This window comes from Bidens hawaiensis, unplaced genomic scaffold (assembly GCF_021521415.1).
Source record: "Bidens hawaiensis isolate Kalapana, Puna unplaced genomic scaffold, B.hawaiensis_p1.1 tig00015706_1, whole genome shotgun sequence".
Taxonomy (NCBI): domain Eukaryota; kingdom Viridiplantae; phylum Streptophyta; class Magnoliopsida; order Asterales; family Asteraceae; genus Bidens; species Bidens hawaiensis.
The window spans coordinates 287,399-340,445 of NW_027492402.1; the positions used below are offsets into that span (position 1 = coordinate 287,399).

Here is a 53,047-nt window from a genome sequence, read left to right on the forward strand (position 1 = left end):
TATGTAATAAACGAGTCAGACATGTGTTGTATTCACGAGTTAGCGATATTAAAACTACCATATTACGGGACTAATTAAACTTTATTCATGAGTTAGCAATTAGTCACTAATGGGTGGCAGGCCTACATTCTTAATGTTGTGTTGTGTTGTGTTGTGTTGATATAGAGTAGAAGCAAACGAATATGATTGGAGTTGGGTTAAGGCATGTAGACAATATGGCCGGGGCTATACATACAATAATAAATGGCAATTACTATTTATTTTGTTCTTATTGTTTTATTAATTTATTGTTGATAGACACGAATATCTTTTTGTGATCTAGTTGAATGCGACTTTTTTTTTCTTTTTCTATTCTTTATATATATATATATATATATATATATATATATATATATATATTTGGGGGGGTGGGGTGGGATTTAAGCAACATATGTTATGATTATGTAATTGTATATCTATTTATTTCAAATATTTCCCATTGTATCTTTGGTTAATTTCATCAACTATGGCTATGCGTGGGGCGATGGTGGGGCGAAATTGGGCGACAAAATGGAAGAACACCGCCCCCTAGGCGATATTGGGGCGAAAAGAGGCGGGGGCGGATGGAATTTATCGCCGGAAGGGAGGAAAAGAATATTATTATTATATTACTTTGTATTATATTACTATTTGTAGCCCCTACATCATTACACCCCAAAAACAAATTCCCACCCCTTGCTGACTGGGTGCCACACGACGCAAAACACCCAAATTTGTAGCCCCTCCACTACGCATAGCCTAACGGGGAGTGAAATACAATATTCCTTGACCATGCCATGTCAAATTACACCACATTATTCAAGAACTCCAAAGGCCAAAATCTTCATTTCAACTAGGGTTATGATCTCACGTTTTATGAATTTTATTTTTAACCAAATAAATTTTGTTATCCAAAAAGAACTAGCGGCGTAACTTGTTACTCGTTTACATATAAATATATAACTTTTCTTTTAAATAAATATAAAGACTAGGTGTCCAAGAATAGTGAATTCTAACACCCCCACCACAAATGCAAAATGTAGCTTTCTAATTCTTGGTTTTTTCTCTTTCAGGGAGATACTAACATAATCTTTGTTTAACCACCTTCAAGTTAGTTCTTAACAAGCTTTAGTTCAACAAAAACCTTGTGTAATTTAATCATCATATCTTATATATATTATATATATGATACATTATGTGTATTCATCATCATAGAGTATGAGAATTCGTCCTTGAAACATAAGTAATAGCAGATAAATGAGGGCAATATTTACACATTTCTAATTATGACTCTCTAAGTAGCTAGTGTCAAATCCCTTTGATGCTTTCATTGCATCATTACCCTTCTATAGAGGTAGGGTACCAAAAAGACCCAAATACCCGAGCAAGAGCCAAAATATTACAACGCCAGTTGCAATGAAGCCTCAGGGCAAAAGCCTCCGGGTAAGTTGGCCCCTACCTGGGAAGAACCTTATAGAATACAGAAAGTTCTATCTAAAGGTACATACAAACTAGAAAGGTTGGACGGGACGGAGATCCCTAGAACTTGGAATGGGGCCCAACTGAGGAAATGCTACATTTAGAGGGTTTGACTTTTGTCCTGTGTGTCTAACTAGATGTTAAGAACCTTTGTAATTTCGTTTCTTGTAATTTGGCTTAGCCTTAGTTATGAAAACTTTCATTTCAGTCATTTGAGACTTGTATTATCATATAATCCTTTATTCGTACACAAAGAAGATCCTCTCAAAACACTTATATTATAAAAATAAATAAAGTGTGCCGGATACAATAATAAACCTTCTTTATTTATACAATAAGGGATTACAAGAGGCAGAGAAGCCTAATTAAAAAGAAAGAAAAAGATCTATCTATGGCGCGACATCTTCGTGTTCTGTATCCTCGCCTCCCGCATCTCCCACATCTTCTGCATCTTCTTCCTCTTCATCAAGCTCAAGAAGAGTCTTTAACTGCTGAATGCTGTCTTCCTTATCAGCAAGCTCGGTTATCTAATCCGTCAAAGAAAATTTCAACGAATCGAAATCTTTTGATTTCTGCTTAAGGATGGCAACAGTGTCTTGACCAGCTAAGACATACTCTTCCGGACGCTTGGAAGTTGAGTCAAACTGGTAACCTTCTTGGAAACCCAGTTGGCGACCAGCTTGTTTAGAAGCTTTCAGAAGGATAGCAACACAGTTCCCAAGCTCATCACTAGCCCGAACATCGGCAATGACCTGTTGAAACAATCATACATGAGTAACTCTACAACACTAGATTATTTGTGATAAGAATAAAATATATACCTTGGGGATGGCTTCCGACAGCAGCCATTTTCGATCCGCTTTGGCTTGGACAAGTTCCAACTTATGACCAGCGCATTCCAAAGCCTGCGCACGGTTCTTGGCATTAAGGTCAAGTAGACGCTTGTCCTTAGAAGCTGATTCAGCTTGAAGAGTCTCCATCAACTTGGTTTGTTCATTCATCAATTTGGCTTGTTCGTCCAATTGTTTCTGGAGAACACCCCTCGCTTCCTCAGCAGCGGATCGAGCAACCCTCTACGCCTCCAGGGCCTGGTTAGCTTCCCTAGCTTCGTTGATAGCCCTAAGGGCTTCTTCTTTGGCATCGGAAGCAGAGGCCGCCAGTTCATCCCATTCCTCATTCATCGCCAGCCAGTCTCCGGTTATTTCATGGGTAGTGGAAATAGAATTTGCCACATAATAAGAGTGGGAGTTCAGCAATTCGTGGCGGATACTGAGACGACGCCTCTCCTTTTCACCGTGTGGAAGACTCTCCCGCAGAAATTCATAACATACGTCCACGTCACGAAATGTCGAATCCCGACATAAGGTCCAATTAGGTTGATGCGGGGTAGGGTCTTCCTCTTCAGGAGTAGGAGAAGTTTGGGAAGCATAAGGGAACGTGCTTATACCCTCTTGATCCCTGAAACGGTAAACATTATAAGAGGGCGACACCTTGGCATGATCAGTCGTGTCGACCCCCTTGTCCTTCACAGGAGAATCATCCGCCACAATTACCGGGTCCTTGGCAGTGTTAGGAGGCGGTGGTGGCGGACGAAGAGGTGAGTCTTTCAAACCAGAAATACCTTCGGAAAGTTATCCAGGTTCACTGAAAAACATTAGCAAAAGGTTAGAAAAATTCTAATACATAGCAGCTTACAACTAAAAATACGTTGCATACCTAATGAGGGATCGTTCGCGTCAAGTTGATCCAAGCGACCTTCCAGGGCGGCAGGATTTGCCTTCTTGGATTTTTTCTTCTTTAAGGTAATTGTGACCGGATTAACCTTGCGCTTCCCGACCACTTTAGAAACGTCCGCATCAACGACCGGACGTTTACCCTCAGCGGTAATATTATCAGCTTCCGGACCCTTGGCGTCCGCAGCAGTATCAACGTCATCTTGACCCGCCACCTGACTAGAAGTGGCTCGTTGACGGGTAAGACCTGCAATTGAGTCCACAGCTTTGTTAACATCAGTCGAATATACTTCTTCACAGAGTGATGACTCCTCGCTAGATGAAAAGAGTACGATCACTCCGCTAGAAGTAATGGCAGTTACGGGTCGGGGTTGTAGAATGCCCTCACCTTTGAGTATGGCTTCTGCAACATACTTCTCACGTTTGGCATACATTGGTTCGGAGACCAATGGTTCCGGACGAAGGGCGGTAGGGAACGAAAAGTTGTTGCTCGTCCGATCCAAAAAGGTACCATCTTTTGGATCAATTGGACACCGCACCATCATACCCCCTTCTTGGTCCAACAAAGTGCTGAAGGCAGAACCCTCACCTACACAAAGCAATTATAGTAGTCAGAAATTACTAGTTTATTAAGAAAAAGATAGAGGTAATCGACAAACTTACTCTTATCGGTCTTCTCGTAGTATGGTTCCAACTCAGGAAATGGCCACAATCGGCTCATTTTCGCACTCACCATTGCTCCCTCGTGAATGGGACGCGGGGGAGTCGAGGTAGACATCAGTGTCTTAAACCATGAAAGACCTTCATGAGCGGTGGCGGGAACCACAGGCATGGGAGTTTCCGCTTTGCGTTTCGACATCTTGAACGGAATGATGTCCTCGTGAATCCAGAAAAACTTTGGCTTCCAGCCATGAAGGCTACGGAGCCACTCCGTGCCTATAGTCCTCTTCTCGATGGAGGCAAAACTATACCATCCATCACGAAAGGTCATTTTATAAAAAACGGCAAACATGCCAACAGTTGGTTCTAGGTTGCGAGTTTGGCAACAGAATTCGAAGTGTCGAATCCTCAACATCCCGAAGGGATGGATCTGGGAAAGATGAACCCCATAAGTTGTTAAGACCGATTGGAAAAATTTGGTAATCGGAATCCGGAAGTTCCCCGTGGTAAAATGGTCTACGTAAACAGCTATTTTATTCGGAGGAGGACTAGTGGCAATAGAACCACTAGCAGGACGTTCCGGCTTCCACTCCGTCGTCAATCCATATATGTTAACAACATCTTTATTATCTTCTTCTTTAAGGCAGACGACGGCATCGTTAATAGTGGGAGTACTTTTCTTTTCTTTAGCCATTTGAAAAACGAAAGAGATGAAGATATTTCAGAAAGAAGAAGAAATCTCAGAGAATGATGAAAAGTCTTGTATGTTTGAGAGAAATCTGAAAGTGATAAAGGTTAAATGGAAACCACAAGGGTTATATTTATACTCATCGCAATTAATGCGATCCATAAAGTGACAGAGGAGAGAGAAACCGCGGACCGCCAGATGGTTGACACGTCAGGCGGGAAATTCAAGATAATGTGAACAGGCTGTCAACGGCGTTCTCCACGTCTTGTCAGTTGTCCTCAAAGAGTCTCTCTCTCTGTCACGTCATCATAGTTATCCAAACTTTTAAATATTTCAAAAAAGTTGTAAATTTCAAAAAATATCTTTTAGAGATATTTTCTCCAAACAGTTGAATGTCCGCAAAAGTTAAAGAGTTTTTTCTCATTAATTATTCAACAAATAATTACAAAAAGATAAAGGAAAAATTACAAGTTACAAACATCTAGGCCTATTCTAAGGATTCGAGGTCGATGGGTCTTCCGGAGCCTTTAACGAAATATCTTCTGAAGAATCATCCTCAGACTCTTCACCAAGATAGATCTTCAAAAGTTGCAAGTCGTCATCTGCGGAAGCAAATTCCGGAAGCATATCTTGTAAAGGGAAGGTCAAAGTATCATGCTCTTTAACTCGATTTGCACGATCCTGTTTAACATTTACACCATGAAGCGGATGATCTTTAAATGTACGATTGCTCTGAGCATAATTCATCCCTTCATGAAAGCCCGGCACACGCCCAAGTGAAGAAGAAGCAGCCATCAGATTGGCAAAACTGTCATTAAGCTCCTTACTTTCCTTGACATGGAGGACGACCTGTTGGGGTAGAAACATAAGTTTTCATTATCAAAAATAAGAAATGGACAACAAGCGTCAAAGTATAACTTACAGCATCAACCCCACGAGTAAGGAACCACTGCCGGTCCTGCTCCGCACGTTCTACTCGCATCTGGAGCTCTTTGGATTCCATGATTGCTTTTTCATGATTTTGAAGGAGAGAGTCATAAGTAGTTTGAATCTCGGCCGCACTCTGGTCCTTAAGATCGACCCGCTCCTTCTGCAATTTTAGCTCAGCTTCAAGATCATGGATCCGGGCACCCTGAAGAGCCACTTGATTTTCCAACGCAGAATTCGCTTCTTGGGTCCGGACTAAATCGTCCCGGTCCTTTTAAGCCTTTGCCCGATCAGCTTCACGAATGGAATTCTGCCTTTCACTGGCTTCTTTCCATCGGCGGGCAGCGTCAGCGTTACGTTCTTGCTCATTCTTAAGGGCATTCTCCGCATCGGCCTGTTTCCACTTAGCAGTTTGGGCAGCCAATACGATGCTCCTCGGCTTCTTTCTTAGCAGCTTCAGTGGCTCGCCGAGCTTCTCCCACTTTCCCACCAAGAGTACGCCACTCACTTAAGACCTCCTGGATACCGGCCAAAGCATTAGCTAGGTGATAAGCTACGTTTGTGTGAAGATCGTGGCGAGAAAGGTCACGTTGCTATGCCATCTCAGCGGGTGGCGTACAGTGTTCAACAAAATCCATACAAGTTCTAGGATGGGAGAACCGTGACCCATTAGTAATGCCCCATGGAGGGACGAACAGTTCATGTTTGTCACCCAGGCCCGTGTCCCCGTAGTAACGGGAACTTGAAGGTTTAAGGCGGGACGGGGTTGAAAAAGGTTGTTGGGGAGGAGGTCGAGGAGGAGATTCCTCAGTTCTGTAACCCTCCTCATTAACAGCAGGACTGTCTTGCGGACCACCAGTACCACCCCCAGCCTGAAAAAGATAGTCAAAACGAGTATCAGTTTCAGACTGGACGTTAGATCCTTCCATAGCGGCAGTTTCAATCGGAGGGGTTGGCACTCTTTCTTCTACAAAAGGTGAGGATGGTTGATCCTCCGTGTTAATATTGCTGGGAGGAGTCGGAGGCTTATCCTCCACATTCTTCTCTGGAGAAGGAGATGGTTGTTGTTCAGTTTGAGGAGTTGGGGTAGGCAACTACTCAGAAACATCTTCACTAAAGATCAGTGGATCTACAAAAACAAAAGCTATTTTTAGCTACACATCTTATGAAAGTATAGTACTTAAAAAGATCAATATGTACCTTCAACAGTGTCAATACGGTCAGCAAGGCTATATTATGGCTTCTTAGGGCGGTGAATTTTTCGTTTCTTCTTTGATGGCCCCGCCTCAGCATCCGCGACTCATGCGCCCGTTTGACTCCTTAGAGCTCTCTTTTTCTCTAGTTCTGCCAATAAAGATGAGACAGAGGAATGTTTAAGGACATCCTCGTCAGAGTCTTCCTCCTCTTCGGAAACAGGAAAATCAGAAGCATCGCCATCGTCATCGATTGATGATAGAATGGCGACCATCCCGTCGGAAGTAATGGCATTAAGGGGAGGAGGGTTTAAAACATACGCACCTGTTTCAAAGGTAGCATCCGAAATTACAGGTTCAGTTCGAACATTCTTCGGAAAAAAAAAATGAGATTTGGTCTTTTCAAGAATAGGCTGGTCTCCCGCCTCGCGGATACTTTTTCGGACACACCCTCTGTTCTCAAAAAGAGCGTTAATCATAGAACTCTGACCTGAAAAGATAGGAGTTTAATTATAAAAACACTCAAGAAAGCAAAGAGACAGTAAAAGGCAACTTACGTTCATTCAAGTCTACGAAAATGGGCTCCATAAATTCCGTTGGCCACAAACGGCTCATGCCTGCCCACACTAGAGCTTCTTCCGGCAAGGCCCGCATAGGTGTTGGCTCCATCGTGAGTACACGATACCATTCTTAACCCTCATGAGCAGCGGTAATAACGTCAGGAATGGTAGAATTCACTGGGCGGCGAACCATGTTTAACAGTACCACGCCAATCTTTGGATACCTTTTCAACTTCATATCCGATACTTCGATCAGAAAACCCTTGACATGTATACCAACCATTACGGATAGTAAGACGGTAAAAAACTGGAAATCGATCAATGTGTGGCACCATGTCACGTGCTATGCATACAAACTCGTAATGACGAATCCGCATCATAGCACGGATGCAGTTGAGATAAGTGGATCCCATAGGCAGTTAGCACTTTCTGGAGAAATCTCGTTATGGGCAAACGGAAATTCCCAAGAACGAAATAATCAGCATACACAGCCATTTTCCCAGGCGGTGGGAAACTGGCTATGGAACCAGGGGAAGGAAACTCCGGCCCCCATTCGGGTGGAATACCATACGTTTCCAATAATTTTTCATATTCTGAATAATCCCACGACACTTCTATTTCGTCGACCTCGGTCTGTACGTTCGACATTACAATGAAATTGAGTAAGATGGAAGAAAGTTATATAAGAGATTCAGAGAAAATTAAGAAGATAATCAGACGAAAAGAGCGATAAAACTTCGAATAGAAAGAGTCTCTCCTTATTTATACCCATCGCAATTAATGCGATGTGATATGAACAGTAGAGAGAGAAAATCATCGCCCAATCAATGATTTCCACGTCACGCGGGAAATTTGAAAAAGAGAAAAAGCTGCACAGTCGGGTACAGTGACAGCCGTCAAAAAACGTTCCATCAGTAGTTCACGCGCCTGCGAGTGGTCAACTTGTCCTTTTTTCATGATTATCCATACCAACAGAAGATATTTCCCACCTAACTTCCGAACAACAAAAATCCCCAACATACATTATGTCCAGAATTTCACCCGCATAAAGACTTCACACGGAAGAAACACTGGACTGGGGGGACTTATAGAGGTAGGGTACCAAAAAGACCCAAATACCCTTAAGTACTACCCGCGGGTCATAAAGGAACCTCTAATAGGCCACCCGCGGGGCATACGGATCACCTGCATATCACGGTAGAGGAGGAACGTCCTCATACCACGCGCGGAAGCATTCCTGCACCCTCATAAGTCGTCCGCAGGACAGGGCATCAGTCCGCCCGAACAACCAGGAGGAAGTGCCAGCGGGACAGCTGTCATCAACCAGTGATCACCTAGAAGAATATTCACGATTGTTACTTGAGGAATACGTGACCTACCAGCCAATGAGCAAAGGACACCTGGCCAGGTTGTTATAACCGTGCACACTGCCAGGAGGCAAGTCATCCTATCATTGGGCGACACGTGTCCAGGTTGTTATACCCATGCACATGGGGCGTATAGCTCAACCTATCATAAAAGGACACGTGTTCAGGCGGTTATCGAAGATCATCTAGAAGAGGACAGCTGGCCCAATCATCTTCCTACATCCTTCGGCTATAAATACCTTGTCAAACGGTATGAGGTATTCATTCACGCACTTGCATTCTGACTACACTTAGTCTGTTTACTTCAATACTTTCTCCATTTACGAACGTTACTGATTCTCACGCCAGATGGTGGTTACAGGAAGACCCCCCCCCCCTCTTATTCTTCCTGTGACGAGACTCACGGTGTCTGTTTTGCAGGTTCTGGTCATTGGACTTTGGGAAGTTACACTCATATCTTAGTAATAATTATCGTACTTTACCCCGTGGACTCATTAGATCCGGTACCCATACCAGGGGATTGGATCCGTGTTTCTTCACCTCCAATTGTTCACATAAGCTAATGGAAAGCTTATTGTCACTCTCACAGTAAAATAGATCTTAATTTCTTTTTGAAAAGTAAAATAGCCTTTCCCACTTCTTACAATCATCAGTATATATTGATACAATATGTCTAACTGATGATCTTTTACCTTGTAACAATGTTTGATTTCTTTATTTGTTTTAATCATGCATGTTTTTGTTCTTGTTCCTTGGCTTGGATCCACTTTTCTTTTCAAAGTCATCAACAGAAAACTGTAATTCAAATTTTTTTAGTATGTCCCGACACTATAGTTCTATTTTACCGTTACACCGTTAAAAAAATTAAGAACACCTTTACGTGTGTGTAAATATAATTGTTAATTCGTATCGATTGTAATGAATTAGGGTTTACAAGAAACGGTTATGTACTAACCACAATTACAAATAAATGCCTCTAACTTCTCTTAATTACATTGTGTCTAATAAAAGGAAACTTATATATATAACCATAGCCACTAGAAAGATGTTATCATCTTAACCCTCATTTTATATCAGGAAGCACAAATCATACATTTATCTTTAATAAACACAAGAAGAGTTAAATAAAATATATATTTGTTTTGACTTTTGATAAGTATCTTTGGGGACCAACCCACTGGCCAATCATTTTGCCTTTTTAGGTGGTTGACAGTAAGGACAGAAACCTTTTCTTTTCCAAGAATAGAAGTATAATTTGCCCTTCTAGGAAAGTCTCTGGCTGTGTATTGAGTAATCAAGGCCTTGCAACTTCCTACTTGCATACCATTTAAGAGGTATCATTTGATTCCAGCTATGCTGTCTTAAATTATGTGTGACGGTTTTCAAAAGGAAATTATATTTAAGAGGTGGATTTAGTAATTTATTTAATATTGCTAATTCAAGCTATAATAAATGAGCTAATAATACTTCATAAGAGAGAGCTCTTAATGGTTAAGGATAGTCTTAAGTTTGAATAGTTAAGAGAAGATGTACGATGACCATTCAGATTTAAGGATACCTCTTAACCATTAAGAGGTTATGAACCATAAAGAGGTAACCTCTTAATGGCCACTTAGAGGCTACCAAATAGCTGCTAATCTGATTAGTGGTAATACTAATTAACTCACTTTCATCATCAATGTCGGACGCACTTTAACGCAGAAATAACTTCGTTAGCCCTTAACTATCATTTATGTTGTTTTGAAATAGTTTCCAACATTCAAATTAAAATAAGAATTATTCGGCTGTTCATTGTTCGCAATCGAAATTTGTACATGTTCTTTGTTGCTATATATCATGCTATTTGCTAATTGCTATGCCATCAAAAGACGTAGGCAAGAATGTCTTCTTTCTTATTTTAAGTTGGGCTTTTGCTAAAGAAAACGTAGGCCTTTGCTAATATTGCAATGGGCTTGGAGCCCTTTTCATATGGGAGATTAATGATTGTATCTAAACCAGTAGGATTTTCCACGCTACACGGCGGGAATTCTGTCGTTATTGGTTCAGTTTGTTATACGTGAGTATGATATCGGCACTTGATATAGCAATCGAAAGAGAAACCCAAAAAACTGAAGTTGTGATATGTCCAAAACAATACCTACAAGTGATTTGCATCAATCAAAAACCTTAAAGATGAATAACGGATGGTATCGGTTCAATTCGTCATGGTGCTGACACCCATTATAGCTTACGAAAAATTATATAAAAATGTTATCAAAACTTGATTAAAAATAAGGATGCCGCAACCGTATAGTTAGAGCTATACAAAACATTATATTATATTTGTTAAAACTAACTTCGAAAAGGTAAACAATGTCCCTTTATTAAAATAAAAACTATACTATGAGTACCTATGATAACATGAACGCTTGTGCCTCAACAACTTGTACATTAGTAACATTACTAACCAAAACTCGATGTCGAATAAAATTTATATCAAGCATAAATAAAAGTAGCATGTCGCAACGGCATACTCATAACTATATAAAAATCAAATTTTTAAAGTTCTAAAAGAAAAAAAACAACATATACTCAAGGAAATCTTAAGTAATAAATAAAATTATTATGTCGGTATCATTTCAGTTCTATCACATTACTGACTCTATTCGTTAAAGTACCGATTCGATAACTAAAGCTTCCACCTACATTAATATGCCTTTCACCTACATATCTCAGCCAAATGGCTCAGTTCTTTGATGATAAACACCCAAACATTAATTAATATTACATTACTTGGTGGAAAATATAGGAGCATCTCTTGGTGGAGGTAAAGATAGTTGCAGGATATTATAAGTTAACAATCTAACTAATCCCTTGATCCCTACTATCAAATATAGTAATATGAATATACATAAATCAAATAATGGATTTAACACCTGTGCCAGTAAACAGTCAAAGACCACTACATACTTATAATATTCATTTTTCACCTAAAAAATAAATAGATAATAATAATAATAATAATAATAATAATATAAATTATAATATTCATTAGTTTGACAATTTTTGTCTTACAGTTACACACCTAAATACTATAAATTAGGCTTGTAAATGAACCGAACGTTCAGTGAATTGTTCGTGAATTGTTCGGCGGGAAGTTCGTTTATGTTCGTTTATTTAATAAACGAACGAACATGAACAAAAAATTTGTGTTCGTTTAATTAAACGAACGAACATGAACACATGTTCCATTCATTTATGTTCATGAACGTTCATTTATGTTCGTTTATGTCTGTTTATTTATGTTTGCTTATGTATTAATAAAAAATAATTAAATATATATTTGGATGAGTCATTAACTTAAAGTTTTATATTTGTTAATTTGTGTTCATTTAAGTGTTTTCATTTGTACTCATTTATGTTTTTTTTTGTTCATATATGTTCATTTATCTTTGTTTAGTTATATTCGTTTGCATTTTAAAAAATTAGCATAAACGAACACAAATGTTCATTTTTTAAGTAAACGAACATGAACATAAATATTTTTTTGATTAAGTGTTCGTATTCGTTAAAGTTAAATGAACGAACACGAACATGCCTTTGTTCGTGTTCGTTCATTTCGTTTACATGCTTTCATTATTCACATTGATGAATACATCGGTCTTAATCTCTAGGTTATGCCAATTTTATTTGTGTTCGTTTATATTCATGAACCGTTCGTGAACACATTAATTTTCTTAATGAACGAACACGAACATAAAATCTCGTTCGGTAAGTGTTCGTGAACCGTTCGTGAACACATTATTTTCTTAACGAACGAACACGAATTAAAAAGGCCATGTTCGTGTTCGTTTGGTTCGTTTACAGCCCTACTGATATGATCATAAATATTATTTAAGTTTAATATATTAATTAAGTTTATCTTTTATTTAGTTTCCTTATTGTATTATAATTAGGTTTCCTTATTGTTTATCTTTTCCTATTTTATATGTTTTTCTTTTCCTGTAAATTGTAATCGTTTCAATAAGAAAAATAATAAGAAAATTTGTTACAAGTTTGGTTTCTCTTCTTCTCTCTTGTTCTTGGAGCCTAACCCACTCTACGGGTATATCGGGAGATTGACCATCTCGAATCGGGTCTCAATCAATTTGGTGCTTTCATTCATCGTCCTCATGCCTCCTTTGTCGCGTGAAGACATGATCATGACCCTGATCGACAAACTTGATCGGCTATTGATCCAACAAGAATCAAGTGCCGCCCAATCCAAGTTCCACTTTGACTCTCTCACTTTCTCACTACCACCATGAACCAAATCACCGCTAACCTTACTGACGCCCTCGCCAAAATTTCCGACACCTCCTCGCCGATAACCAACACAAAACAAGATCTTCCACCTATAATCCTAGCACCAAAACCAGAAAAAACATAGTCACCATCATCACCTCTAACAGCTTATGATGCCTCTCCAATCCCTAAACCCACATCACTAGCCAAACCCATTGTTTTCATTCCATACAATGGACCCAAGACCACATGTATGCCGTTACCAATGGCTATGATTTCTTTTGTTATAAAAAAGAAAAGCACATAGTCATCACTACCTCCAATTTGTATCTCATACGCATATTGCTCCCTGCCCTACATAAGTTTTCAACAAACTTACTTTAAGATGATTAAAGAAGGCATCCCTATCAAGGATTTGTCCAGGTTTTTAACAACAATTCCTACAACATCTAGTTTCTTCGCAAAGCCAATTCATTCTAGTAAAATTATGATCACATATCTTGCGGAGAGACGAGAGTGGCGACCCCCATGGCGAGCGGTCGAGACCGCCCCGCTTGAGGTAGTCAGACTTGAATGGCGGCCACCATGGACAACGCTTTCCGTTCTTGAGGACAAGAACGTTTTGAAGAGGCGAGGAATTGATATGATCATAAATATTATTTAAGTTTAATATATTAATTAAGTTTATCTTTTATTTAGTTTCCTTATTGTATTATAATTAGGTTTCCTTATTGTTTATCTTTTCCTATTTTATATGTTTTTCTTTTTCTATAAATTGTAATCGTTTCAATAAGAAAAATAATAAGAAAATTTGTCTCAAGTTTGGTTTCTCTTCTTCTCTTTTGTTCTTGATGCCTAACCCACTCTACGGATCTATTGGGAGATTGACCATCTCGAATCGGTCTCTATCACCTACTATAAATACAAAGGTTTTCATTACAACATCCACTGTCTTTCACAGTTTTTTTTTAGTTTCTCGAACACTAATAGTTTTATATCAAAACTTATATTAGTCTGGTCATGGTTTCGTCCTACTCTTCATTGATTCTTATTTTTATATTTGTGTGTTACTCGACGCTAATAACCAAGGGACGGCTTCTAATATTGATAGAGAGACAAGATGATTTGGATGGCCAAAAAGGTGAGAAACATGCGGAAACTGCGTTTCGACCAACAACACCAGGTAAGAGCCCAGGTGCAGGCCATTCTATCACAGAGGACAGGGTTGATAAGCAATCAGAAGCAGTGGTTAATATCACTCGCATCGATCCGTCTAGTACAGAACATGGCCACAGCCCGGGAGCAGGTCTTTCGATGCGCAACTAATTTGGAAAGTTTAGAAGCATAGAATGCATGCAATTTTATAGTTATTGTGAAGTTGCTTCTTTTGTGGCATAAACTCAGTTTTTTTTTATTAGTGTAATCACTTAAACTATTATCTTAAATAAATGCTAGATTGCATATTTTTATATGTTCTTCCTTGCCTAGTGGTCTTCAATGCAGAATTCAAAGATTAAACAGCTTAATAAATGTGAAAGACCGAAAAGAATAATATGTGTAGCAATCAAATGTTTAGCACTACAGTAATTTTTATTTGACACCTAACACAACGAAATTTTTACCCCCATAGCGACATCAAGTCGTCAGCATATGGTGATAACATGTTGTCGCTATAGATCCTAAATGTCTTCGGCAATCAAATGTGGCTAGATTGCATAACTGTAGCCGCTAAAGGTCCTAAATGTCGTCGCTAAGTCATGTCGTTGAGAGTTTGTCGCCGAGTTTTCTTGCGAATAAAAATAAAGATTTAATAAAATTAATATGCACATGTTGCGACGCCGTCGCTATTGGGTTTTTTTTTTTAAATATAAAAAAATATATTTTAATAAAATAATTTCCAACCTTTGGCGACCATGTGTCATCGCTATAGGGTCAAACAAATTTCTTTAAAGACATGAAATTAACTAAATTAAACAAAGTTATAGAATACTTGAAAACTCAAATTTCTTCAACAATTAACTAGATTATGCCTACAATTAGTTTGGATTAACATAAAAATCACTAATTTGGAGAAAAATGTTAGAAGTTTTAAGTGTGTGAATGAAGGAAGTGGTAAAGGTTTGTCCCACATCGGTTTGGGAACAAAATAATGAATAGCTTATAAGGTAGTGACCTTACATCTATTTGAATTCTTTATGACATGTTTTACCACAAGTCCTACGCGCGCGCAAGGGGGGGGTGCAAATTTGGGTTTCTGGACTAGGAATCCATCGAACTCGTGCGTGCACTCCGAAAACCCGAGCCCGCGTGAAACGTTTTTTTGAATTTGTTTTTGAAATTCAAATCGGTTGGTCTAGTCAATACCATTAATAATCATAATGATTATGATTATTGTGTTTCAGTTTCAATTCTTTTTTATAATGGTCATTAGATGAGTATTATTATTATTTAATATTCTTTAATGGTCATAACTAAGAGTTGATTATATGGTTATGACTCTTAGTTATAAATACCATGACATTCTTCATTTGTAGATACACCAAAAAAACAAACACACTTCATCTTCTTCCTACTGCAACATTGTTATTTCCGATTTCGTTTCAGGCAAGTGTCCGAGTCCCGCAAAACACCAATTCTGTTTCGAACCGGAGTACCCTGGGAATAGACCGAGAATCTGTTTAAGGGAATTGTGTTAAACACAAGCCCGGTTTACTGCTTCGTTTATTTTCGTTTAATTTTCTGCATTATATAATACAAGATTTCCAACAAAAAACTCATTAAAAAGATGGTTAACTAATTACTACTTTAAGATGACAAGTGTGGAGATGCACACGGCGATGAAGGCAGCTCGCGGTAGCTCTAGGGGATGGAATTTGGTAGTGGGTGGCCGGTGAAATTCGTCGGAGAAGTGGGTTGTGTTAAAGAGATCGAGTGTAAGAGAAAGAAATAGGGGTGTTCGGGTAGCCACTTATTCATTTAGGGTTCTCTGCACCCTTGGCGACGTGCGATGACGTTTCGTCGCCATAGGGTGGCTCAAACATTGTCCAGCTTTAGTGGTTAATAATTACATGTTACGTATTAAAGGGTTGATCGATTGGAGAGAAAGAAGAGAACTGTAGAAGAAGAAATTACTCAATCATCGGTTTTGTCATTAAAAAGAGGGTGACACACAACTTATTGTCCGATTACCCACCTCTTTATTATAATTGGATCATTTTGTTCTGTATATGATGAATTACTATAAGTCTTCAAAAAAAATTTTAAGTACAATCAGATTAACCTAATGTCACATAATAGGACCCTCAATTATTCAACTATTACATCCCAATCCCTCTACTATTTATATGTAACATAACATAAATAAATAATATTAATTTCTTTGTAGCGACATGTTCGGGGTGGTCAGCCTCCCAAAATAACTGTAAGACCTAAGGAGCACGAGTCAGCCATTCAATCGAGAATTGTCAATCAAGAACACGAAAGATGAAACCCTAAATACAATATTGAATTATTTGAACAACACACTTCTTACATCTAATAGTGACAATGTATATTTACGGATACAAACAACGCAACGCTTCACTTTGAGGTGCGCGATAATCTAAAAACAACGTATGATGACCCCTAACTAATAACAACTAAAGAGTTCTCTATGCAAACACTATACGCGACTCATTTTAATCATGAGAGGGATCATAAGTTTTTTTTTCTAGGAAAAAGAAAACACATAATAGCTTAACACCTACAAAGATTGATTTTTAATATGATTAGTTCACTCTTTTTTTTTGGGTGAGTGGATGCTCTTCGTGCATAAGATTACATGGTCGGGTATAAAAGAACTAAACTCAAATTTAAAATTAAAAGATCCACCAACCTCTAGAAGCCCTGCCACATTTATTGGCTGTGAAAGCAACTTCTAAATAGTTTAAATGTGAAATCCATGAGTTAACCGTAGGCTTGTAAACGAACACGAACCGAAGCATGTTTTTGTTCATTTAACTTTAATCGAATACAAACATATAATCGAACAAAATTTTGTGTTCATGTTCGTTCATTAATAAACGGACTTGTTGTGCTCGTTCGTCTAAAACCTAATCGAACAGTTCACAAACGTAAACACACAAAAACAAACAAACTTAAACGAATATAATAGAGCAAACATAAACGGATATAACTGAACAAACATAAACGAACACAAATGAGCACAACTTACCGAAACATAACCAAGTATGAGCCCCCATTTAATACACACACACACGTATATACCATCTAATTTAAACGAGACCCCTTGATATTTGTATATATAAAAATATAACGACTTATGTATTTACTAAAATTTATATGAACATACACGAATGTACGTAAATAAACAAGCATAAACGGGCATTCATGAATATAAATGAATGGACATGTGTGTTCACGTTCTTTCATTTAATTTGTTAAATAAAAAAAAAGTTTGTTCATGTTCACTCATTTATTAAACAAGCGAACTTTCCATCTAAGAGTTCATAAACATCCCGTTCATTTATAGGTCTAGTTAACAATTTTTGATAGGAAATTGCCTAATTGGATCCTCAAGTTTTGGAAGTCTATTCCTAACCTCGTCCTCCCACTGCAATTATAAAAGATTAAAAGATGAGATTAATGGTCTAATTATTATTATTATTGTTAATAATGGTTGGCGGTAGTGAGGCGGCAGTGCTAATAATATTCTAAGGACATTACTATGGTCAACGAGTGATTTTGATAGTGACTTTGAAGAGCTCCATATTATTCATGTCTACACAAATCTTTGGTGGAATTTTTAAACTTATAACTCTGGTAAGAGTCGTATATATTTTCAGATTAAAACTATTTGATGATTCTTCAAATATTCAACTTGATAAACTCAAATGAGTCAAGATCGTAATATGATTTTGAGTGTGAATTTCGTGAACCAGATTAAAGAGCGTACGAATTTGATGGGGGAAATCACCTTTTGCATATTTGGGTTGATATGTGCCAAGGTCTACAACCATTTCAAATTTTCATTAAAAATCCTATCATTTTTTACTTATAATGTTAATATAGCCAAAATCCAAAATTTCATTTTTTAATGAATTTTCAACATAGCAATTATGATCAAAATAAATTTTCAATCGCAGCCAGATCACATCTCTTGATTTGTTTAATGTTTATTATGATTTACATTGGTCGAAAATATCTAATGAAATCATACAAACTTAATATCTAATAACATGGCAATACCTTTAGTTAACCAACCTCCATCCATAACATTTGGTCTAAACTCTTCCAAGTAGTTGATGATCATGTGTTCTTTTGTAAACAAAGGGTTAACTAGTTGTCTACAATCTAAACAAGTCATGAGTGAAATATTAGTTGCATTGGGTTAAGTTTTATTACACCTTGAAAAACAAGTAAATCATCAAACTTGAATACATCAACACCACCAACACCAACACTAACACCAACACCAACCAACAAACAAAAATCTTAACATTCTAAATTCTTCTTCTCTTCTCTTCCTAATTTCCAACCCCATAATGGTACTAATAACTTCTACATAAATATAACTATTCAATCAAACCTCCAAAAAACAAAACACAAAAACCTCAACCCATTGTAGAACCTGAACCCGACCCGGACCCAGACCCACCTGGACCCGGCTGTTTTGCAACATAAATCTGCTTTACTTTCGTCGAAGACGGGAAACCTTTATCTGCCCCCATGGATTGTTGGTGGTGGTATCTTCCATGAAACCCGGGCCTACGGTGGACCCACTGACCGCCAACAGGTTTGTTCTTTGGAGACACCCCTAAACCGCCTCTTTGATACCCGTAACCGCCAGCATGGTTATTATTGTAATGTTGAGAAGACGGGGTTTTAACCGGTTGGTGTTGATTCTTGAACTCTACACTGCTGCCACTGTTATTATTGTTCTTTGTTGTTCCTGAAGAGATGTGACTGACAGTGACGGGAGCTGATGTGGCGGAAGAGGATGGCCCGGATGAGTCTACCAACCCGAACTCGTCTGGGAAATGGGTGATGGTTGAGTCTCTAACAACCGGGTACGCCAGAGACGGGTTTGAAGGTTGAGATTCGGATAATCTATTGGGAGGAAATGTTGACTGGTCAATCGAATGCCCTACATGGCTGCTGAACTGGGAAGGTCCAGTTATGGCTTCGGTTTGTTGCTGTAAGGGCAGTGACATAGGGACCGGATGAAGTGGTGATGCGGGTACCTGAGACCACCGAGCTTGGACCGCCATGTCCGGTGCGGTCTGGTCACATTTGAATAAATTGTTTCAGTATTTGTAGAACGAGTACATTTCATATACGCCTCACATATACCAACCGAAACATAAATATCATATATGCTCTTTAAAACTACTTAAAATACTAAAAAAAATCCATTTCAATAAAACGATTAAAGCAATGACAATTTTACCCTTAGTTTTCTAAAACTTCATATTTACCCGTTTTGAAAAACGCTTATTGTCTTTTACTGCGCATATAAAAAAATAATTGTCTACCTAGGAGATTTAAACAAAATTCTCATTTTATAAAAATTTTTGACACCTTTCTACTCTATATATAATTATAATTAAGAAAAAAATGATAAGTTAAAAACAATATATAGGGGTAAAATGGTAAACTGAAATTCATTGAATTTTGTATTATAATATTTTAAGTTGGGGTTAAAATAAGCAGCAAATAACTATTAGAAGAGCCCAAACAGTTACCTGAAATGGAGGCACGTCAAACATGGTCAACGGTGGACCCATGGGCATTAAGGACGAGCCTGGGCCAAGATGCTGGCTTGGCAGCTGCATGTTAGGTGGGTTGCGAGGCATGGAAGCCATATTCATGGAACTCATATCTTCTTCACCTCTACTAGAAGTCGGATCATGCTTCCAATCCGGTTGTTTGCCAGACGGGATATATGTGGCACCCATAAAGCTCAAACCCACCTGCCCGAACTGACCGACAGGTGCATAATGGTTATAAACCACCATATGTGGTGGAGCTTGGACACCAGGAAGACCTCCAGGTGGAGCAATGAACGGCCCCGTGAATCCAGCAGGACCATAGAACGAGTCCATGCCAGAATGGTTTTGCCATGCACCAATATGCCTTGAACCTGGCCCAGTGGGTTTTTGAACTTGTGAATTGGGCCCATCAGATTTGTCATGTGGGCCAAATGCATAGACCTGACCACTCATCATGGGATGGTTCATATCATAGAACGGAAAGTGAGAAGGTGTGGGCCCAGGGAAATGAGATAACATTTGGGTTGATGAGCCTTGTGGACTAGGGAGTGGGGTCCACAACGATATCGGTGTGGTTTCAACCGACAGATCAGCAGGAAGTGATACACTAAGTGATTCTTCAGGCTTAGATTGACTCCCAGATTGTTGATCTACAAAACATTTCAAGTATCAACAAATTAAAATCAATATACTATAGATGAACAAAATGACAAAAATGTTATAAAATTTGTTTGATTCTCACCTTTTGGGTCTGAAACAGAAACGGGCCCCAACCCGTTTCCAATTATCTCATTTGTATCAACGGCAGCCACGTCCATAGCTGAAACAACATCTTCAACTTCAGTAACACAATCATTCTCTGATTTTAAAACATTTTCAGTATTTTGAGTCACGTCAGGACGGAATAACCCGGGAGCCCCAATCCCATGTGAAGCAACACGTGTAGTCGGAGGAAGTATTGTTGGGGAAGTAACCGCCCCTGTTCATGAACAAGTACGATGACATCATCAGAATCTGAACATAGAAGAACGCAATATAGTATTTTAACTTATTCTTACCAAACTGAATTTTTTCACCCGCAAGCAGAGAGTTGACCGGACTTGAAGATGATGAAATTGCCTTTCCCTTGGTCAACATTGATGAAGATGACAAAACAGGATCACTAACCAAAGTGGTATGGTCGCCAATAGATGTTACATGTGTCGTATTGATATTATTGAACCGTGCTGGCTTCATAGCCTCATCCAGTTGTGTCTGAGTTAAAGGGATAACCTGTAGGTTGTTTTTAAAATAATAATATTATTCAGATTTTCATGCTTAGAATAAACACCAAAATCGTAAGGTTTTCACTTTTCACCTGTTGGTCCATTTGTGCATTACCCCAGTCGCCCAGAGACGTTTGAACATCACCCACAACCTTATTTTCAGACTCGAACATGATATTTGAACCATGATCTTCTGCAGCATCAGATACCGCAGATGCAGATTCTCTTTGAACATTCCTGTTGAGCAATGTATAATGTTACCAAAAAATATAGACTTTTCAATGCCATTTTTAGTTCAATTAGAGAAAATATACTTGCTATTATCCACAGTATGTGTGTCAGCTGGAGCCAGTAATTGAGTAGAGAACTCAGCAGACGGTTCTTTTTTAGCAACAACAGAACAATTGTTGTTTGATGCAGAGACTTTACTTGGATCGGTGGAGGTTACAGAAGCCTTTCGTGGTTGCTGAAAAGATAAAAGAAATGTTAAACAATAGCCGAACAGAAAAAAGAATAAAAGGATTTGAATCGGATATATATTTTTAATAAAAATCAACCTTTGTAACACGTGATTTTGCCTTGATTTCTTTTTCTCTCTGTTCACGCCGATCATTCAACATCTGTCGTTTCGACCTCACTTCTATGAAATCATCTTCATCACTTGGACACTCTATACCCGGTTGCTTATAAACATGTACAACACCACTTTGCAAAGGCGCATCAACATTTTCTTTCGGAACGTTCCTTTTGCTTTCAACAGTAGACGAACCCACCTCAGTGTTGGTTTTAGTAGTGTCTTTCACAGGCCTGCTTTCAGAAACTATCTCAGCTTCATGAACAACCCGTTTCATAGTGGACCCCACTTGGCGTCTAAACCCACCTCTTGTAGAATTGCGTGTTTCATAATGATTTACATTTTCCCGGACTCGAAACTCGGTTCGTTGAATTGGGCGTCTATATCTCCTCTCACTAGAATCATAAGGTCGAAATGAGCGTTGACCCGAAATTCTTGATGGGTGCATATTTCTCTTCCCCTTATTTGATCGGCCCGGGGCCTTTGATAATGGTACATTATTAGCACCAGAAGAATCATTATTAGTTGTGCCATGCCCTTTTTCTTCAACTTGTGTAACGGGTTTAGATGCGGTTACACTATCAGCAGCATGAGAAGGATTGTTTTGGTTATTTAATGAATTAGACGAACCATTGTCGGTTTTCATGTTGATGGCAGAGGTTTCTTGGGGAAACTGATAAGGTACAAAAGTTGCCGAATTATGATTCATGTTAAAATGGGTATTATGGGTATGGTGAATGTTTGGAGGCACGGGAAGAATTCCTTGGGATACGGGAGATGTATACATCAGTTGACCAAATTGAAAAAGAGGCGGTGGTTGTGACGGGTGCATATGGCCCAATGATGAGCCGACAGGTGGATGAAGAGGAAGAGGCATCTGTATAGACCCGATCTGTATGGAGGGAACTGGTGATGGTATGAGAGTCGGGCCAGAAAATAACCCAAACTGGAGTTTAACAGGTGTTGTAGACTGGCCCGAAGAAGGATCACCCAAGTGACTAGAAGAAGTTAAAACATTTTGGGGCTGTTCATTAATCGGTTCATCAACAGCAGCTTGTTTTTCTACAACGTTAATAGAAACTTCAGGCGTATCAATGGTATTTGTATCCGCTTCTATTTTCAAATCATTTTCAAACTCATCGTCTGGAAGTTTAACTTCAACGCCCTCATTAAATCCCAGTACCGTATTTTCCATCACGTTAGTTGTGTCTTTCTCCTCGAGTTGCATATTATCAAACTCATGTGTCAGGTTAATGTTATCATCAGGTAATTCATGCACTTCATCTTCTTCACCATAACCATCGTCTTCATCATACTCTTCTTGCTCTTGCATCTCATCATGATTCTCAAGGCTCCATTCTTCATCTTCATCGGTTGACACAGACTTTAATGTTTCCATTGTAGTCAAATCTGCAGGCTCATCATTCACAACTTCCTTCCCTTCACCAGAATCATCCAGCTCATCATGAGACAGATGTGTTGGCGAGCTAGGAGGACTTGAAACCGAGAGAGACGACTGTGAATCACACCTTAGTGTGTCGGTTTCATCCAGATTCTGTGTCATTATTCCTTGTTGAAGATCAGCAAGATCTGATTGTCGAAAATTATCCTGAAGGCCATCATAATTCCCGGTTCTTGCAGTTGATTCTAGAGAACTTGAAGGACCTGAGATTTCATTCTCCCCTCTCACCGACGATCGGGGCACAGATAACGATGGAGGAGGTGGAACACGATGCTGTTTCATTGAATATTGTGACCTCCCGTAAGAATACATCTTATCTGTCTCAGAATTCATATACAACCGTTCTGGACAAGACTGCATATTATTACGAGAATACCCCTGTCCCCAACCAACATTGTCATAATATTCTGGCTCGGTATCCCTGTTTCCATCCCCAAAAGAGTTCCACCTATGATCTCGGTCTCCAAGATGAGAAAAGCCATCAGTCTCATGAGATCTTGAAGGCATGTATCTTGATCTCCCACCAATATGGTCGTTTTCTTGGTCGTTTAGTAGGAAAGATGAATTGCTTCCAACTTCAAATGCTTCACGTTTCCATGGATTAACAGGTTTAGAAAACTGAAGGCGGTCAAAAGGCCGGTCAATGGCAGATGAATCTGAACCTGCTGAAGTTATTCTCTCCACCATTCTTTGATTAACTTCCCAGTTATCAATATCTGAATCCATAGACGCATCACTATCTTTCCCACCAACAGGAACTTCATCATCAGCACCAGTTTTTCCAACTTCAGCTTCCCGCTTCGCCATTCTAGCTTCCAATTCTAAAAGCTTCTGTTTGGCAGCTTGTTTCCTCCTCTCTTCTTCTAGAACCATCCTCTTTCTCTCTTCTTCACGAGCAAGTTTCTGGTCTTCGGCTTTCTGAATTGCATCCAATCTTTCTTGTTCTGCAATCCAAGCAGCTTCTCTTGTTTCATCTTCCAATCTTCTTCTTCTTTCTTCTTCTTCCAAAATTGCCCTTCGCCTCTCTTCATCCTCTCTCCGTGCTTGCTCTATAGCTCTTTCATGTTCGTCAGCAATTCTCTGTCTTTCCATCTCTTGCATCTTTTGAACTCTCTCCAGCTCAGCCTCAAAAGATTCCCTAACGGGATCATGAAAATCTGATTGATTAATCACATCCTTCTTCTTCTTAACCACTCCAAATAAATTTCCAGTAAACGGATCTACTTCATCATAAACACCAGAACTGAAATCCTTCTGACTAGAATCATTTAAGTAACCTCGTTCACCCTTTGAAAACGTAGACCTACCACCAACAGCAAAACCTGACTTTGACCCTTCGTTTCTGTACCTAGGAGATTCCATTGACTGATTCCAGTGTCTCACTTGCCCTGCGTCTCTTCTTACATACGCAGGGTCTCGGTTTTCTGTCACCGCACCATAGTGAGCATTGTTTCTGTCACTTATAGGTTTATCTTTGTGAATGGAAGAACTCCTCCAAGAGTTGACTTCTCTGTAAGGCTCGGTTTTAACAACTTCAGAGTTAGAACTCTTTGCAACAGGCAGACCACGTCTTTCAGGTAGATTATTAATCGGTTTGTGAGGTAAAACACTGCTTCTAGGCACATCAAAATCTCTATCCCAGTATATTTCACTTTTTGGCAGCTCTTGATCTCTGCCATTTCTTCCTATAAATCCATGACCCGTATCACGCTCATCATCAGCCCAGTCGAACCTCGGGTTCAACCGTATGAGTGGCAAAGGATCCTCTTGCTTCTGACCATGATCCACACGTGCACTACTCGGTCTTAAACTCTGCACACTGGTCCCACTCCCACCGTTTGCATCGTGATGAGACGAGTTAAAATGAGAACTGTTTCTTAGATCATTGGACGACACCTCACTAACCAACTGTCTCACTTTCTGAAAAGACGCTTCCTTTTGCTTTTGCGCAGGCCCCGTCGACGAAGGCAACGTAGCCCGCAAAGACGGAAAATCCTCTCCCCTCAACACCATAGCTTTCGGCACCGAAGCCACATTCGAATAATTCACCGAACCCGTATCTCCATGCGCAAACCTAGCCGATGGAGGCATATAAGCACCACTCACTTTACCACCTCCACTTTCACTATTCCGCACACTCTCCGAACCGTCAGTACCAACTTCCTTATCCCGCAAACCAACACTCGCAGGCTTCGTCCACCCCAAACCCGACGAACTCGGTCTCGACCCACTCCCGGACCCACCACCACCCGCCACCCCACCCGCAGCACCCGACGCGTCACTTTTCTCAAACTCTTTCCTCAACGAAGGCAAGTTTAAGGGGGGCGGAACGGATAGTTTTGGTGTCGGCTTCTGTAACGGACGGTTTTGGGATAGAACAACCATCCCACCGCCCGCGTGAACACCTCCAGCGGGTCGGGGTCGGGCGGCGGGAGCGTAAGTATGATGAGAAGGTTGCCCATATAACTTATTCAAATTGATGGATACGAATTTGGATCCGGAAGGGCCATGGTTGTTGTTGTTGGCCATAATCCGCAACAACGCATCAAAACCCTAACCCTAGGTTTATTATATTATATTATATTATATCTGCTTCACGGCGATCAGGTGTGTGGACACAGGCGGATAGTAATAAGCAGATCTCTTGGTACACACGAATAATAACTCGATACGCCCTATGAAATGAAATGAAAATAATTAAGACTGTAATTGTTGAATATGAAGATCAATAATAATAATAAATTAGTGTGGAAGGTGTAATTAGGGCACCAAATGTTAAGAGATATAATTAGATTAAGTTGAGAGTGAATAGAATAAGATGGAATAAGTTACCTCCGATTATATAACCGGCGACGGTGATAGATACAAGAGGAGAGTTGATTATTGGGGAGAAAGAGAGAGTACAATCTGATGATGTAAACCTATTTTGGTCGGTGTCTTTTTTTAGTTTTAACTTATTAACCCAAACTAATGATCTTCAGATGAGAGTTTATACAAGTACGGTTGGTGTCAGTTATGTTGTTACGGTTTCATAATTAGACCAACAAATAAACTTGTAAAATATAATTGTAAGATAAATAAATGTTTAAAATGATGTTCATTTGGTAGGTAAACATGGGTGTTGGTAAATCTGAATGTTACGGTGGTGAACTAACACGAATTCGGTTTGTATCGGTTACGTTTTTGCATTGGTGAAACCAGAGTATTGGTAAAACCCGACTGTTATGGCGGATTGTCGACGTAAATTCAATCAGTATAAGAAGAAACAACATAAACAAAATTTACAAAAAAAAAAACAACAAAATACACTTGTTTGCAAAGAAAAAAACGAAAAAATACACATATTTTGCAAAGGAAAAAAATCAAAAAGTCGAATTGGTCAACCAGAAATAGAAACTATGTGACACCAAACTTCACTATTTATCTTTTATGTGTGTATATATAATAATAATAATATAATATTCTCTTCGTTCCATTATAAGTGTCATATTTTGATTTTTCAAGTCTTTCTTGTTTAACTTTGGCCGACAATATTTTTGTTTTTGTTATATAATACTTGATGTAAAATATATTAATGGATTGGATTTTAAATATATTTTACATTGATATAATTTTCATCAAGTATTATATGACACGAACAAAAATATTTACGTCAATGTTGCAAAAAAAGATTTGAAAAGTCAAACTATGACACTTATAATGGGACGGATAGAGTAATTTATATGATTTTCCATTTGATGAGTTGATTCAAGATGTAAATGTATCGTTTTCTATCTTTTAACAAATATTGAAGAACTTGAATGCATGTTGTGGGATAATGCATCATGCCACGTCATTTTGTTAGGGCGTTAACCATTGTTACGGGTGTGGGATGGAAGGCGCCAAAAGGGCGGACGTGGTATGGGGTTGGCGGGCCTGAGGGCTTGGGGTGTGGAGCCTATTTTCCAACCAATCAAACTATCTATTTCACATGTTTATTAAAATGAAAGATTAATAATAATTTTTAATAATTTTTTTTTCAGTTAAACCATAATTAAATTTAAAGTATATATATAGTGAGAGGTCTTATGCATGTGGAAAAGTACATGGTGATTGTTGATGGTATAGGATATAGAAAAAATGATTATCAATAGTTCAAACATTAAAGGTTCTTTGTTATTTTAAAATAGATGTGATTTTTTTATTTAACGTTAGTGAATATGTATTGTTGAAATAAAAGACATGTTAGATGCTACAGAGTTGAAGGATAGTTGCTCTTATATAGTTCGGTGTGTAACAATGAAGGGATCACTACATGATAAGTATTTGCAGGTGTTTTATATCACGTGGAACAATATATGTTAAGGTTGAAGATGATTATGCCCAAAGGGTGCTAATATATATTAGTTTTGATTTTTTTATAATACAATATGAAATGATATAGTATATGAGTGGTCATTTGGTATGTTAAGGATCTATACTAATGTTTAGTATGCGTCCATCACTTAGAATTCTATGTAGGTATAGGTGTATGTCTTTTTGGTGATTTTGTTAAAATAGTTTCACATGACACATGGTAAACACCGGATGTAATAAATATTATTTGATTCTCATAATATGCAACATTTATGATATTAATTTGGTCGGTTATCATTTTACATCACAATTTTCAATGTACACAATCGCTTGTGTTGGTGTATCATATTGCAATCTTATGGTGAGATGATTGTAGTGGCTGATCTTATTGAAGAAAACTAGAGGGGTGAAATGAAATATTATGGTATGCTTTAATGAACCATACTCTACCTTTACACGAAGACAAACATAGAAGTTCACATAAAACAAATAAATCATTAACGTAAAACAACAATGACCGGAGACATTAACATCTCAACTATATGTGTTTACGGTATGCTTGATTTTATTACATTCTACTTGCATATCACACTAATACACCTAGGGATAGTGAAGATTACATGAATTAGTATCGGATGCAAGACCAATTTGAGGCTTCATGATGTAAACCCACATGAACTAAAAAATTACAGGGAAGATTTCAACATTATAATGCGTTGTGTTTTTTTTTCTTTATTTATTGATGTTTTTTTATTAAACTAAAATTTCTAGCGTACTAGCTACATGTGTTTTGATAATAAGCTTTAAATGTATAAAGAAATGAGAGATAATAGAAGAAATTTTCACAATATGTTGAACGATTTAAGCATATAAAAAAATGATAATTGAATGCATGGAGCTTGCAAATAAGCGACATCATTCATATTATCAGTTAATGGAAGGAAATTCAAACGACTTTCAGAAGGGCCCATCAAACTTTACAGTTTAAACAAAGGGTTGACTCAAATTATGAACATGAAGGTACAAAATCTTGAACTCGGGCTAGCCTAGCACTTGAGGTAAGTTGTGCCCTTAAATCTTGAGCATCGGGTTTCACCAATGTTTAATTGAGTATATCAATTTTTTTTTTTATCAATTTTTGTTAAATATGGTCCTTCCGATAACAACAATGTCACATGCGCGCGCGCGCACAGAAGACGATAAGTATGTTTGATGAAAAAGTTAGGTTTTTTTGTTTGATCATAATAAAGCCAAATGGATGATATACTATCATCAATATGAAATAATTTGACCTAATTATATATCCAACCACAATATGCGCTTTCTTTATCTTGATTTACATAAAAAATAATTAGATGTTATACTCATAGTTATCAAATTGCACTATAATTTTGACGTTATTTTACTAATCTCGTGAAAATAACGTTAAAAGTGGCGGAAGGTTAATCAGGCATCATGTGATGGCGTTGATAGCCGAAAGACAACGGTACATGCACCAATCAGCCGGTGTCCCGATGATTGTGTGTTATGTGTCTTATGTCCAAGGCTTGATGCAAAACTACTATCGAGCCAGAGGTCTCACCGGAAGCAGCCTCTCTATCCCTATGGGGTTGAGGTAAGGCTGTCTACACCTTACCCTCCTCAGACCCTACCATAGCTTTGCTATTGGTGGGATATACTGAGTACGATGATGATGATGATCAAATGCGATAAGCACTCGAAAGCGTTAAGGCTGGGCCTAGCGCCCATGCGATAAGCGCGAAAAAAAAACGCCCGATTTTTTTAAAAAAAAAACGCACATTAAAAAAACAAAAAATTAACTAAAATATAACATCATAACAAAACATACATTCATTCTTGAAATAGTTTATAGAATAACCAAAAACCAAAACATGAAGTATCAATTACATCTTAATAATTAGAAAAACCTAATCATTAACACATCTATCATATTATCCTTTAATTCAACAACTCTATAAGCATTCATTTTATCTATCAAGAACAACAATTTGATCCATCCACAATTGAAGCATTAACACACCTATCATATTATCCTAATTTCCAAATATTAAAAAACTAAAATCTAATCACAAATTTTGAATATTGTAATCATTTAGTAACTGAAGCCAAATGTTATTTAAATGATATTTAGTAAGCAGGGAAGGTTGAGAACAAACGACTGGCACTTTAAATATATGAGGCACACAACTCGCAATTAACTTGCTTCGCGCTTTAAATGCACTTAAGCGTGAAAAACACTCGATTTTAACAACTACATTTTACTTCAATTCTATTATTTCTAATATCATTTAAAACGTATATTTTATTAATAAAGTAAAAAGAAGAGTAATATGACGTTTACGTGACACAAAATGTTCTTGCTTATCGTAAACCCAAAGTGAGTACAAGTTTAAAAAGTGAAAGGGCTTAAAACGTACAATCATTATATTAGAACACACCCGTACACAGAACCAAAATAGGTTTCGATCAGATTCTCCACTTCCCCAAATCTCACCGGCGCGTATCTCCGTCACCGTCTCCGGCGCCGGTCACATCACCGGAGGTAACTTAATCGTCTTCGCCTAATTGATTATTATTATTATACGTATTTATCATTAATTATTATTATTATTCTATTCCATTTCAGATATAGCTTTACTAACAGATCTGCTTATTACTATCCACGTGTGTTCACACACCTGATCGCCGTGAAACAGATAATATAATATAATAAACCTAGGGTTAGGGTTTTGATGCGTTGTTGCGGATTATGGCCACCAACAACAACCACGGGCCTTCCGGATCCAGATTCGTATCCGTCAATTTGAATAAGTTATATGGGCAACCTTCTCATCATACTTACGCCCCCGCCGCCCAACCCCGACCCGGTGGAGGTGTTCACGCGGGCGGTGGGATGGTTGTTCTATCCCGAAACCGTCCGTTGCAGAAGCCGACACCAAAACTATCCGTTCCGCCCCCCTTGAACTTGCCTTCTTTGAGGAAAGAGTTTGAGAAAAGTGACGCGTCGGGTGCTGCCGGTGGGGTGGCAGGTGGCGGTGGGTCCGGGAGTGGGTCGAGACCGAGTTCGTCAGGTTTGGGATGGACGAAGCCTGCGAGTGTTGGTTTGCGGGATAAGGAAGTTGGTACTGACGGTTTGGAGAGTACGCGGAATAGTGAAAGTGGAGGTGATAAAGGAAGCGGTGCTTATATGCCTCCGTCGGCTAGGTTTGCGCATGGAGATACGGGTTCGGTGAATTATTCGAATGTGGCTTCGGTGCCGAAAGCTATGGTGTTGAGGGGAGAGGATTTTCCGTCTTTGCGGGCTGCGTTGCCTTCGTCGACGGGGTCTGCGCAAAAGCAAAAGGAAGCGTCTTTTCAAAAAGTGAGACAGTTGGTTAGTGAGGAGTTGTCCAATGATCTAAGAAACAGTTCTCATTTTAACTCGTCTCATCACGATGCAAACGGTGGGAGTGGAACCGGTGTGCAGAGTTTAAGACCGAGTAGTGCACGTGTGGATCATGGTCAGAAGCAAGAGGACCCTCTGCCACTCATACGGTTGAACCCGAGGTTTGATTGGGCTGATGATGAGCGTGATACGGGTCATGGATTTATAGGTAGAAATGGCAGAGATCAAGAGCAGCCAAAAAGTGAAATTTATTGGGATAGAGATTTTGATGTGCCTAGAAGCAGTGTTTTACCTCACAAACCGATTAATAATCTACCTGAAAGATGTGGTCTGCCTGTTGCAAAGAGTTCTAACTCTGAAGTTGTTAAAACCGAGCCTTACAGAGAAGTCAACTCTTGGAGGAGTTCTTCCATTCACAAAGATAAACCTATAAGTGACAGAAACAATGCTCACTATGGTGTGGTGACAGAAAACCGAGACCCTGCGTATGTAAGAAGAGATGCAGGGCAAGTGAGACACTGGAGTCAGTCAATAGAATCTCCTAGGTACAGAAACGAAGGGTCAAAGTCAGGTTTTGCTGTTGGTGGTAGGTCTATGTTTTCAAAGGGTGAACGAGGTTACTTAAATGATTCTAGTCAGAAGGATCTCAGTTCTGGTGTTTATGATGAAGTAGATCCGTTTACTGGAAATTTATTTGGAGTGGTTAAGAAGAAGAAGGATGTGATTAACCAGACGGATTTTCATGATCCCGTTAGGGAATCTTTTGAGGCTGAGCTGGAGAGAGTTCAAAAGATGCAAGAGATGGAAAGACAGAGAATTGCTGACGAACATGAACGAGCTATAGAGCAAGCTCGAAGAGAGGATGAAGAGAGGCAAAGGGCAATTTTGGAAGAAGAAGAAAGAAGAAGAAGATTGGAAGATGAAACAAGAGAAGCTGCTTGGATTGCAGAACAAGAAAGATTGGATGCAATTCAGAAAGCCGAAGACCAGAAACTTGCTCGTGAAGAAGAGAGAAAGAGGATGGTTCTAGAAGAGGAGAGGAGGAAACAAGCTGCCAAACATAAGCTTTTAGAACTGGAAGCTAGAATGGCGAAACGGGACGTTGAAGTTGGAAAAAGTGGTGCAGATGATGAGGTCCCTGTTGGTGGAAAAGATAGTGACACGTCTATGGATTCAGATATTGATAACTGGGAAGTTAATCAAAGAATGGTGGAGAGAATAACTTCAGCAAGCTCAGATTCATCTGCCATTGACCGGCCCTTTGACCGGTTTCAGTCCTCCAAACCTGTTAGTCCATGGAAAAGAGAAGCATTTGAAGTTGGTTGCAATTCATCTTTCTTACTAAACGACCAAGAGAACGGTCATCATAGTGGGAGATCAACATACTTTTGGGGATGGAAACAGGGATACCGAGCCAGAATACTTTAACAATGTTGGTTGGGGACAGGGGTATTCTCGTAATAATACTTAATCTTTTTCAGAACGGTTGTATATGAATGCTGAGTCAGATAAGATTTACTCTTATGGGAGGTCACAGTATCCAATGAAACAGCCTCGTGTTCCTCCTCCTCCTCCTCCATCGTTATCCATGCCCAGATCATCAGTTAGAGGCGAGAATGAAATCTCAGGTCCTTCAAGTTCTCTAGAGTCAACTGCAAGAACAGGGAATTATGGCGGTCTTCAGGATAATCTTGTACAATCGGATAATGTTGATTTTCAACAAGGAATTACGGCACAGAATCTGGAGAAGAATGAGACACTAAGGTGTGATTCACAGTCATCTCTCTCAGTTTCGAGTCCACCTAGCTCGCCAACACATTTGTCTCATGATGAGCTGGATGATTCTGGTGAAGGGAAGGAAGTGGTGAATGATGAGCCTGCAGATTTGACTACAATGGAAACATTAAAGTCTGTGTCAACCGATGAAGATGAAGAATGGAGCCTTGAGAATCATGATGAAATGCAAGAGCAAGAAGAGTATGATGAAGACGATGGTTATGGTGAAGAAGATGAAGTGCATGAATTACCTGATGACAACATTAACCTGACACATGAGTTTGATAATATGCAACTCGAGAAGAAAGACACAACTAACGTGATGGAAAATACGGTACTGGGATTTAATGAGGGCGTTGAAGTTAAACTTCCAGATGATGAGTCTGAAAATGATTTGAAAACAGACGGGGATACAAACACCATTGATACGCCAGAAGTTTCTGTTACTGTTGTAGAAAAACAAGCAGCAGTTGATGCACTGATCAATGAACAGCCCGTTTCAACTTCTTCTAGTCACTTGGGTGATCCTTCTTCTGGCCAGTCTACAACACCTGTTAAACTCCAGTTTGGGTTATTTTCTGGCCTGACTCTCATACCATCACCAGTTCCCTCTATACAGATGCCTCTTCCTCTTCATCCACCTGTTGGTTCATCATTGGGCCACATGCACCTGTCACAACCACCGCCTCTTTTTCAATTTGGTCAACTGAGGTATACATCTCCCGTTTCCCAAGGAATTCTTCCCGTGCCTCCAAACATTCACCATACCCATAATACCCTTTTTAATGTTAATCATAATTCTGCAACTTATCTACCTTACCAATTTCCTCAAGAAACTTCTGTTATCAATATGAAAACCGACACTGGTTCATCCAGTTCATTGAATAATCAAAACAATCTCTCACATGCCGATGATAATGTAATTGCATCTAAACCCGTTACAAAAATTGAAGAAAAAGGTCACGGAACATATAATAATGATAAAAATGTACCATTGTCAAAGGCCCCGGGCCCGTCTAATAAGGGGAAGAGAAACATGTACCCAACAAGAAATTCGGGTCCAAGATCATTTCAACCTTATGATTCCATGGGCTTTAACGAGAGGAAACATCGACGCCCGATCCAACGAACTGAGTTTCGAGTCCGGGAAAATGTGAATAATTATGAAACGGGCAATTTTACAAGAAGTGGGTATAGGCGTCAAGTGGGGTCCAATATGAAACGGGCTGCGCATGAAGCTGAGATAGTCTCTCAAAGCAGGCCCGTGAAAGAAACTGTGAAAACAAAAACTCAGGTGGGTTCGTCTACTGTTGACAGCAAAAAGAACGTTCCGGAAGCAGATGTTGACGCACCTTTGCAAAGCGGGGTTGTGCATGTTTATAAGCAACCGGGTATAGAGTGTCCAAGCGATGAAGATGATTTCATAGAAGTGAGGTCAAAACGACAGATGTTGAATGATCGCCGTGAACAGAGAGAAAAAGAAATCAAGGCAAAATCACGTGTTACAAAGGTTAGTTTCCCTAGTTTAGGTTCCCTTTTGAGGCTTGTAAACAAACACAAACCTTGCATGTTCGTTTGTTTCAGTTTTATTGAACAAACGGTTGAGCACGAACAATGGAGTTTTCTTGTTCATGTTCGTTCGTCAAGAAAATGACTGTTTATCGTCGTTTGTTAAGAGTATAAATGAGCGTTCACGAACACAAATGAACGAACATAGATGAATGGTGCGAATGGGAGTAAACGTGAACATCAGTATGTCAGGTATAAACAAATAAAAAAAACTAGACAAAACTGTAAGTGGTGATATGTTTATTTCATAAAACTAAACTAAATTGTAATGGACCTAAAAATATTAAACTAATATATATGAAAGAACGTCAACATGAACTTAAAACTAGTGAACATAACTGAATGTAAACACACAGACTTAAACGGGAACATAAATGAACGAACAAGAACAAAAATTTAGCTTATGTTCATTTGTTTATATAATAAATGAACATAAGTGTACTTCCAGCCAAACGGTTCACAATGTTCAGTTTGTTTACGAGCTTAATCTTTTTTATGGTTTGGATTTTAATATTTCTTTTAATTCTTCAGCAACCACGAAGGGCTTCTGTAACCTCTACTCGTTCAAATAAAATATCTTCATCATCGTTTAGTGAGCCATCAAAGAAAACACGTTCGGATGTTACTAAAAAAGAACCGTCAGATGACTTTTCAACAACGGCTTCTGAAGCATTGGCTCCAATCGACACACCTACTGTGGATGATAGCAAGTATATTTTTTCTAATAGAATTAAAAATAACATTGAAAACTTTTTATTTCATAATTAACATTATACATTGCTTTGCAGGAATCTTCAAAGAGAATCTTCATCTGCAGTATCTGATGCTGCAGAAGATCATGATTCAAATATTATGTTTGAAACTGAAACTAGGGCTGTTGATGATGTTCAAACGTCTCTTGGTGACTGGGGTAATGCACAAATGGACCAACAGGTGAAAAGTGAAAACATTATTTTTATGTTTTTTTATTCTAAGCATGAAAATTTAAATAAATATTAAACTATTTATAAAACAACCCACAGGTTATCCCTTTAACTCAGACACAACTGGATGAGGCTATGAAACCAGCACGGTTCAATGCTATTAATACGACACATGTAACATCTATAGGCGATCATACCACTTTGGTTAGTGAACCTGTTTTGTCATCCTCATCAATGTTGACCAAGGGAAAGGCAATTTCATCATCTTCAAGCCCAGTCAACTCTCTGCTTGCAGGTGAAAAGATTCAGTTTGGTAAGAACCTATTGAAATACTATATTGAGTTCTTCATATGTTCAAATAATGATGATGTCATCGTTTTTGTTCATGAACAGGGGCGGTTACTTCCCCAACAATTCTTCCTCCGAGTATCCGTATTGTTTCACATGGGATTGGGGCTCCTGGGTTATTCCGTCCCGATACGTCTCAAAATACTCAAAATGTTTTGAAAACAGAAAATGATTGTGTTACTGAAGTTGAAGATGTTTCATCTGTGGATGTGGCTGCCATTGATACTAATGAGATCATTGGAAACGTGTTGGGGGCCGTTTCAGTTTCTGGCCCAGGAGGTGAGCATCAAATTCCATAACATTTGGTAATAATATTTATCTGTTTATTGATTTAGATCTGTTAACATCTGAAATGTGTTGTAGGATTGCCTGGGGATCAACAATCTGGAAGTCAATCTAAGCCTGAGGAATCACTTAGTATATCACTTCCTGCTGATCTATCAGTTGAAACCACACCGATATCTTTGTGGACCCCACTACCGAGTCCTCAGGGCTCATCAACCCAAATGTTATCTCATTTCCCTGCGTCCACACCGTCTCACTTTCCGTTCTATGATATGAACCACCCCATGATGAGTGGTCCGGTCTATGCATTTGGCCCACATGACGAATCTGACGGGCCCAATTCACAAGCCCAAAAGCCCACTGGGCCAGGTTCAAGGCATATTGGTGCGTGGCAGAACCAATCTGGGATGGATTCGTTCTACGGTCCTGCTGGATTCACGGGTCCATTTATTGGTCCACCTGGTGTCCAAGCTCCACCGCATATGGTGGTTTATAATCATTATGCACCAGTTGGTCAGTTCGGGCAGGTGGGCTTGAGCTTTATGGGGGCCACATATATCCCATCTGGAAAACAACCCGATTGGAAGCATGATCCAACTTCGTCTAGTAGAGGTGAAGACATAAGTTCTATACATATGGCTTCTGGGCCCCGCAACCCGCCTAACATGCAGCCTCCAGTCCAGCATCTTGGCCCAGGCTCACCCCTATTGCCCATGGGTCCACCTATGACAATGTTTGACGTGCCTCCATTTCAGGTAACTCTTTGGCTCCTTTAATTGTTCTTTGTTGTTTTCTTATAACTCAAACCTAAAATATCGTATATACCTTATTTAAATGGGATTTTAGTTTTTAGTTTTTGACCATTTACATATCAAATATTATTTCTAACTTAAAACAAATGATCCTTATTTATAATAATTATATATAAAGGGTTTCGTAAATATTTCATAAAATGATATATTTGATGATTAAAACGGCTTATTGGGCCAAGCTGACTAATAGGCACCGGACCAGCAAAACGGATAAAAAAGTAATGGTTAGAAACTTGTTTGTGATACAGAAATCACCACACACTCGCACAAACGAGCAATAGGGCAACACCACCAAATCGGAGATACAGGCACGCTACGGTTAGATAACCCGGGTCTAAGATCACCACCCAACGCGCCACAGTTGAGCTAGCATAGACGAATCAATTTAACTCATATTCCAATGAGATAAATCAACACAAAACTTTTCTTCATCATAAACTCTGCCTTCATCATTTCACTATGCTTTTAAAATAATAGACTTGGGAGCAAATGGCTTTGGAATTAGAGACGGGTTTCTGCAAATTTTGTATAAATGGCTAACTCATAATATTATTATCGGATTAAGAACCTTAAAAAAAGGAGAAAAAGAGTTGAATTTGTTCTCTTCATCAGAATAGCTGGTATTTAAGTTGATTGTTCAAGTTGAGGAAGTAATCATGGGAACGGTATTGTAAGGTCATGGTGGTGTAACTGTATCTGTGATCTTCTAAAACCGCAGCCCTAAGAGTTGCGAGTGGTGTATCTGTATCTCGTATGATCGTAGCCCCAGACCCTCATTGGAAAATGTATTTATGGTTTTGAACACCATCTGCTTGATGTTGACCATTGTCAATATGGGTTTCCTTCTCTTGCAAAATTTGTGATAAGAAAGGATGATAATGGCATTTAAAGTTTGAAGACAAACTTTTGTCAACATGAGGAGAATGATAGAGATCTGACCTCTTATTTCCATAAAACTCTAGCTTGTAAGTATGATTAAAGGCATAATGAAATGAAACGAGAAGGCAGAGTTTATGATGAAGAAAAGTTTTGTGTTGATATATCTCATTGGAATACGAGTTAAATTGATTCGTCTATGCTAGCTCAACTGTGCCACGTTGGGTGGTGATTTTATAGACCCGATTATCTAACCATAGTGGTGTGCCTGTATCTCCGGTTTGGTGTCATTGCCCTATTGGTCGTTTGTGTGAATGTGGTGATTTCTGTATCACAAATGAGCATTAGGTCTATCCATTGCCCTATTAGGTCTATCCATTAGGTCTATCCATTCTCTAACCGTTTCTTTTTATCCGTTTTGCTGGTCCGGTGCCTATCACTTACCTAATAGCCTCCTCTTCCGTTAATCTTGTCTGAAAGCACAAGAAACACTTAAAATAGATATGTTTTAGTAAACAAATGCATTTTTGATTAAAATGGGCCTAAGGCTGGCCCAATAGCCAAAACAAACTTTTTTGAATCAAGAAGCCCAAGAGCTATTTGTACTCAACCCCCAAAACTAATTTCTGATAGAAAGACCAATCATGTTAAACATGGGCTTAAGTTTGTCACAATAACCATTGACCAACCAATTTGGGCCTAAAGGCCACATTTGTACTTATCAAGCATATAGTTTGACTAAAGTTCTGTATAAATTTATCAAGTAGCCGATTGTTTTTTTCACAGATGCAGTAAAAAATTTAATAAGCACTTGTTAAATTGGTGAATATGACAGTTTATAAATTTAAAAGTTTTAATAAACTAAGCGTAAAGTTGTCTCTTGTTTTTTAGTATTTATTTTAATATTTTAGAGTAGTTTTAAAGGCCATATTGGTATTTTAATTTTTGAGTTGGGTATATATGATATTTCTGAAGTTTGTTACGTATATATGAAGTTTTCTCATAATACAAGTACTAAAAAAACTTGATCAAATATTTGAGCAGACTGCACCCGACATGGTGGTCCAAGCCCGATGGTCTCACGTACCAGCATCACCGCTTCATCCGGTCCCTGTGTCACTACCCTTACAGCAGCAAACCGAAGCCACAACCGGACCTTCCCAGTTCAGCAGCCATGTAGGACATCCAGTTGACCAGTCAACGTATCCTCCCAATAGATTATCTGAACCTCAGCCTTCAAACCCTTCTGGGGCTTACCCAGTTGTTAGAGACTCAACCATCACCCATTTCCCAGACGAATTCAGGTTGGTAGACTCATCCGGGCCATCCTCTTCCGCCACATCAGCTCCCGTCACTGTCAGTCACATCTCTTCAGGAACTACAAAGAACAATAATAACAGTGGCGGCAGTGTTGAGTTCAAGAATCAACACCAACCGGTTAAAACCTCGTCTTCTCAACATTACAATAATAACCATGCTGGCGGTTACGGGTATCAAAGAGGCGGTTTAGGGGTGTCTCCAAAGAACAAACCCGTTGGCGGTCAGTGGGCTCACCGCAGGCCTGGGTTTCATGGAAGATACCACCACCAACAATCCATGGGGGCAGATAAAGGTTTCCCGTCTTCGATGAAAGTAAAGCAGATTTATGTTGCAAAACAGCCCGGTCCAGGTGGGTCTGGGTCCGGGTCGGGTTCAGGTTCAGGTTCTACAATGGGTTGAGGTTTTTGTGTTTTGTTTTTTGGAGGTTTGATTGAATAGTTATATTTATGTAGAAGTTATTAGTACAATTATGGAGTTGGAAATTAGGAAGAGAAGAGAAGAGAAGAATTTAGAATGTTATGATTTTTGTGTGTTGGTTGGTGTTGTTGATGTATTCAAGTTTGATGATTTACTTGTTTTTCAAGGTGTAATAAAACTTAACCCAATACAACCAATATTTCATACATTTCATACATGACTTGCTTAGATTATGCACAACTTGTTAACCCTTTGTTTACAGAATAGACCTTTGATGATCAACATGGTTACATAACTATCAACTAACTTTTCTAATTGTCATGTAACAATACGACTGGCTCTAACGACTAACGCTGTGTTCCCGAGTCCAACCAGAGTCCAGCCAACTTTGATACTCACGCTCGGGTTACAGGTAAATGCTACCAAGTCCCATAACAACAAAACTACAAGCTAACACAATACATCTTGAAATACTCCAAACACCAATGTGGGATGAAACTTTTACAACCTCCACAAGTTCTTCAAGCTTAAATTGGTTGCTAAATTAAATCCATTCCCATAACACTTAAATTTGGATGATTTGTTCCTTTTGCATTAAAAATAATACCTTATTATGAAGTTCGTTTATCTTTTATATTCCTAACGAGTTTGCTAAGGGCATGTTTGGGATTGAGTTTGAAAACTAATTATTAACTTATTGGCTTTATCAAAAAGCCATTGTTAAAAGTCTAGATTTGTGGCATTTTAAAAACAACTTTTTAGCTATTTCAGAAAGCTAAAATATCGGTTTTTTAAAAAGCCAATAAGTCAATAAGTTTAACCCTACGAGGGTCAAATTGCATTAAAGGTAAGTGTGAAGGCTAGCAAAATGCATAATAATATCACCAACAAAAACTTAACGCGTTTACATAAAGTTGTGGGACAAGATATCAAATCACCAAAATCCTTTAAATTAAAGACAAGATACCACTCACCAAAAAGAGAAAAAGAGAGATAAATCAAAGCAAAAAAAAATTGAAAGCTAAATCATATCATGATACAAAAGCAAATGTGAACCCATGTGCATGCTTTAACTAGCTAGATTCAAACACTATTAACATATGTACTCATTATTCATTAGATCATTCTCACTTAGTCTGTTATGTGTTGGTTAGAGTTCATTACTTGTGATCTAACCATGTTAACATAGTGTTCGTCTTGTTCAACTTGATGACGACGACGACGATGATGATTGACGCACTGAACAAGCGACTACTTGTGCCCATTGTTTCAATCTTGTCTTCATCGTTTGTGGATTCTCGTCTACAATAAACCGTATACAATAGTTAGAGCCTCACTTGTCACAATATCTCTTATTTACTTTTATCATTTTCTTTTCACTTAATAAATAAGTTATTTTTTCGTGTTTTATTTAAAGTTTATTGGATTTTAATAATCCATATCGACTGGTATCGGCCGATAATAATCCTATTCATTTTATCGCCACTGGCGGCCCCAAATTTCAAAAAGTTGGCTCCTAGTGCCCCCCCCTAAAAATGACTTAACGACGTTAAACTTTTTATCGAATTTCAAATTAATTTTTTTGGCATTTGATAGGAATGAGAATATGAATCGATTGATGTAAAGCTTAACTTGAAACGGTGATTCAAACGACTTGATTTTTTGTTAATTGGAAGTTCAAACACACGAAATGAAGCAAAAGTCAAGTCCTTTGGATCACCGTTTCAAGTTAAGTTTTACATCAGTCGATCCGTATCTTCATTCCGATCAAAAGCCCTAAAAAAATAGTTTGATATTCAGAAAAAAGTATAACGCCGTCAAGTCATTTTTAACGGGGGACCATTGGGGGCAAATTTTTTGAAATTTGGGACCGTCAGTGATGATAAAATAAGTATGAATTATTATCGAGATTATTAAAATCCGATAAAACATTTTTCTAATTCCTAAATCTTAATTACTATCATTTATTTTTCATGCTTCTCCTTCTCCTTGTGACTAATAAATAAGTTTGTTTTCCACTTCTTTTACAATTTCTAAATCTTTTTAAATAACTATTTAATGCTTACTTAGTTTTGTTACTGATTATTATTTTTATTAAACCTGTGTATTACACGGGTTCCAACCTAATTAATTACTGTAAGAAAATCAAATTACCGTGGCCGAATATAGCGTGTGATTTGTTGCTCACCGGAGAAGACAACTCGGACTCTGAGACAACGTTAGAGTCCGAAGACACCGAAGACTTGGAAACCGTTTCCAAATACTGCTTGTTGACCGCGTGGTAGAGCTCAAGCGGCGGTAACGTCTCTCCGAGACGATCATCCAACTTAGGGGAGTGTTCAAATCCAAATCCTAGCTCAATACAAGCCTTAAGTTCATCGATATCCTCATCGGTCACACAACCGCTCTTGCTCCTCCCGTGGTTATGTTTGCCCTTTCGCTTGACCCATTACTCGTCGCGGTGTAAGTCCGGTGACCGGGGGTTTTGTGTTGAAGGAGACGGTGGTTGTGTGGTGGTGTAAGGTGGAGGCATAAGTTTCCGTTAGGGTGGGGGTTTAAATTGGAGGGAAAGTTAGTTAGTGGAGAGTATATAATATATAGAAGTGGAAGCATGTATATATAATTATATATTGTATTATTATAGATATAGATTGGTGATATATGTTGTTGATTGTGATGGGTCTATTAAGTTGATTTGTGGTTTATGATTTTAATACCAAACAATGATAAGGAGAATGTATCTTGCTAAATGCTAATTAATAAAGACTTAATACATTATACACATTTGTTATGTAGTGTATTTTTATTACAACTTGAGTAAATTTTGTTTTTTTTAAAGTGGTTGATTTAAACTATTTTGTTTATACGACTGATCTAAGTTCATTACTTCATTCATATAAAACACGCTAACTTAAAATGTGACCAAATGAGTGTGCAATATCCGTGGGCCATCAACATGACCACCACCTCAACAAGTGTCATTAGCAACACAACCTTTGTCGCTGCATTTGAAAACGCTCTCATGTCAAGTTATGTAAGTTGATTTTATATCCGCACAATTTACTATTTGTCACACCCCAACCGAGTTGTTACACTATTTGCTTGTTGAAATTTTGAGTGTTTCATTTGATATATGTGGGACCAACACTACCAGTCTACCATCCGCATTTCACCATTACTAATTTACTATTTGAATAGTTACTGTAGCGAACACCGTTGACGCCAACTCTAACATCACCACTATATGTCATAAACAAATATAACGAATAACTCGTTTTTTATACTGTTTTACCATAACATGGTTGAACTAAAGCTCATTTTTGGTTTGAAACCTGAAGAGGTAGGTCCCAGCAGAGCCCAGTTGGTCCCGCAAGACTCACCTTGAACAGGGACGTCTGCGTAAAGGCCATCTGCTCCCGCAGGACCCACCATGCTCAGAGAACCGTACGCGCAGTACGCAAGCTGAACACGCAGGGAAAGCCTCCCAATGGTGAAGTACCCCGCCTGTTCCCGCAGTTGCGGATACAAGCCATCAGGGAAGGCTACCCGCAGACAGCAGGGCTACACGCACAAGACAATAGATACTTCAGTAGTCACATGAAGGAATGAGCAAGGCGGGAACAATCCCGCCAAAATGAGCCAGTCCGTATGATTCTGAAAGATCTTTTGTACTATACCTACCAAGGTATGGATAGGACAGACAATCTGACCAGAACAGCCCATGAGCCAATCACAGGGTGACAGCTCACCGACAACAGTACGAGGAGGAGCACCCTCTAGTACTGTATCACTATTAGCCGCTGCCTACTCACCAACTCTTACTGAGGGACGTGCGCAGCCTACAGTTGGTGGAATAGTGTTACTGTTGGCCGTAACCTATTCACCAACCAGCATGGCCTGCGTATAATCCACAGTAGGTGGGACGTGCATAATCTACAGTTGGTGGAACAGTGCAGCCGACTTTGTTACTGTTGGCCGTAACCTATCCACCAACCAGTATGGCCTGTGCACAGTCCACTGTTGGTAGAACAGGAATACTATTCAGCCGGCTGTACCTTCTAGGAAACCTACCTTCGGCTATAAATACTCCAACATCTTGGAATGGTAAGATCATCTGCTATCCTGTTATCTAGCAATCTCTTAATATACACTTATATTCAGAGCAATCTAGTCTGATTCTCACGCCGGATGGTGGTCACAAGGAGGAACCCCCCCCCTTCTCAGTGACGAGCTTACGGTGTCTGTTTTGCAGGTCTCCTGAAGAACAACCTTCTCAGCTAGATCTCATCCGTGGGAAACATTACTTAACCCCCAGATTATTTATAATCTGCACCGGGTCACTTAGTGTTTCTTCATTGGCGCCATCCGTGCATAAAAGCTAGAACTAATTTAGTTTTTTCAAATTTTCTGAAGAAATGGTTAACGTTACTCCGGTCCAAAGGCCAGTAACCGACCAAGAAACCCCGGTAACAACCCCAGCAACTGGGGGGAACACCGGTGGTTATACAATCCTTACGAACACTACCCCGACTATCCAAGCCGGGGCAAGTGCAGTAAATATTCCACTGGGGTTCACCGATACCCAGCTGGAAAAACGAACGAGGGTCCCTCGCCAAACACTAGATCAAGTGAAGGCGTGGGCCGAAGCACGTCAGAAAGAGTTCCAAGCTGAATTGGACGAACGCTTGCGTTCAGTTCAACAGGCTGACGAATTCGGCAGTACTCGCCAACACCTCATTATGAACAGCGAGGGCGAGTACTCAGACGACGAGAGGGAGGAGTCCGATACCGACGCAAACCCTCGCCATAAGGCGAAAGGGAAGCGTAAGGAAACGGACTCCCAGCCAAAAAGGAATTTTGGGGAAGCCTTTAAACCAACAAATGCGGAGAGAAACCCGCGTGACTTCTCCAAAACCTTTAGACCAACTGCTACGAATGCAGGAAAGTCAAAATTTGCAAGGGACATTGCGGAAGCAATCGCCCCGAGAAGTGCCAAACAAATGTCCAACATTGGCACTTATGATGGTCTATCCGACCCAGACGACCATTTGAACAGGTTCATTGCGGGGGCTACCGTCAGTAACTGGACGGAACCCACGTGGTGGTACATGTTCCAGATGACTCTGGTCGGAGCAGCCAGGGCATGGTTCGATCGTTTACCGGTCCACCACATATATGACTGGGCGGACTTTCAGAACAAGTTCAGCCAGCACTTCAGCCAGCAGAGGAAGTATACTGAAGAGCAGTGGACGATCCTCAACTGCGTTAGAGAGGAGGATGAATCTTTACTAGACTTCATCACCCGCTTCAACTCCAAGAAGCTGAGTCTGGGCAACATAAGTGAAGATCTTGTTCGCGCCGCTTTCATCCAGGGCGCCGAGTACCCAGAGCTTATCCGCACACTGACGGGTAAGGACGGCATGCCATCCACATGGGATGCCATCATGACGGCAGCCAAGCGCTTTGCCGAGACAGAGAAGCAGTTGGGAAGAGATCTTCCCCAGAGTACACACCTCTACACGCAGAGGACAAGGGAGAACAACGTTAGGACCGCCCGGCAGAACAAAAAGAGGCGGCTAGGTATTTGGCAGTCAAGGGTAAACTTTGACACCTCATCCAGCTCTCGCCCTCTTGTTGGCGGAAGGGACAACACACACCCTTCAAACCAAAAACACCGGTGGACGCCACTCACCAAGAGCGTCACGGAGATATTTGCCACGGAAAAATTGCCATGGCCAAAAGCCCCATTGATCCGGCAGAAACCTAATGCGGATCAAAGCAAATCCTGTGATTTCCACGGGACAAAGGGTCATGGTACTGAAGAGTGCACATCCTTGAAGGATATTGTTGAGACATTTGTCAAGGATGGAAGACTTGCACATCTCGTGGCATCAATCAGGAAGGGAGGAAGGAATGACAACCGGTACAGAGGTAACGGACGAAAGCCCGTCGACATCAGCATCAACATGGTTCATGGCAAGGTCGGAGGAAGAAAAAGACGAGTGACAGAACCATGCGCGTGGAAGGAGGCTGAGGTGCGCTTCCCGCGAGTGCCAGGAGGCCCCAGCAAAGAAGGCCCCATCGTCATCAAAAGCCAGCTGGGGCATTACATCACTTCCCGCACTCTTGTTGACAACGGCGCTTCGTCGACAGTGATGTACAGACAGTTCTTTGACAAGCTGGATGATGAAGACAAAGAACGCCTGGAAACGGTCTACGCTTCAATGGAAGGGTTTGACGGCAGTACAGAAACCCCCCTGGGTATCCTATCTTTCCCCGTCACTCTTACAGATGGAAAACACTCCCGCACAGAGGATGTGGACTTTGTCGTGATGAGGAAGCCACACCACACGTACGACATTCTCTTCGGGAGAGACGGGATGGCAAGATTCAACGCCGTGGTATCTTCAGTCCACGGCATGATGGGATGGCCAACAGCTGAGGGTGTAGCGATGATCACTGGCATTCCCCAGGTATGCATCGCATCTGTCTCATCTAAACCCAAACCGAAAATGGCTAAACCAACCATCACCGAACCGGAAAAATGGGCCTTCAATGGCAAATACCCCGACCAGGCCGTTACCATTGGACCAACAATCGTTGATCCCACCCGCACCTTACTCAAACGCTTACTGCAGAAAAACGCTGACATCTTTGCGTGGGCACCAGCTGACATGACTGGTGTACCCCGAAGTAAGGCGGAGCATAAGCTCAAGTGCGATCCGGCTGTTACGCCGGTCGTACAAAAGCGCAGAGTAATGGGGCCTGAACAAACTAACGCGTGTAGAACCCAAGTCAAGGAACTCCTTGACGCAGGCATCGTACGCGTTAGTAGATATCAAACATGGGTTGCAAATCCCGTAATGGTACCGAAGAATGACAAACAATGGCGCATGTGCATAGATTTCAAAGATTTGAACAAAGCATGCCCCAAAGATTGTTATCCGTTACCAGAAATTGATCTTAAGGTGGATTCGTTGGCACCATTTCGCCTTAAATGCTTCTTGGATGCGTATAAGGGGTACCATCAAATCCACATGGCCGTAGATGACCAGGACAAAACCGCATTTCGGACGCCCGATGGTACATTTTGTTATAAAATGATGCCATTCGGACTTAAGAATGCAGGGTCCACGTACCAACGACTGATGGACAAAGAGTTTCATGCCCAAATCGGGAGAAACTTGGAAGTCTATATGGATGATTTGGTCATCAAAAGCCCCGAGCCAGAAGCGATGTTGAAAGACATTGAAGAAACTTTCAACACGCTCAGAAAGATAAACATGAAGCTCAACCCGAGCAAGTGTTCATTTGGGATGGAAGAAGGGAAGTTCTTGGGAGTCATTGTTACTAAAGATGGCTTCAGAGCGAACCCTGAAAAGGTCGAAGCCATTGTTAAAATGGAATCACCTACCACCATCAAACAGGCTCAGACACTGAATGGACGACTAGTCGCACTTAATCGCTTTTTGGCAAACCATGCGGATAAGTCGTTTCCTTTCGTGTCAACATTGAGAAACTGCTTAAAGAAAACGCACTTCCGCTGGACACCAGAAGCGGAAGCAGCTTTTCAGGAGATTCGGTCACGCCTGATCGAACTCCCAACACTTACAGCACCACAAGCGGGAGAGGAGTTAATCCTATACCTTTCCGCAACAGATAGAGCAACCGGGGCAGTCCTGCTAATAGAACGAAAAGGCATCCAGATGCCAATCTATTATGTTAGCCGTGTACTAACAGACGTAGAAACCCGGTACTCTACCCTCGAAAAATTAGTCTTAGCACTTATACACGCTTCACGCAGGTTAAGGCGATATTTTCAGGGCCACCCAATCACCATTCTCACCAACTTCAAACTCTCAAACGTTCTAGGCAAACCCGAATTATCGGGACGTCTAGCCAAATGGGCAATTGAATTGGGAGAATATGTAATTAAGTACAAGCCAAGACCAGCCATAAAAGGCCAGGTCCTGGCCGATTTTATTGCAGAAGTCCCCGCTTCGCGGGAGAAAGAGTGCCAGGAGGAGGCTCAACCCTCCCCAGCACAGGACATCAATGATGTCTGGCGACTCTACACTGATGGAGCAGCCAGTAACGAGGGTTCAGGCGCAGGGTTAAAATTAACCAACCCAGCAGGCCAAGAATATACTTACGCTATTCGGTTGGATTTTCCAAGTACGAATAACGAAGCCGAATATGAAGCATTCTTGGCCGGATTGAGAATTGCGCGTAAGATGGGAGTGAAAAACTTGGAAGCCCACGTGGATTCCATGCTGGTGGCCAACCAAATAAATGGGACGTACACGGCTGTGAACGACACAATGGCCCTGTACCTCGCCCAGGCAAAGACCCTTATGCGTGATTTTAATGATTGTAAAGTCATACACGTCAAGCGCAGCGAAAACAAACCTGCGGATGCGTTAAGCAAGCTTGCATCACTAGCCTTCACCCACTTGGGAAAGGACATCCGCATTGAACTCCTCGAAGCACCATCAGTCCCGCACAAGGAAATTTGTGTCATCCAAACCGGTACAGAAACGTGGATGACACCAATAATAAATTACCTTGCAGCAGGAACACTACCAGAATCAAAAACACAGGCAAGAAAACTACGCTGTAAAGCACTGAATTATCAACTCGTCAATGACATCCTTTACAGACGTAACTTTCTTGGCCCATTCTTAAGATGCGTGGACAACCAAGATGCTGACTACCTCCTAAGGGAAGTACACGAAGGCATCTGTGGAGTACACGCAGGACCCCGCGCTGTTGTAGCCAAGCTAAACAACACGGGATACTTTTGGCCGGGGATGCATACGGATGCACTGGCATACATCAGAAAATGCAGGTCTTGCCAGCTTTACGCACCCAATACGCACCGCCCGAAGAATGAACTTGTTCCCGTCACTTCTTCATGGCCATTCCAGAAATGGGCCATCGATGTGACAGGCCCATTTCCCACAGCAGCAGGAAATGTTCAGTTCCTAGTGGTAGCCATCGACTACTTCACCAAGTGGATAGAAGCAAAACCTTTAGCCCAAACAACCGCGAAACATATCAAAAAATTTATTTGGGAATTTATTATTTGTCGTTTTGGACTTCCACAGAATTTGGTGAGCGATAAAGGCACCAACTTTGCTGACAAGAAGCTACAACAGTGGCTAAAAGAACTTCAAATCACCCACACCTTTACCTCAGTGGCACACCCGCAAGGTAACGGTGAGGTGGAAAGAGCAAATAAGAGCATCGTCGAAGGCATCAAGAAGAGACTATCGGAACACAGATCCGGCTGGGTGGACGAGCTTCCGCACATCCTTTGGGCAAACAGAACGCTGAAGAAGGCCAGTACGGGAGAAACCCCGTTCAGCCTCACTTATGGCACTGAAGCCATGGTCCCGGTCGAAATTGGTCTACCCTCACCAAGGGTCTTGAGTCAGCCAGAAGACAATGATGCGGAAAGACGGTTAGACCTTATGCTAACCGAGGAACGCAGAGACTTGGCCGCAGTGCGTGAAGAGAATTACAAACGACAAATGCAAAATTACTACAACACGCGGGTAAAACTCTGCAACTTCAGTATAGGAGACTACATACTGCGTAACAACGAGGCTTCAAACCAAGAGCGCCCAGGAAAGCTGGCCCCGGTCTGGGAAGGGCCATACATTATCAAAGAAGTCCTGGGAAAAGGCGCATACCGACTTGAAAGGCTCGATGGTACTCCCATCCCAAGAACATGGAATGGAGCTCAATTACGCAAATGTTATATGTAGATCAATTCCAAACTTGTAAAGAAAAGGCCTAGAGCCACTTCTAATGGAAATGATTCTCCTTTCACAATGTGTTAACTTTACCTTTATACTTATGAACTTCCCACACTAGTGCCGGTATTCACCGCATAAATAGGGGAAGAAGTAAGTCGTTACGTGTGGAAGGCGGCAAAACCCGCATAAACAACGCTAAAAATAAGGAAAACCTACACGCAGGTCAGATGTAAGTAAAGTTTAGCCATCCTTGTAAGTGCAAGTGACGGTCTTACCCGCACAATCACGAACAAGGAAGCAAAACTTCAACTTATCTACCACGTTCAAAGGTTAACTTATACTAAAAAAGGATAAGGAAAACCTACACGAAGGTCAGATGTAAGTAAAGTTTAGCCATCCTTGTAAGTGCAAGTGACGGTCTTACCCGCACAATCACGAACAAGGAAGCAAAACTTCAACTTATCTACCACGTTCAAAGGTTAACTTATACTAAAAAAGGATAAGGAAAACCTACACGAAGGTCAGATGTAAGTAAAGTTTAGCCATCCTTGTAAGTGCAAGTGACGGTCTTACCCGCACAATCACGAACAAGGAAGCAAAACTTCAACTTATCTACCACGGCCAAAGGTTAACTTATACTAAAAAAGGATGAGGAAAACCTACACGCAGGTCAGATGTAAGTAAAAGTTTAGCCATCCTTGTAAGTGCAAGTGACGGTCTTACCCGCACAATCACGAACAAGGAAGCAAAACTTCAACCTATCATCTACCACGTTCAAAGGTTAACTTATTCTAAAACACTTGGAAAATTGCTAATTTAAACTAAAGTATGCAAGTCATATAAAGCAAGGAATCCAATGAAAGAAGCGGTCTTAGCCGCACAAAGATTTATATTTCATAATTGTTCGTTACAATGGCCGGGTAACTACCCGCCTACAAAGTAAATCTATACAAAGTCTATCCTAGCAGCGGGAAGGGATCTTCAGAATCAAGCTTCAGGACCACTTCCACTTGGACCCGCCCCATCAGTAGAGCGTGGCGGTTCAAGGAAAGCCTTGAGGATAGCAAGTCCATCATCAGCAGCAGCGACTTCCTTCACCTTCTCCACCACCGGATGCGGAAAGGCGGCATATTGGTTCACCGCTTGGTCATATGCAGCTTCGGTGTCCACATCGAACAAAGGGAAGTTGGAAGGCGGGAAGCCTCTCTCAACGAACCCTAGACCAAGCAGGAAGCCGGCCTTTTCCCCATCCTCATGAGAAGCGTTGAGGGCTGCGCTCATGGCATCATCGTAGGTAGTCTCTGAGAAGACCCGATGCACAACCTACAAAAAAAAAAAAAAAAAAGATACAAGTGTCAAACACCTTTTCTATGAACAAAGGAAAGCGTGAAGACGTAAAGATAAACATACCTGAGACAACGCTTCTCGAAGAAGCCATTCCTTGGCAACCAGAGCTTCTTTAAGGGCGGCTTGAGCTTGGGTGCAGGCGCGTTCGGCTTCGCTTTTGTTAAGGTTGGCAAGTAGCACTTCCTTTGCGGCAGCCTCTTCGACGCCCTTAAGCTTCCGCTCAGTATGGTCAAGCACGCCCCTCTGGTCCAAGATCTCCTGGAGCTTCTTGGCATCTTCCATCGCCAAGGCATCATGAGCACGTTGGAGAGCCTCTAATTTGGCATTGAGCTCCTCGTTCTCCATGCGTAAAGGCTCAGCAACGGCTTCAGCCTTGGTGGCCCTCTCGGTCGCGTTCCTCGCAGTCTCCTTAGCTAGCCGAAGCTGTTCGTTAACAGCTTGGGCAGCCTTGGAGCGGGCCTCGAGTCGCGCTTGAACCTCAACCTCGAGGGCCTTGAAGGCCTTCTCCTTCTCCGCAGCAGCTGCGGCTAACTGTTGGTTCTCCTCCCGAAGAGCCCGCGCTTGAGATACTTCCTTGGCGCGAGCTGCTTTCAACTTTTCGTTTTCACGACAAAGCAGCTCGACGCGCGGCTGCATCCGGGCCTGGAGAACCCGAAGCTCATTGGTTAGCCTACCCTCCTGGTAGCTAGCCATGGCTTCCCCCAACGCACCATGGGGAGCAGCGTGGCGAGCCCATTCCACGCACTCCACAGGGGTACGAAGGGTTGTTCCTCGGCGGATGTTTCATCGCGGAACATACACTTCATTGGAATCCGACACTGCAAAAGAAACAAAGCAGTTACGAAAAGATGAAGAAAAAAATATAAAAGCCAAAAGAACCCTACGCACCTGTAGGGTCGATCACAGGCCGATAGCCACCGAACCCATCGCCTGAACCTAAGGGAAATCCATCCAAAAGGTCGGGCAGATGGGAAGGTGGCAAAGATTGGCGAGAAGCCCTGCGCGTACCTGATGGGCCGGCCGTCGTTGCCGGTGGCGGAGGCATAGTAGCGGCCGCCGTGGTCGCCGTCGGGGTCGCCGCCGCAGAATCTGCAGCAATCGTAACCGCCGGCTCGGTGAAAGATGCTGTAAAAATCGCAATTACCACCGGCGGTGACGTCATCTCGGCTGGAACAGTCGGCTCAAAGGAGTGAGCAACTGATCCAGCGGAAGCAGGCGCAGGCGCCTGGGTCGTCGCCTCAGGTAGGCTGACCGAGCCTACCGTCATCGGCGGAGAGGTACTCCTCTGCGCTCCACCCTGGAATGCGTCAACATCCACGCCTGCACAAGAAGATAAGTGTTTCAATAAATTTATAAAGTGAAATCTACAAAGATAAGAAGGATGCTTGTACTTACGGGTTTTCTTGAGCTTGAACGTACGGACGGGCGGGGACGAATCCGATGGAGCCGGTCTCTTGACGCCGGCCACCGTCGTCGCCATTGGTACTCCGGAGGTAGCAGTCGTAGCCTCCGGAACAGTGGTCTTCTCACCACCGGGGTTCCCCGCCACCTCTTCATTATCTGACTCACTGTCAGATAGGACCACGGGATCGGCTGTGGAGGCCACCTTCTCCTTCCCTTTCCCACCGGCAGCCCTCTTCTTCCGCACCAACGGAGGACCATCTGCGGATTCCTTAGAATAAGACAGGATGTCAGGAATTCCAGCAGCGGGTACAGCATTGAGAGGGGGAGGATAGAATAACGCCTTACCTGGCCGCCGGTGGCTCAGGATCTCGTGGCCCAGCGGATAGACCTCCACAAACCGATCCGCTGTTTGTTCCAGGATGGGCAACTCGTTCTCGTCTAGAGCACGAGTACCCACCCGCACGGGACCGTCAGCTTCCCGCGGGTACAGGAGCGACTCCAAATTGTTCCCCTCTGAAAGAAAAGAAACAGTTAGAAGACAAACTCAAATCAGCAAAAAAGACAAGACATACCATAAGGAATATAATTCAAACCGTATTCGAGAAGGATGGGAAACCGAGACGCCTCCTTCCATACCCGGCTCATCCCCAGCATTACCATCCCGGACTCCGGAAACCGGTAAACCGGAGATTGGACAAGAGATATCTTCGCGAACCATTCCGCCTCCTGGTAGCTGGAAGCGTGAAGGCTCGGAAGCGCTTGCCCCTTCTTAAACTTCATGGCAATGGGGATGGCGCGGGCAGAAATGTAGAAGAACTCCCGCTTCCACGATCGGAGACTGCGCTCGGTCGCGCAAATCTTCAAACCCTTGATCCGGGTTGTCAGGGTGTACCACCCCTGGATGCACCTCCAAGTATAGAAGGTCATCAGGCGGTCCACATAGGGCTCAATGCCCAGAATTCGGCACACCCACTCGAAGTGCCGAACCTTGGCAATCGCCATCGGATGCACCTCGGTCAGGTGCACACCGTGCCTCTCCAGGACACGGTACACAAACTTTGTCAATGGGAACCTAAGGTTCCCATAAACAAAGAATGCAGCATATACCCCGATCTTGCCACTGGGGGCATCGTACACAGTCTGATGAGGTTCAGGAAACTCAGGCTCAAGAGACCCAAGCATGAATTTCCTGACAACATACTGGTACAGATCGATAGGTAGAGCACACTGGCACTCGACAGCAATACTCCTATCGTCGGCTACAGCTTCAGCATCATGAGAAGACATATTGCAGAGGAAGAAGAAACGATTTCGGAGGAATGCTCAATTAAATAAGAGAGTATTCACCAGAAATCGCCTTAGAGATGAAGAGAATAAGTGAAGATGTGAATTACAAAGGACCCTCTCCCCCTTTATATACTAATCGCAATTAATGCGATGAATTTAATGCGGAGGAGAGAGAAATCGAAGGTGCAATGAAACTATGACACGTGGCAAAAAGCAGGCTGG

At 40.9% G+C, this 53,047-nt stretch overlaps 2 protein-coding genes across 2 annotated transcripts; one reads left to right on the plus strand and one right to left on the minus strand.

Moving 5' to 3' along the window:
- Positions 1 to 18,405: 18,405 nt before the first annotated feature.
- On the minus strand, positions 18,406 to 25,604 carry LOC143549662 (uncharacterized). Its single transcript, XM_077040521.1, has 7 exons — positions 21,481 to 25,604; positions 21,238 to 21,389; positions 21,016 to 21,160; positions 20,717 to 20,930; positions 20,401 to 20,637; positions 19,632 to 20,308; positions 18,406 to 19,169 (listed from the first exon to the last, which is right to left on the minus strand). Exons 1-7 carry the CDS (start codon positions 25,486 to 25,488, stop codon positions 18,501 to 18,503), a joined length of 6,102 nt encoding a protein of 2,033 aa, XP_076896636.1. The 5' UTR covers positions 25,489 to 25,604; the 3' UTR covers positions 18,406 to 18,500.
- Positions 25,605 to 30,380: 4,776 nt separating this feature from the next.
- LOC143549618 (uncharacterized) lies at positions 30,381 to 39,115 on the plus strand. The gene is made up of 8 exons (XM_077040485.1): positions 30,381 to 32,113; positions 32,178 to 33,986; positions 34,577 to 34,755; positions 34,834 to 34,978; positions 35,068 to 35,281; positions 35,362 to 35,595; positions 35,680 to 36,356; positions 38,334 to 39,115. The coding sequence occupies exons 1-8, from the start codon at positions 30,503 to 30,505 to the stop codon at positions 39,006 to 39,008; spliced, it is 5,544 nt and encodes a 1,847-aa protein (XP_076896600.1). The 5' UTR covers positions 30,381 to 30,502; the 3' UTR covers positions 39,009 to 39,115.
- The last annotated feature ends 13,932 nt before the right edge of the window (positions 39,116 to 53,047 follow it).

Excerpts from the sequence above, each read along its gene's own strand:
- LOC143549662 (XM_077040521.1), bottom strand. The coding sequence starts at position 25,488 with ATGGCCAACAACAACAACCATGGCCCTTCCGGATCCAAATTCGTATCC. Across the intron at positions 21,390-21,480 it reads CAAAATCACGTGTTACAAAG|CAACCACGAAAGGCTTCTGT; the intron begins GTTGATTTTTAT and ends TTATCTTTTCAG. Across the intron at positions 20,309-20,400 it reads TTCTGTTTCAGACCCAAAAG|ATCAACAATCTGGGAGTCAA; the intron begins GTGAGAATCAAA and ends AATGTTTTGTAG.
- LOC143549618 (XM_077040485.1), top strand. The coding sequence starts at position 30,503 with ATGCCTCCGTCGGCTAGGTTTGCGCATGGAGATACGGGTTCGGTGAAT. Across the intron at positions 32,114-32,177 it reads GATGGAAACAGGGATACCGA|TCAGAACGGTTGTATATGAA; the intron begins GCCAGAATACTT and ends ACTTAATCTTTT. Across the intron at positions 34,756-34,833 it reads CCTACTGTGGATGATAGCAA|GAATCTTCAAAGAGAATCTT; the intron begins GTATATTTTTTC and ends ATTGCTTTGCAG.